The 72,089-nt window shown below is 39.2% G+C and overlaps 1 protein-coding gene across 3 annotated transcripts; it reads right to left on the reverse strand.

Annotated features, from left to right (window-relative positions):
* Window positions 1–4,312: 4,312 nt before the first annotated feature.
* LOC131951876 (cysteine-rich secretory protein LCCL domain-containing 2) lies at window positions 4,313–28,113 on the reverse strand (the record flags this gene model as incomplete). Of its 3 annotated transcripts, none has more annotated exon segments than XM_059314290.1 (9): window positions 4,313–4,432; window positions 5,297–5,401; window positions 5,669–5,745; window positions 5,960–6,031; window positions 6,220–6,317; window positions 6,407–6,522; window positions 8,538–8,768; window positions 26,927–27,257; window positions 28,008–28,113. In XM_059314290.1, coding segments are annotated over 8 exon segments (975 nt in total), but the record flags the coding sequence as incomplete, so codon positions are not given.
* Between the last annotated feature and the right edge of the window lie 43,976 nt (window positions 28,114–72,089).

The raw sequence follows: 72,089 nt of genomic DNA on the forward strand, positions 1-72,089 counted from the left end.
ATCTACGACTGAGCTATATTTAGAATTTAGTTTATAATTTAGCAAACTTACCGGCATCGAAGCCGCGTATGAATCTTAAGCTACGCCAATAGGCCCGGATCCAGCATTTCAAAATTTGCATATTCGAAACAAAGATTTATACAAAATAATAAAGGTTTAAAATAGTTTAGTATATAGAAACTCATTATTATCTAGTTATTATCTAGATCTAAATCTAGATAGAATTATCTATATTCTAGATCTACGACTGGTTTGCTTAAGTCTCGTTTTTTTTTTAGATTGTATTTATTTATAACTATTAAATCTTTGATTTGACCTAGATCTAGATTCTAGATCTAGATCTATAAATAACTTTCTTGGACAAATTTTAGATCTAGAGAAATTTATCGTAAAACTAAATGAAAAAGACAGTTGAAAATTGATATAAGTGTTGGAACGTAATAAATACAGCAAACGGACGTATTGTTAAAGTTATGACCCACAGAAAATTAGATTTAGAACGCGTTAAACTTGTGAATGGGAACACAATTTTCTTCGATAGACGCCGCCATTTTATTGTGCTAAAGAGTAAACAAAAACCTGTGACGTCACGGTCCCGCCGAGTGTAGTGGTCGTTTTAATCTTTTAAAAAAAAATGGGTTACTCTGCATATGAATAAATCGATAAATTAATTAACGTCTTTAAATAAATTTGTGATTAACAGTCTGTCTTAAAACAAAATTTTTTCTCTACCTACATACTATTTTACAGCTTTCCACGATGAGTGCAACCATGCGAGATAGTCGATCAGGCAAACAAAAAAACAAACAAAAAAACAAACAAAAAAACAAATAAATATTCAAACATGTAAACAAACTTGACTTTTAGTAGTATAATAGATAGATAATAATATTGCGCACTATTACGCGCTTTTTTATTTCGCGTTCACTTGGTGTGCAATTAATTTGTCTACGAGATTTTATTCTATTTTTAAAACTTTAAGTATTTAAAATGGATTAAAAATCATGTCTATAGCCCGAGTTCCCATCCCCTGTTATTTTATATAAGAATATTCGAGAAAGTTTAGGGGAGATCACTCCCGGTTTATTTTTTTGTTGGATTTTTGTGTGTGTGTGCATTTCGCAGTATCCCATCGCCCGCGGTTGTGCACATTTTTTTTGTCTTGTTCGGATATTGGCATATCTCTGTACATAAATGTAGGACAATCTCGGTAATTCTCGGCAATCTCGGTTAGTTTCGGTACTTCTCGGTAAGCCTCGGCGAATCTTCGTAGGTATAAAAAAAAAGGATCGGTGAATATCGGTATATCCCGGTATATCACCGCTTGTCCCGTTATGTCCTGGTATGTCCCCGTTTGTCCCTGTATGTCCCCATTTGTCCCGGTATGTCCCATATGTCCGCGTAAGTCCCAGTATGTCACCGTTTCTCCGGTTATGTCCCCGCATGTCCTGGTATGTCCCCGTACGCCCCATATGTCCCCATATGTCCCCGTAAGTCCCAGTATGTCACCGTTTGTCCGGGTATGCCCCGGTATATCCCAGTAAGACTTACCATATCTACGATATACTCGATATACCTCATACCTCAGTGTACTTAGTGAGGTCTCAGAACTTCTCGAGACATCATTAAAAAAACAACATCATTATCATGATTTTCCCATGACCCAAATGTTCCTACGTCATTAACAATTTTCTGGCTAAATTATGACAGCTGATTTTGTACGCGCGTGTGTGTACGTGTGTTTGTGTGTGTGTGTGTGTACGTGTGTGTGTGTGTGTTATTTTTTATTTCGTTTGATATTTCTCAAGGCTGGAGCTAATGGGCTCCGGTCAGTTTCACCTCTCCCAGTATCCAATGACACGTGATTTTAATTATCTCATATAGCAGGTAGCCCGAAGCTTTTTTTCTATCAAGATTAAAATTAAAACTTCAAAAAAAACTTTTCTACAAAGATTAAAATTAAACTTTATTTTAAAAAAAACTTAGAATTGAAATATTCTAAGAATTCGATGATAATGTGTTTTTTTTTTTTTTTTTGCTTGTCAACAAATATTATCGACGTTTCTTTTAACTGTGTAGAACCTTGGAATAAAAACGTATACGTACCGTTGATGATCAAATATTTGATTGCTAGAAGCTACGAACATTTCATCTGGAGTTTTTCGTTTGAAAGAAAAATTTTCTTTCATAGCAGAGCTGTTGTTGCTGGGTTGTTTTTGTTTTTGTTGTTGTTTTTATGCTTAAGTGTTGTTTTGTTTTGTTTTTTAAATATTTCTTTCGGATAAAAAAGTCATTACTTAAATTTTAAAACCAATTATATTAAGATCAGTTAATTTTGTTTATTTTACTGAATATTTTCTCATTACTTTGTTGCTATCAACATAATATTCAACGATATTGTAGAAAGTGACACACTATATTACCTATTGAATAATTTTACTATTATTTAAGAAGCGACTCACGCTTTTTTAAAAGAGTTTTATAAATAGTGGTGCATTGGTATATATTTTAGGAAATATAGAAGCTTGTTAATAAAACTTTTTAAAATATATTTTTATTTTCGATATGTGTATAATTTAGAAATGACCATATACATCTTCAAATAATCAGATGAAATTTTGAGTTCGTTAATTAGTCAATTAGAATGGCTAAATATGAACCCGTTAACCATAGATGCTGACGGTAGATCATGAGTTTGTAAATAAAACGTTTTAAAACTAGCTACTAGACCAGTGGTTCTTAACCTGGGTTCGATCGAACCCCAGGGTTTCGTGGAGTCAGTCTTAAGGGTTCGGCGGAGGTCAAGACACATCCGACTCATATGATTCCAGTGATTCTTCCAGACTTTTTTCTCCGTGGGGGGGGGGGGGGGGACTTGATATTTGGGAACGGGGGGGGGGGTGGACATTTTCCGGGGGCGGACACTGGTAAAATTATATATTTTCTATATAAGTTCCATTTCGTTCGGGGGAGGGGGGGCGGTATGACTTTCTTCAGGGGGGGGGGGGGCGGCTATATCCCCCCCCCTCCCCCAAAGAGATGCCTGGAAGAAACTCTGTATGATTCATGAACGTATTTCGTTAGTGCGGATCGTAGAATGTGCATATGAAACTGGTGGGGTTCATTACCTACAAAAAGGTTAAGAACCACTGTACTAGACCTAAGAATTAACGGTTAAAAATAATCGCAACACAAATGTACTAAAGATGTAAGGATTAGACCTAGTGGTGATTATACGAATCTGCTCTCCACACCTAAACCCTAAACATGCTACAGCGCTAGGAAACCATAGAAATTATTTTTAGCTTCAAAAAAATTCTTTAAAAAAAAACAAATTTCACGCGCATCTTCTGTTCAAATATTGTGCCAGGAAATAAAAAAGAAACTTGAGCATGCCTGGTTGGGCTCGCGTGTGCTAACAAACCAATTACGTGCCAATGATATTTTTTTGGAGTGTATATTTTTTCTCGTATTTCTGCTCGCAGCGTCATTCTAAGGCTTGGTTTAATGTTCTCTTAATAAATAAAACAATCATTTTCTGTTTTAATGTCATTATTTTATTGTTAAAAAGAAAGAAATCTTTTAACGGTTTTTTTTTTGTGTGTTTAAGCATTAAGGGCCCTAAGCTGTGTAATGTAAGGGTTCATATCAGTGCATTTTGATCATGTGACTTATTTTTAGATTTTCTAAAACACCTATTTAGACTCTTTGTTTGTAAGTTATACCTGTGTTTAAAGATAGATTGTATTTATCTGTTATAGTTCGCTAGACGAAATTACTCTCTACAAAATAAAATAGAGGACGGAATCTCGCTTTTTACTATTTTCGCTGTTGATATGTATAATGACGTACTCACTTGGACATGACCCACTAACATGGACATAATCAACTAACATGGACATAATCTACTAACATGGACATAATCCACTAACATGGACATAATCAACTAACATGGACATAATCAACTAACATGGACATAATCAACTAACATGGACATAATCTACTAACATGGACATAATCAACTAACATGGACATAATCCACTAACATGGACATAATCCACTAACATGGACACAATCAACTAACATGGACACAATCAACTAACATGGACATAATCTACTAACATGGACATAATCAACTAACATGGACATAATCAACTAACATGGACTTAATCAACAAACATGGACATAATCAACTAACATGGACATTATCAACTAACTATAACACAATCTTCTAACAAGGACATGACCCACTAACTTGAACATGACCTACACAACTAAACACGACCTACTTACACGACCTTGGCCTACTTACATTTGTCAAATGGTTACATCTGGCTGATCCAATGGGAGCGCGGCAGCCTTGCACGTGCTGCAGGTAGGTGTTTGACCCCTCGCTCTGCCAGGTGTACACAGCCCGGTACGCCTCCATAGTCTGTTGGGGGGGGGGAGATCAAAACACAGGTGAGGTGTCGACACAAGGACTTTATCAGACATGGGTCTAGGACACAAGGACTTTATCAGGCATGGGTCTAGGACACAAGGACTTTATCAAACAAGGCATCTAGGACATTGTCCACCCCCAGGTAATGTCCCCACCGATACTCCGTGGAATCATTACTGTCGATTACCCCCCCCCCCCCACCTCCCCTGTCAATAACCCCTTGTCAATACACCCCATCCTGAAGAACACCGACCCCGACCCCCTGTCAATTACCACTTGTCAATACACCCCATCCTGAAGAACCCTGACCCTAACCCCAACATCAATCGTAACACCAACTCTAAGCCTACATCTAACCCTAACCTTGAATCTAACACTGACACTAGCCCTAACACTAGGGTTAATTGGGGGGGGTATGTTCTGGGGGGGTATGTTCTGGGAGGGGGGGTATATGTTCTTGGGGGGGGGGGGGTATATGTTCGGGGGGGGGGGGGGGGGGGGGTAAAAGACGGTACTGTCGTTTCCAGATTTCTCTCGCAGGACAGGCTACGCAGGCACCTGGCTGGAGTCCTATGACGTCACCAATTTAGCCTGACACGTTTCATAAGGTACCTGACTTAACACTTGATGTATACAAGCTACATAGAGTTTTTTCCCTTGACTTGGTCAGTAAGAGTTATCTCTATCATCGCATAAGAAAACTTTCAAATCTTTTCGATTTTAACAATTATTTAACTTGCGAAACTAGTTCAAATGTGTTAAGCTTGTCCAAAACACGTCTTTAAAGTTAAACCCTTTATTTCTTGGATAATCTTAGTGGGTGGGTGGGTGGGTAGGTGGGTGGGTATGACTCACCTGCTCCAGACGGTGGAAGTTGGTGAAGGCGTGTTTAGGCCCTGGGAAGTTGATATTGCAGTTGATCACGTGATTCGCCCATCTCTCTAGAGCGTCGTCCCAGTTCTAGACACACGTGTAAAGGGAGAGAGGGGAGGGGGGGGGTAGGGGAAAACACTTTGATGACCAACCGAAAGACATTTATTCTAAGTAAATGTGTTTGTACGTGTATGTGTGTATGTGTGTTTGTGTGTGTGTATGTGCCTGGTGACATGTAATGTTTATATATTCTAACATCAACCCCTAGTCTGGTGTAATGTTTATATATTCTAACATCAACCCCTAGTCTGGTGTAATGTTTATATATTCTAACATCAACCCCTAGTGACCCACCAGCTCATCCAGACTCTGGTCCTTCCTCAACCTGTTGTGGATGAGCTTCAAGTAATATTTCTCTGTTGACGTCAGCTCTGTCATTAAACAACATGTGATCGTTCATTTGGCATCATCCAACATTATATATATATATATATATATATATATATATATATATATATATATATATATATATATATATATATATATATATATATATATATATATATATATCATTATCTTTTATTTATAAATATATATACGTACGTAACTATGTAAAATGATACTACTAAAAATAGAAATCCCTACCATCTTTAATGACGAAGTTGAATGGAACTGGTGTGGTTCTACTTTCATAGGCTAATGGCACAGCTGGTACCCCTAGAGACAACATGAGAAAATAGAAGACTGATAGCAGCTAGAGTTCACGTCAACAACACTTATTACAGCCTGTAACTACACAGACTACAAAAAGAATTTTTTTTTAAAAAAAGCACATGTGTGTATTAATATATGTGTATATGTGTGAATATGTGCTCTAAACATATAAGGAATAAAGAAATAGAAACCTGGCTCTGCACATAAACCAGAGCGACAAAATGTATCCTCTGGACACTGGGAGCAGGCTGAGCCCTTTTCAAAGGGAAGCGATCCTTGATAAATTAATCTGAGGAAGAAATTTCATGATTATTTCCCTTTAACCGAGACAAAGCCTCCAACAACACTAGCTTTAAATTTGAACACTACTGTACGTACCGTGGTGAGTAGAAACAGACCATGAGACTGGCGTGAGAGAAGCTGGTACGTGACGTGCGCAGGGACATGCATGTGGTGAGTGCACAGCCGAGCCGGTTCGTCTCAGCGTTGATCATCTGTGGATGTGGGGTGGATGATGATGTGGTTTGATAGTGTCGTTGATGATGTACAACTGTACACAACCTGAACACACCCACACCTCATCTGTCCACAACCACTCCTCACCTGAACACAATCACACCTCACAAGTACACAACCACACCTCACCTGTAGACAACCACACCTCACATGTACACAACCACACATCACCTGTACACAAACACACCTCACCTGTTTACAACCACACCTCACCTGTACGCAACCACACTTGTACACACCCACACCTCACCTGTAGACAACCACACCTCACATGTACACAACCACACATCACCTGTACACAAACACCCTCACCTGTTTACAACCACACCTCAACTGTACACAGCCACACTTGACCTGTCCACAACCACACCTGTACACAACTACACCTGTCCACAACCACATTTGTACACACCCACACCCCACCTATACACAACCACACCTGTAAATAAACACATCTCACATGTACATAACCACACCTCACCTGTACACAACCTTACCGCACTTGTACACAACCACACCTCACATGTACATAACAACACCTCACCTGTCCACAACCACACCTCACCTGTCCACATCCACACCTCACCTGTACACAACCACACCTCACCTGTACACACCCACACCTCACCGGTTCACAACCACACCTGTACACACCCACACCTCACCTGTACACAACCACACCTCATCTGTCTACAACCACACCACACCTGTACACAACCACACCACACCTGTACACAACCACACCTCACCTGTACACAACCACACCTCACCTGTACACAACCACACCTCACCTGTACACAACCACACCTCACCTGTACACAACCACACCTCACCTGTTCTCACCCACATCTCACCTGTCCACAACCACACCTCACCTGTCCACAGCCACACATCACCTGTCCACAACCACACCTTACCTGTACACAACCACAACTTACCTGAACACAACCACACCTCACCTGTCCACAACCACACCTCACCTGTCCACAACCACACCTTACCTGTACACAACCACACCTCACCTGAACACAACCACACCTCACCTGTCCACAACCACACCTTACCTGTCCACAACCACACCTCACCTGTCCACAACCACACCTGTACACACCCACACCTCACCTGAACACAACCACACCTCACCTGTCCACAACCACACCTCACCTGTCCACAACCACACCTTACCTGTACACAACCACACCTCACCTGTAGACAACCACACCTCACCTGTCCACAACCACACCTTACCTGTACACAACCACGCCTCACCTGAACACAACCACACCTCACCTGTCCACAACCACACCTTACCTGTACACAACCACACCCCACCTGAACACAATCACACCTCACAAGTACACAACCACACCTTACCTGTACACAAACACATCTGTACACAACCACACCTCACCTGAACACAACCACACCTCACCTGTACACAACCACACCTGTACACAACTACACCTCACATGTACACAACCACATCTCACCTGTCCACAGCCACACCTCACCTGTACACAACCACGCCTCACCTGTCCACAACCACACCTCACCTGTCCACAACCACACCTCACCTGTCCACAGCCACACCTCACCTGTACATAACCACATCCCACCTGTACACAACCACACCTGTACACAACTACACCTCACATGTACACAACCACATCTCACCTGTCCACAGCCACACATCACCTGTCCACAACCACGCCTCACCTGTACATAACCACATCCCACCTGTACACAACCACACCTCACCTTACACAACCACGTCTCATCTATGCACAACCACAACTCACCTGTCCACACCCACACCACACCTGTACACAACCACACCTCACCTGTACACAACCACACCTCACCTGTACACACCTCACTACAACCATATCTCACCTGCGCACAACCACACCTCACCTTTACACAACCACACCTCACCTGTCTACAACCACACCTGTACACACCTACACCACACCTGTACACAACCACACCTCACCTGTACATAACTGCACCCCTTCCGACACTCCGGCCCGTACACAAAGTGTCTGCTGTTTGACCAAGAGGTCAACGACCTGTTGACCAAACGGCTGATGGTCGCGTCGTTGTGCACAAGGTCGTAATCAAGGAACAGGTTCGAACCCACGTCGTACTGCTCGCGTGGAGGCCGCTGGTAGAGGCAGTTAGAGCTCCAAAGTTCGGCGTCACGGGCTAGGTTCGCGTCCCAGGTCTAAATGAGTGGGGAGAGATTAATTAGGGTTTGTTAAAAGATCAATATTGAATATGTAATTAGTCGATAAGAAATCAATTACATAATCAGTAATTATACAATACGCATTCCGTAAAGAAATTATTAATCGATTTGGAAAAAAATAGTTAAGACAATGAGAAATCAAAATGTTATTAGTGAAAATGACTTAATTAAGGAATAATTCTATAATACTATAATACTTCATTCATCAGTGTTCATAAAAGAGAATGAAAAATGAAAAATAACGAGTAAAAAGGTAAGGAGTCAATAGGTAATTTTAAAAATTCATTGGTTAATGAATCTTCATCCATCATAATTCTAGTGTTGGAAGAGATTCCCTCCAAAATAATGTTTACGTGTCAACTTGTTATGCCATATAGGTCATTGACTTCAATTTCATCCTGCTTTTCTTTTTGGATTTGCTTCCATAGCCTTTGTCCAACAAAGAACAAACTACAAGGCAGCAGTTGTTTGATTTTGGAGTTGTCTCTCCTAGAAGAGTGGCTGTCTATCGAGCCTTATTAGCCCGGGGGTTCAAACTCGAGACTTTTCGGTTTAGTTTCATGAGTTTTACCGACTTGACCACGCATAATCAACAGTGCCGACAGCTTCATTATCTTTCCTTGATACTTGACAAAGGTGACAACTAGACAACCACCAACAGTGTTACACAACTAGACATCTTAAGTAACTGACAACCAACCTACTTCAGAAAACTTAACCACCAACCTAGGAAAACTTGACCACCAACCAATGACAACTTGACCACCAACTTAGGACAACTTGACCACCAACTAATGACAACTTGACCAACAACTTAGGACAACTTGACCACCAACCAATGACAACTTGACCACCAACCTAGGACAACTTGACCACCAACCAAGGCGGACAACTTGACCACCAACCTAGGACAACTTGACCACCAACCAATGACAACTTGACCACCAACTTAGCACAACTTGACCACCAACTAATGACAACTTGACCACCAACTTAGGACAACTTGACCACCAACCAATGACAACTTGACCACCAACCTAGGACAACTTGACCACCAACCAAGGCGGACAACTTGACCACCAACCAATGAAAACTTGACCACAAACCAAGGACAACTTGACCACCAACCAAGAACAACTTGACTACCAACCTAGGACATCTTGACCACCAACCTAGGCGGACATCTTGACCACCAACCTAGGACAACTTGACCAACAACCAATGACAACTTGACCACCAACCTAGGACAACTTGACCACCAACCAAGAACAACTTGACCACCAACCAATCACAACTTGACCAACAACCAATGACAACTTGACCACCAACTTAGGACAACTTGACCACCAACCTAGGACAACTTGACCACCAACCTAGGCGGACAACTTGACCACCAAACTAGGCGGACAACTTGACCACCAACCTAGGACAACTTGACCACCAACCAAGGACAACTTGACCACCAACCTAGGCGGACAACTTGACCACCAACCTAGGACAACTTGACCACCAACCTAGGCGGACAACTTGACCACAAACCTAGGCGGACAACTTGACCACCAACTAAGGACAACTTGACCACCAACTAAGGACAACTTGACCACCAACCAAGGACAACTTGACCACCAACCTAGGACAACTTGACCACCAACCAAGGACAACTTGACCACCAACCTAGGACAACTTGACCACCAACCTAGGCGGACAACTTGACCACCAACCTAGGCGGACAACTTGACCACCAACCTAGGCGGACAACTTGACCAACAACTAAGGACAACTTGACCACCAACTAAGGACAACTTGACCACCAACCAAGGACAACTTGACCACCAACCTAGGACAACTTGACCACCAACCAAGGACAACTTGACCACCAACCTAGGACAACTTGACCACCAACCTAGGCGGACAACTTGACCACCAACCTAGGCGGACAACTTGACCACCAAACTAGGCGGACAACTTGACCAACAACTAAGGACAACTTGACCACCAACTAAGGACAACTTGACCACCAACCAAGGACAACTTGACCACCAACCTAGGACAACTTGACCACCAACCAAGGACAACTTGACTACCAACCTAGGACAACTTGACCACCAACCTAGGCGGACAACTTGACCACCAACCTAGGCGGACAACTTGACCACCAACCTAGGCGGACAACTTGACCACCAACCTAGGCGGACAACTTGACCACCAACCTAGGCGGACAACTTGACCCCCAACCTAGGCGGACAACTTGACCACCAACCTAGGCGGACAACTTGACCACCAACTAAGGACAACTTGACCACCAACTAAGGACAACTTGACCACCAACCAAGGACAACTTGACCACCAACCTAGGACAACTTGACCACCAACCTAGGACAAATTGACCACCAACCTAGGCGGACAACTTGACCCCCAACCTAGGCGGACAACTTGACCACCAACCTAGGCGGACAACTTGACCACCAACCTAGGCGGACAACTTGACCACCAACCTAGGCGGACAACTTGACCCCCAACCTAGGCGGACAACTTGACCACCAACCTAGGCGGACAACTTGACCACCAACTAAGGACAACTTGACCACCAACTAAGGACAACTTGACCACCAACCAAGGACAACTTGACCACCAACCTAGGACAACTTGACCACCAACCTAGGACAAATTGACCACCAACCTAGGCGGACAACTTGACCCCCAACCTAGGCGGACAACTTGACCACCAACCTAGGCGGACAACTTGACCACCAACTAAGGACAACTTGACCACCAACTAAGGACAACTTGACCAACAACCTAGGACAACTTGACCACCAACCTAGGAAAACTTGACCACCAACCAAGGCGGACAACTTGACCACCAACTAAGGACAACTTGACCAACAACCTAGGACAACTTGACCACCAACCTAGGAAAACTTGACCACCAACCAAGGCGGACAACTTGACCACCAACCTAGGACAACTTGACCACCAACCTAGGACAACTTGACCACCAACCTAGGACTACTTGACCACCAACCTAGGACTACTTGACCACCAACCTAGGACAACTTGACCACCAATCAAGACGGACTACTTGACCACCAACCTAGGACAACTTGACCACCAACCTAGAACAACTTGACCACCAACCAATGACAACTTGACCACCAACCAATGACAACTTGACCAACAACCAATGACAACTTGACCACCAACTTAGGACAACTTGACCACCAACCTAGGACAACTTGACCACCAAACTAGGCGGACAACTTGACCACCAACCTAGGACAACTTGACCACCAACCAAGGACAACTTGACCACCAACCTAGGCGGACAACTTGACCACCAACCTAGGACAACTTGACCACCAACCTAGGCGGACAACTTGACCACCAACCTAGGCGGACAACTTGACCACCAACTAAGGACAACTTGACCACCAACTAAGGACAACTTGACCACCAACCAAGGACAACTTGACCACCAACCTAGGACAACTTGACCACCAACCAAGGACAACTTGACCACCAACCTAGGACAACTTGACCACCAACCAAGGACAACTTGACCACCAACCTAGGACAACTTGACCACCAACCTAGGCGGACAACTTGACCACCAACCTAGGCGGACAACTTGACCACCAACCTAGGCGGACAACTTGACCAACAACTAAGGACAACTTGACCACCAACTAAGGACAACTTGACCACCAACCAAGGACAACTTGACCACCAACCTAGGACAACTTGACCACCAACCAAGGACAACTTGACTACCAACCTAGGACAACTTGACCACCAACCTAGGCGGACAACTTGACCACCAACCTAGGCGGACAACTTGACCACCAACCTAGGCGGACAACTTGACCACCAACTAAGGACAACTTGACCACCAACTAAGGACAACTTGACCACCAACCAAGGACAACTTGACCACCAACCTAGGCGGACAACTTGACCCCCAACCTAGGCGGACAACTTGACCACCAACCTAGGCGGACAACTTGACCACCAACTAAGGACAACTTGACCACCAACTAAGGACAACTTGACCACCAACCAAGGACAACTTGACCACCAACCTAGGACAACTTGACCACCAACCTAGGACAAATTGACCACCAACCTAGGCGGACAACTTGACCCCCAACCTAGGCGGACAACTTGACCACCAACCTAGGCGGACAACTTGACCACCAACTAAGGACAACTTGACCACCAACTAAGGACAACTTGACCAACAACCTAGGACAACTTGACCACCAACCAAGGCGGACAACTTGACCACCAACCTAGGACAACTTGACCACCAACCTAGGACAACTTGACCACCAACCTAGGACTACTTGACCACCAACCTAGGACTACTTGACCACCAACCTAGGACTACTTGACCACCAACCTAGGACTACTTGACCACCAACCTAGGACAACTTGACCACCAATCAAGACGGACTACTTGACCACCAACCTAGGACTACTTGACCACCAACCTAGGACTACTTGACCACCAACCTAGGACAACTTGACCACCAATCAAGACGGACTACTTGACCACCAACCTAGGACAACTTGACCACCAACCAAGAACAACTTGACCACCAACCAAGGCAGATAACTCAACACCTAAAACCCCATTGACCTTTAACCCAAGACAAAGGCGGACACCTACAGACACAAACCTCTCGTGTCGCTGAACAAATAAAAAATTCTTTGAGTCCCCCGCCCCTCACTCTTCTGTTCTACAAGTACTCTGACGTCACCAGACGTTAATTAAACACCAAAGATCGCACCTGACAACAGACACCATGACGTCATTCTGCTGACGGCCGGGTGACCTTGACATCAGACCCTACCAAACGACAAGTGTTGAGAGAAGTGCTTGGTATTTGTCAATGCGGCTCACCCAATAAAAAAACAACAGATGGTTGTGTTCGTGCTAGGTTTTGAGTTAGGGATGAGCATTTATTTTTTAAGCAATAAACTCTAAATGTTGTAGAGAGTATGTGGGGTTGAGGGAAAGGGGGTGGGGGGGGGGTGTTGTAACTCTCTGCTGATACATCAACAAAATGACATTTTTAACTAAGGACATCAAGATAATTAAACGTTCAAAATAAAGCTAATATTTTTTTTAAAAACTCTAATAATTAGCTTTTAAATGCACTGTGGCAATAAATTAATTTAGCTTTCTTTAATAATGAAGGAGATTTCGCGAGCGACAACTGCTTTTATTAAAGAAAGCAAATTAGTTTTATTTTCTTATTTTCAGTATGTTTTTAAGCTTATTACTAGCATAGTTTTTTTTTATATATTTGTTTATTTTTTTCTCTTTCCAGAAATTCGTTCGAAATAACAACATATGCTACACCAACAGCTATTTGCGTTAAAACTTTAACAGTAGCTTGAAGTCTCTAAAAGACAAACATCTGGTACTTCTTAGTCCGGGGTGCTTGGGTAAAAAAAAAATCAAGCCGTCAGAAAACTCTCCAACATCGTCGGATAGCTGATTGAGAAATCGCTAATATTTAAATATATTTTAATGACTATCACAATGTCTATTTAGATTAAAAATTATATACCCTTGCGTTGTCGTTGGAAACGAACGTATCTGGAAAGTTTGAAAGAAATCGCGGCATGAGAAATAGGTCAACATTAAAGTTTCGACTTTTCAAGAATCGCCACATCCCACAAACAGACATTGTAAACTAAATAGAAGCTCACGAGCTGACCCGCGACGTAGCATACGCCGTCTAGTTGTTTTATTTTCTACTTATCAACAATTCATAATTTGTGAATTCGACCCTACCCAACCCCCTGAATGCCCCACCCCCACCCACCCCGCACAGTGAAAGCAGCCGTTTACAGACGACAATGAAAATATCAAGCAGAACTTATTATCTCCCCTTAGTTTCAAATCGTTTAAAAAACTAAATTATCTGCACCTAACAGCAGTCGCTTATTCGAACCGGCTCTACTATTGTAAACATTCTTGGTGAACAACAGCTCACCTGACAGGTGGGGATGAGGGTGGTGGCTAAGTTGCGTGGTGTCTCGTATGTTCCACATGAAGAGAATAATATATAGAGACAGATAACACTGAAACAAAATTTGATAACCTCATAAAAATGTCATCGTGATTAAACCACGTCAGAAAGTTTGACTAAAATTAATCACGCCAGGAAAAGATATTTCTTCCGGTGGCAGGAGCGGGGGGGGGGGGGGGATTTCCCGACGCACGTCCATCAACCTTCCCCCCCCCCCTCCCCACCTAAACTTACCACGTCAGACAAGCTTGACTCAAATCCACCAGGTCAATATAGTTTGATTAGCATTGACCGTGTCCATAGAGTTTGACTAAAAATAAAATTGACCCCGTCAGAAAAACTTGACTAGAATCGACCACATGAAAACTTTGACTAAAACGTGTCCATGTCACCCAATCTTGTCCATGTCACCCAATCTTGTCAACGTCACCCAATCTTTTCCACGTTACCCAATCTTGTCCACGTCACCCAATCTTTTCCACGTCACCTAATCTTGTCCACGTCACCTAATCTTGTCCACATCACCCAATCTTGTCCTCGTCACCCAATCTTGTCCACATCACCCAATCTTGTCCCTGTCACCCAATCTTGTCTACGTCACCCAATCTTGTCCACGTCACCTAATCTTGTCCACATCACCCAATCTTGTCCACGTCACCTAATCTTGTCCACATCACCCAATCTTGTCCTCGTCACCCAATCTTGTCCACATCACCCAATCTTGTCCCTGTCACCCAATCTTGTCCACGTCACCCAATCTTGTCCACGTCACCAAATCTTGTCCACGTCACCCAATCCTGTCCACGTCACCCAATCTTCTCCACGTCAACAAATCTTGTCCATGTCAAGCACGTCTAGACCAATTAGCCGCGCGTCACCTGATCTCGCATTTCCGTTACTCAGATGTCGCAAAATGCACGGTGCACTTGACGATAGCATAAGTGCACGTTACGTCATTCGTGCATATTTGCTCTCGGATTTTTTCTATAAGAAGTTTCTAGAAACATTGACCAACTTGACCTACTTCTGGTGTCTGTACGTGAGTGTGGTGACAAACACATGTTAGTAATTGTGTGTGTGTGGGGGGGGGGGGAGAGGGGGGGGGGCACTTGGGCTATTTATAGCCACACTTATATCAGACCCTCTCAAATTATCGGATTGAATAAATCGGCCACAGTGTACTATTTGGCCTGGACCCACAACAGTACTTTAACTTGAGTAGATTTTTGTGTACAGTATTGTATTTGTTTACCTACAGTCCTGATTTGTTTTCTTACAGTACTATATGGTTTTCCTACAGAATTGCTTGGTTTTCCTACACAACTGTATGGTTTGCCTACAGAACTGTATGGTTTGCCTACAGAGCTGTATGGTTTGCCTACAGTACGGTATTGTTTGCCTACAGAAATGTTTGGTTTTCCTACAGTACTTTATGCTTTTCCTACTGTACTTTATTGTTTGCCTACAGTAATGTATGGTTTTCCTACATTACTTTATGATTTGCCTATAGCATTGCATGATTTGCCTACAGTACTTTATGGTTTGTATACAGTACTTTATGGTTTGTATACAGTACTTTATGGTTTGTATACAGTACTTTATGGTTTGCCTAAAGTACTTCATCGTTTTTCTACAGTACTGTGGGGTTTTGCCTACAGTACTTTATTGTTTGCCTACAGTACTGCATGGTTTACCTACAGTACTACGTGGTTTGCCTAAAGTATTTTATGATTTATCTACAGCACTATGCCCAGCCGCCTTTACTTTCCCTAAATTGAGTCAACCACCCATCACAGCTGGGTGGACTCATGAACGTATATAGACTCGAGTTTATTTGGGATCCGAACTCGCGACTTTCGGGTTAGCAGTGAAGCGCTCTTTAAAATTAAATCTGATCCATTTTTGCAGGCCCACTGTGTTGTAATAAAAAAAACTACTACGCCCTTTAAATTCTGCAACATTAACTTAGGCATGTGGGGCTGTAAATTTTATGACCGGCGCTCTGTTGTAAGCAAATAGTTTCAACTAAAAACGTGCTTGTCGAACCTGTTAAGCTACATGTCTTTATGGCAGAGATTGACAGTCCATACGATGCATACCATGTTGACAGGTAATACTTAATTGTTTTGGAGGAACCTCTTCCAATATTACATTTAATAACGAAGAAGAAATAAAACAAATATAAAAATCATCTTACAAACAAGCTTTTAAATGCACTGACAATTTTAAAAAACTAACTTGTTTTATTAAAGAAAGCAAATTAGTTTTATTTTATTTTTGTCCGAGCATTTGAAAATGTGTTATTATGAGTTGGTTGTATTTGTTTTATTTTCTACCGTTTAGTAATTCGTTCTTAATAAAGTTGACACCAAATACGACAAAAATCTATATATATAATTCTCTTCTTGGATACCCTAGCAAACACGAAGCTGTAAGCGTGCCTTGCAGTCCCCTCTCTTCCTCTCTAGGCACCCCCATATGGTCTGGTGAAGTGTGGTTCACGCTAAATGTTTACAATCATAGAGCCGGGTTTAGTGACGGCTATTAGGGGCAGATAATTTAGTTTGAAACTATTTTAAACTTAAGGGGGGTAACTAAGAGGAGGCTGCTTTCACAGGGGGGTGTGTAGGGGTTGGGGGAAAGGAGGGGGGGTGTTATCGTCCTTAACGAGCTACTGATAGTGTTTCACAGCAAATATTTTCAGTGACAGCAGTGGTACTGTCGAATTCACAAATTATGAATTACTGAAAAGTAGAAAATAAAACAACTAAATAGCGGCGTATGATACGCCGCGGGTCGGCTCGTATTTTAATAAAACCCGATAAGTAGTTTGCGATCTCTAAAAGGCATTTTTTTTGCCCGTTCGTAGGCACTGGTCGACTCTCACGCAAGAAATCAACCAGCCATGTCTAACAGTTCACAGTCGTAGGCCAGCTAATCAAACTATCGTTAGTATTGAATCTTGTTATCTCCCCCCTTTTTAATTGAATTTTGTCATCTTTTAAATTTTGAATCTCTTCAAATTCAATTTTAATAAGAATAAAATTTTTGATATTATTGCAATGTCGCCGAAGACAAATTTATCTGGAAAGTTTAAACGAAATTGTTGCGTTAGAAGTGGGTTAAAAATAAATTACAACATTTGCAACAAACCTACAAACAATCCAATAAACAGATATTACAAAAGAAATAAAAGCTTATCATATCTACAAAAAGAAGAACCATTCAGTTCTATTGACTTTGTGACAGCTTCGTTCTGTACTCATGTCTGTGCGCTAGTTTTTCTTTAATAAATTAAATGCACCCGTCTAGAAGTTTATCAGTTTACTTTTTACTACCGCTCAAAACATACAGACACACACATACATAAATACACACATACAAGCACATGTACATGTGTGTTTGTTTATGTGTCTCTGCATCTTTGCGTGCGTGTGTGAGTGTATATGTGTATTTGTGCATTTATAGTATATACATCTGTTTCTCATCTAAACCAAAGCCATTTAAAAATTTAAAATTGTGACTTTAAATCATTTCCAAAGCATAAAAGAAAAGTGCATTTTTCCCTAAGAGTCATCCATAAATGACGTCACGCTTTTTTGAGGAGTTTTACCTCCCCCCTCCCCTCCGTCACACATCGTCACAAAAAGCCAGACCACCCCCCCCCCCCCGCCTAAAATAACTTCACACCTCAGCCTACAACCGCCCTCAAAACTGCTGTTGAATTTTTCTTAAAACATCGATATTTTTTCCAAAATCTTGTCTGAAATCTGTCAATATAGAGTTTTTTTTTTTATCGATTCCTGTTACAATTTATTAAAACAGTTTTCTAAAACGTGAAGTAACGTCTAAAATTCGTTTTCTAACATTGCTTTACTATAATGCAAAAGTGTGACGTCACACCATCTAAACACCCCCCCCTCCCCCTCATCACACACCGTCACAAAATTACGGACCCCCCTCCCCCTACGAAAGTGACGTCATTAATGGATGACCCTCTAAGAGAAATGTGTATTTTCTCCCTAAGAGAAATATGTATTTTCTCCCTAACGAACGTCGTATGCTGTAGAAATTTCTTTTGTTTATAAAATAACGAGGACATAAACCTAACTTTACACGCTTTCCCTTTAAATTGTCGCCGAAGTGCAGGTAAATTTCTAATGGGATCACCTGTTAGCCTCAGGTTAATGGGATGACATGGCAGCCCCAGGTGGGGGCGGGGCCTATGACCGTCGGGTCAGGTTACGTCAGCTCGCCCAACTGTACTCGGGTTGTGGCCTTGTGGCTCGGTCGGTAACTGGAGCAACCGCAGGCGATGTTTCGCGAGACGTGGAACGATGTGTTGAGTCTCTCGAGATATCGCGAGATGTAGAAATATGTATTGGGTAACTCGAGATATCAAGCGACGTTGAAATATGTGTTGGGTATCTCGAGATATATGTGTTGGGTATCTCGAGATATCGCGCGACGTGGAACGATGTGTTGGGTGTTTCGAAATATCACGAGACGTTGAAATATGTGTTGGGTATCTCTAGATATCACGAGTCGTGAAACGATGTGTTGTATATTTCGTTACCACGTACGTACGCTGAGTGATAAAACTGTTTTGTCTATCACTAAAACTCCCACTGAATCAAGGTGACTGTAGTTAAAATTGTACTAAAACTCTATGTGGGGATATTTGACGTGGCGCTACAAAACAACAGAAACCGACTTAACCCCCAATCTCCATACTACATCGCACCGTGACTTGATATAGATCGATATAGACAAGTGAAAGTTTGTCTTTTGGATCTAACTATTGAATTCATTTTATACATTTGAAAAAAATATTTTATATAAGGAAGGGCAAATATTTGACAGGGTCTGCAAACGGGTAAAATAAATAGAGCAATTATTTTGGAGTTTAACCACCATCAATGTCACGAAAAGCCGTTTGATTTAACATTCAGTCAGTACTACACAACATTTAAAACATGAAATCTAAAACCAACACAATTTTAGGCACGGCATGTAAAAGCGCGCAAATAATTAAACAGTTCTGCCTGTAGATAATGCAGTCTTAATTGCCTGGAGTGATTGCTGATTAGTCTGACCTCAGGTCAATGATAGGTGCATGACGTACTTCCGGTTACCTAACGAGGCAGGAGACATCGTCTGCTAGGTGATGCGCGGGATGACGTAAGAGCCGTTTCCGGTGATGTCAGACCGTCATATAATCCTCGTGTTTTTTATCAGAATCATTATTTTATAACCCTTGAGTGTGGGGAAAGGGGGGGGGGGGACTACGAATATCTTTTGAACAATACATGGTAAAAGTTGGTCGGACGAAGAATACGGTGTAGGCGGTATGCAGAGGAAGGGGGGGGGGCGGAGAGGAAAGTATGTATTGAGGAGGTCAGCGTGGTCGAGTTGGTAAAGTCCAGAGTTCGAACCCTGGCAGACTAGGCTCGACAGCTGAGGACAGCAGCCAATCAAGGAGAGAAACTGCTGTCTTGTAGTTAGTTTGTTTTTTGGCGGACAAAGGCTATGGATGCAAATATAGAAAGAAATAGAACACCGAAATCTTCGTAGTCAAAACAGGTTGATACGTAATACTTAGTTGTGTTGGAAGACAATCTTGTCTAACTTTAAGTTTAGAACGAAGAAGAAGTATGTAAGCCTTATAGAAGTTAGGATTCTATGGAGCCACGTGCAGCTGTGTGGAAAGATGAGAACGATGAAAACGATGAGAACGTTGTATGGTTATGTCATTATTCTTGTGATTTTAAGTTTAAATCCTGGTGGTTTAATTTTTTTTTTTTTTTTTTTTTTTTTTTTTTAAATAGTCGAAACCAGAAATTGCTGTGGCCCAAATGTCATTTTCACTGAACTAAGTCACGTGCCACCATTCCGACTTTATTTAACACTTCGGTCCTAAAAATGTCTCAATTTTAGCTAATTCTTAATAACACTAATTTGAACTGGACAGTTCTAAATTGTACATTAACTGCGCGATTTTAATGTCAATTAACTGGAGCCAATTTTCCACTGGACAATACTGACTCACATGCCACGATAAGAGGGTGTTGGGGGGGGGGGGGGGGGTGATGACTGGCCAGCAGACGACACTAAGTGGTCAAGCGCTCATCAACAGCTCAATGATTTAATCACGTGTCAGCGAGGTCTGGCCAGATTTTCCCAGCATCCAATTGCCTGGTGTGTGGAATCTACTTCCTGTTCACCTCAAGTTGTAAAATAAATTATTTTTCCATATGGTAATGCAGCGGGTTGTTGGGTTGTTATGTGTGTTTTATGTTTGTATGTTATACCGTCACTAAGACACGTTAAGATGAACACATACAGACATATACATAGGAAAAATATATAGTAGCATACACAGACATACGACTTACGTATATAAACAAAAAACACAAAAGTATACTTATACTGTCTAAAATTTATCAACATAGACACATAGACATACTAAATCATATACAGGAACATTTTTCATGAAACCACATAACACGGATGTAAAAAATTAACTAATATTCAATCAAACTACAGTACCATTGAAAACCCTGTGATCAATCTCTTAACAGGCATGTCAAGTTTCATAAAGACAGCCGAACTAAGTCATTGTTATGATATGTCAGCTACGCTAATTAAATCCATCTATCACAATGTTCACCGATTTATAAAACTATTTTTAGTTAGTATTTAACTGATAGTATTTCGCTGTTAGTATTCTACTGTTAGTATTTCGCTGTTAAGTATTTCGCTGTTAGTATTTCGCTTTAGTATTTCACTGATACTATTTCGCTGTTAGTATTTTGCTGTTTGTATTTTGCTGTTTGTATTTCACTGTTTTCCAAATTGGTAGAGTTTTGAAGTAGCACGCCCATAATATAATAGATATTGTCACCAGTTGTAAATTAAATTTTGATTTTAATATCATGGCAGTGTTATGCCCTTCACCCCGTAACCTTTACCCTTTAACATGAAATCACCTACTATACTATGTCACTCAACCATTTCAACAGTGCGGGACATTTTTTAAAGCCTGCTCTACGACAGGGAAGGGTTAAATATTTCACTCCATGTCGTTTCCATACAATGGCATCCTAGTGATACTTTTAAAAGCTAGAAAGTCAACAAGTCAAGTACCATCTCGCTATAACGTCACCAAATCAACTACCATCCCACTATAACGTCACCAACTACCATCCCACTATAACGTCAACAACTACCATCCCACTATAACGTCACCAACTACCATCCCGCTATAACGTCACAAAGACAACTACCATCCCGCTATAACGTCACCAACTGTCATCCCACTATAACGTCACCAACTACCATCCCACTATAACGTCACCAACTACCATCCCGCTATAACGTCACCAACTACCATCCCGCTATAACGTCACCAACTACCATCCCGCTATAACGTCACCAACTACCATCCAACTATAACGTCACCAACTACCATCCCGCTATAACGTCACCAACTACCATCCCGCTATAACGTCACCAACTACCATCCCACTATAACGTCACCAAGTCAACTACCATCCCGCTATAACGTCACCACCTACCATCCAACTATAACGTCACCAACTACCATCCCACTATAACGTCACCAAGTCAACTACCATCCCGCTATAACGTCACCAACTACCATCCCGCTATAACGTCACCACCTACCATCCAACTATAACGTCACCAACTACCATCCCGCCATAACGTCACCAACTACCATCCCGCTATTATGTCACCAAGTCACCGGTTCCATCCCCCTCTACACCAGGAAGTTACAGTGATGGAAACATGTTTAGAATCTGCAACGTTCACACGGGAATCTGATGCCACATCAGTCTATTGAAAGTGTCAACTCTAGGGCTAGTAGACTCATTCAAGCAGTGTCACCCACATCCAACGACTTTATATATATATATATATATATATATATATATATATATATATATATATATATGTATATATATATATACCACACATCCAATAATACACAAACAACCATACACAGTCAAATACACATAATCAAACACACACAACACAGTCAACAACACAACACTCAGTCATCAACACCCAATCATCAACACATACTCAATCTACCAACGAATCAGGAAATAAACACAATAATAATTATTTACCACCTATAAACACATTAATTATTTACCACCTATCAACACTACATCTATCGTCAGCAACGCATAATTCCTGTCGTTATCATTATGCACTAATACAAAACAGCTGTCTCTATTAAATCAAGTTTAAAATCAAGTCTTTTAATCTACACATACGTTACATAACATATTTAATTACAATCACCATGCGTGCAATCGTTTAACAATTAACATATTTTATCAAGAGAACAAACATTGTAGTTCGCGGCGTCTTGCAGACAATCAAGTGACCTTGCAACAGACACGTGACCTTACGGGAACCACGTGACCTTGCATATCTACGTGATGGCTCTGTGACAATAACGTTATCAGACGTGTCGTGTGCTTTTTTTTTTTTTTTTTTTTTTTTTTTTAATTTTTTTGTGTTTTGTTTTATTGCCTTAACACGGCAGAACTATTTCCACGACAGAACTATTTCCACGACAGCGCTAAGTCCACAACTCGCCTGTTTACACAACTAAAGTGTGCCTGAGATAGTAACTAGGTGTGGGGCCTTGGCCGAGTTGCCGGCTAAGTGGTTAAGGTGGTTGTGTGGTTGTGTGGTTGATACGTGATAAGGGTGGGGTAGGCGGGGTGGGGTGGAGTGGGGTGGTAAAAAAAATCTTAAAAAGTGCTGAGCGTCAGTTTTTACCGGCGTGCGTTCAATGGTTCTGAGAAGGTACTTGACTCGAGTTAAGCCATTAATTCCGGTATTCAAACCTCAAGTGCTGGGGTACGACACTGAACAAACTAACTTCTCCACCATAAACATATCATTGAGCGTGGGCGTCAGCACTTAAAATCAACGTGGAGGTGTGGGGGGGGGGAACCAGAGTTTCTTCCAGGCATCTCTTCGGGGGGGCAAAGCCCCCCCGAAAATTTTTTACCGCCCCCCGAACGAAATGAAATTTATATAATTTATATAGAAAATATATACTTTTAACAGTGTCCGCCCCCCCCCGAAGAAAGTTTACCGCCCCCCCCCCCCCCGAAGATTTCAAGTGCCCCCCCGGAGAAAAAAGTCTGGAAGAAACACTGGGGGGAACGACACAACGAAACCCATCGCTCAGAAATACCTACATATGTACCTGAGCCACTAATTAATATTAAACGGAGAGGAGGGGGGGATAATTAAATCAAGAAAAATGAAAATTACAAATATTTAACTATTTTGAAATATTAGATACCTGATTTTAGAGAGTCCTCCGGTTTTAAAATCAGAACAGAATACCCCATCATAAAGTCGATCGTTCTTAATAAAGTGATCTCCCTTGAAAAATAAAATGCCGACATGGCTCGAATAGTTGAGAGGGTGAAGGTTTGTTTGTTTTCGTTCGCCGTTTTTTTATATAAACACGATCTTTAAAGAACTTTTTATCAAAGAGTTTTGTGGGGAAAAGGGGGGGGGGGTGAATTTAAATAAAAAGTCTCATTTTGACATCAATGATTTATGCGGTGTCGCCAAACTTTCGAGAACTATAAGGGCACAAAACTTTTGGTATTAGAAAATGGGGAATTACCATTTTCTACAGCATATACCTTTTGAAACAGCAAATATGACTTATGACAGAAATATACTATTTTTTGACAGGAAGAGACTAAGACAAAGACCACGAGGAAAATTGTAACGTGTTAAGTATTGTAACGTATTTCGTGTGCGCGGTGTTCTAGATGTATTATACATGGATATATGTATTTTACAAAATAGACTGCGCGGCATTCAAAACTATTGCGCGGCCGCGCAACCGCGCATCATAGAAAGGACATAGCTTAAGACGGAAACAGACTAAGACAAAGACCACTTAAGACTTGAGAAAGATAAAGACTAAGTAAAATAGCACTTAAGACAGAGACTAAAACAAAGACCTCTAAGACAGACAAAGACTAAGACCTCTAAGACAAAGACTAAGACGAAGACCTCTAAGACAAAGACTAAGACGAAGACCTCAAAGACTAAGACAAAGACCTCTAAGACAAAGACTAAGACGAAGACCTCTAAGACAAAGACAAAAACGAAGACCTCTAAGACGAAGACCTCTAAGACAAAGACTAAGACGAAGACCTCTAAGACGAAGACCTATAAGACAAAGACTAAGACAAAGACTAAGACGAAGACCTCTAAGACTAAGTCAAAGACCTCTAAGACAAAGACTAAGACGAAGACCTCTAAGACAAAGACTAAGACGAAGACCTCAAAGACTAAGACAAAGACCTCTAAAACAAAGACTAAGACGAAGACCTCTAAGACTAAGTCAAAGACCTCTAAGACAAAGACTAAGACGAAGACCTCTAAGACAAAGACTAAGACGAAGACCTCAAAGACTAAGACAAAGACCTCTAAAACAAAGACTAAGACGAAGACCTCTAAGACTAAGTCAAAGACCTCTAAGACAAAGACTAAGACGAAGACCTCTAAGACAAAGACTAAGACGAAGACCTCAAAGACTAAGACAAAGACCTCTAAAACAAAGACTAAGACGAAGACCTCTAAAACAAAGACTAAGACGAAGACCTCTAAGACAAAGACTAAGACGAAGACCTCAAAGACTAAGACAAAGACCTCTAAGACAAAGACTAAGACGAAGACCTCTAAGACAGACTAAGACAAAGACTAAGACAAAGACAGACTAAGACGAAGACCTCTAAGACAAAGACTAAGACGAAGACCTCTAAGACAAAGACAAAAACGAAGACCTCTAAGACGAAGACCTCTAAGACAAAGACTAAGACGAAGACCTCTAAGACAAAGACAAAAACGAAGACCTCTAAGACGAAGACCTCTAAGACAAAGACTAAGACGAAGACCTCTAAGACGAAGACCTATAAGACAAAGACTAAGACAAAGACTAAGACGAAGACCTCTAAGACAAAGACTAAGACAAAGACCTCAAAGACTAAGACAAAGACCTCTAAGACAAAGACTAAGACGAAGACCTCTAAGACAAAGACTAAGACGAAGACCTCAAAGACTAAGACAAAGACCTCTAAAACAAAGACTAAGACGAAGACCTCTAAGACAAAGACTAAGACGAAGACCTCAAAGACTAAGACAAAGACCTCTAAAACAAAGACTAAGACGAAGACCTCTAAGACAGACTAAGACAAAGACTAAGACAAAGACAGACTAAGACGAAGACCTCTAAGACAAAGACTAAGACGAAGACCTCAAAGACTAAGACAAAGACCTCTAAGACAAAGACTAAGACGAAGACCTCTAAGACAAAGACTAAGACGAAGACCTCAAAGACTAAGACAAAGACCTCTAAAACAAAGACTAAGACGAAGACCTCAAAGACTAAGACAAAGACCTCTAAAACAAAGACTAAGACGAAGACCTCTAAGACAGACTAAGACAAAGACTAAGACAAAGACAGACTAAGACGAAGACCTCTAAGACAAAGACTAAGACGAAGACCTCAAAGACTAAGACAAAGACCTCTAAGACAAAGACTAAGACGAAGACCTCTAAGACAAAGACTAAGACGAAGACCTCAAAGACTAAGACAAAGACCTCTAAGACAAAGACTAAGACGAAGACCTCTAAGACAGACTAAGACAAAGACTAAGACAAAGACAGACTAAGACGAAGACCTCTAAGACAAAGACTAAGACGAAGACCTCTAAGACAAAGACAAAAACGAAGACCTCTAAGACGAAGACCTCTAAGACAAAGACTAAGACGAAGACCTCTAAGACAAAGACAAAAACGAAGACCTCTAAGACAAAGACTAAGACGAAGACCTCTAAGACAGACTAAGACAAAGACTAAGACAAAGACAGACTAAGACGAAACCTCTAAGACAAAGACTAAGACGAAGACCTCTAAGACAAAGACTAAGACGAAGACCTCTAAGACAAAGACTAAGACGAAGACCTCTAAGACAAAGACTAAGACGAAGACCTCTAAGACAGCAAACAAGCCACTGACCATCTCCCGCATGTTAGAGGCGTACAGCAGACGGCTCCTCCTCTCCTGATTGTGGGCGTTGACCAACGTCTCCACCTGTCTCCTGATGTCCATCACCTCGCCCAGCACGATGCCAGAACTGACCAGCACCACCAACATCACGTGCCAGACCCCCATCTTCACAGCACAACACGACAACTGCACAGTTCGTGATCACCTTGCTTATATCCCTTTGTTAACGAAATGTTGATGTTGTAAAACTCGTGTTTTGAGAATGATCTCATTAATTTCGTTCCGAACTGAAAGGTACTGTTTATTTATCTTATCGGAGACCTGAACAGGGCTTATATAGCTATTATAATAAAACAACAAATAAGAAGGTCTTCACCAGGAATGAAAACAATGTGAATTGTTTTTCTTTTAAATAGAATGCCAGTTACTCAACGTGTAATAACCTATTCGCTATTTTTAAACATGTATTTGTAACATCAAAATTTTACAAAAGAATGACAGATAGGCCTATCCGATTTTTATAAAAGAATGAATTATCCGATTTTTACAAGAGAATGAACTATCCAATTTGTAATTTAAAAACAAGCATTTTTAAGATCTAATTTGCTACTACACAAAAATTTCAAACATCCAATTCGCTATTTAAAAAAAAAATTTCCAATTAGTTTCTTCCAACAGGAATTTGAAATATTGCACTAGAACTGTACCACTTATCAGTCCATATTTTATGTTCAAAATTTTCTCTACATGACACCTGTGTAGATGTCAAGGCTTTGAAGGCTGAAACCAAACAAGGTAATATTCATTATCCCGCTAGATAAGAAGGCTATCATTTAAGGCGAGGGGCGGAGGTGTTTGAAAAATGTGCTAAACACAAACTTAGGTTAACGCAAGTCAACTATTTAAGACGCGTAAAAAAAATTCCAATCAAATATTCAGGAACAGATAACTCTAAATAAACGTGTCGTAAAAGAGAAGATAACTAACTTTTTAAAAAAAATTTTTTTTAATTATTTCGATAACTTTCAAATACAAAATTGTACAATCCCGCTGGAATCCACTGATAATTTATGTGTATGAAACTACCAACACAACACATCAAATCACACGAAACACAATGAATGTGTCGCAACACAGCGGATCCACACGATATGTGTCAACATGTCTTTAACTGATGTTCGCACCGTGTTTACCGAGATGTGTCCCACAGCGAATGTGTCCCCCTCCCCCTCTCTCCCCCACCCCCCAGCGCCGTGCCAGACTAGCTCCACCCCCCTGCACTTACCAGATGTCATTCACCACGCAGGCGGTGACATGCCTGTCCTCTTTGTGCCGGTAACTAGCGGAACCAACCCCCCCCCCCCCCTTCCTCCGTGCTACTTAATGAAATCATAATCAACCTTTAACCCTGTTCACAAAACGAGAAAATTAACTTTAATTAAGCAGCAATTAGTATCTAAATTAATTTTGATAAACTGCAATTCCAATATGCCGTGGAATTTTATATTACAGTTACGATATTTCAAAAATGAAAAAAAAGTAACATTCAGCTTTTCGCATACATCGGTATCTTTATTAACTTTTAACTAAGACTATTCACAAACTGTTGAAAAGAACCGAACGTATCAAGTTAAAAGGGCAGCTTGTTACCTAGGGATGATCCGACAGGTAAACTTGTTTGTTGTTTTTCGACTCACAACAATACAAAGGGGGAACAATAAAAATATTCTGTGCGTGATAGTTTGTCTATTGTTGGGGATTAAGGGGGATAAACTAGAAACATTCTGTGCGCGGATAGTTTGCCCATTGTTGGGTATAAACCTGCACATTTGAACATATTATAACAGACTACCGGTACACTCAACTCCACAGTTGTCCCCTCCCCCCCTCCCCTCACACACACACACACACATACACACACAATCACACCACACACACTTTCAAGCCATTTCTTTAAGGAATGTTTGAGTGCAGAACTAAGTGCAAGTTTGAAACGGAACTCTGGAAATAGCTGTGAAACCGGAAGGACAAGAGGGCAAGGAACTAGAGTCGTCCCCCCCCCTCTTGTAGTTGCGTCCCCTTATTATACTTATATAATTATATCTTTATGTTGCTTGACGTACGTAAGTAAAATGTTCTTGTTGAAAATTGTGGCAGGTACATCTATAGAATAAGTCTAGTTATTTCATTTAGACAAAACAAAATTTCTGTACAGAAAATAATTTATTAGCTGACCAGGAGAGGTGATGTATGTAGGGGAGATGATCTATATAAGGGAGGTGATCTATGTAGGGAGGTGATCTATGTAAGGGGAGGTGATCAATATAGGGGAGGTGATCAAGGTAGGGGAGGTGATCTATGTAGGGGAGGTGATCTATGTAAGGGGAGGTGATCAATATAGGGGAGGTGATCAAGGTAGGGGAGGTGATATATGTAAGGGGAGGTGATCAATATAGGGGAGGTGATCTATGTAGGGGAGGTGATCTATGTAGGGGGAGGTGATCTATGTAAGGGGAGGTGATCAATATAGGGGAGGTGATCTATGTAGGGGAGGTGATCTATGTAGGGGGAGGTGATCTATGTAGGGGAGGTGAGCTATGTAGGGGAGGTGATCTATGTAGGGGAGGTGATCTATGTAGGGGAGGTGATCTATGTAAGGGGAGGTGATCTATGTAGGGGAGGTGATCTATGTATGGGGAGAGAACCAACTGAAACAGATAAAATCGCCGAGTGTGCATATTGTAAACACGGTGCCATAAATGCCAGACTTCGATGTTCCCCTACCGGCGCAACACTTCAGGGGGAGGGGAGAAGGGGTTAGCTTATATAGTTTAAAACCTCAGCTGTCAGTTTTTCTAGGGCAGGTGTCAACTCTAAGGACATTTGTCACATCTAGCGGGTAGTAGATCACGTGTTAAGTTGGTAGTCTATCGGTGGTCTATCGGTGGTCTATCGGTGGTCTATCGGTGGTCTATCAGTGGTCTATTGGTGGTCTAGATGGTGGTCTATCAGTGGTCTAGATGGTGGTCTATCAGTGGTCTATCGGTGGTCTAGATGGCGGTCTATCGGTGTTCTATCAGTGGTCTATCGGTGGTCTAGATGGTAGTCTATCAGTGGTCTATCGGTGGTCTATCAGTGGTCTAGATGGTAGTCTATCGGTGGTCTATCAGTGGTCTAGCTCGTGGTCTATCGGTGGTCTATCAGTGGTCTAGCTCGTGGTCTATCGGTGGTCTGGCTGGTAGTCAATCGGTGGTCTATCAGTGGTCTAGCTCGTGGTCTATCGGTGGTCTGGCTGGTAGTCTATCGGTGGTCTAGCTGGTGGTCTATCGGTGGTCTAGATGGTGGTCTAGATGGCGGTCTAGCTGGTAGTCTATTAGTAGTCTAGCTGGTGGTCTATCGGTGGTCTAGATGGTGGTCTATCAGTGGTCTATCGGTGGTGTAGCTCGTGGTCTATCGGTGGTCTGGCTGGTAGTCTATCGGTGGTCTAGATGGTGGTCTATCGGTGGTCTAGATGGTGGTCTATCAGTGGTCTATCGGTGGTCTATCAGTGGTCTATCGATGGTCTATCTGTGGTCTAGACGGTGGTCTAGCTGGTGGTCTATCGGTGGTCTAGATGGTGGTCTATCGGTGGTCTAGCTGGTGGTCTATCGGTGGTCTAGATGGTGGTCTATCGGTGGTCTAGATGGTGGTCTATCAGTGGTCTAGTTGGTGGTCTAGATGGTGGTATATCAATTTTCCTGTTGCTAGTATCAAATGTTTAGCTAGCAGTCACATGAAAGACTTCTACAAGAGATCTACGACACCGATATAACACCTACCCGACACATCCACACCTACCCGACACATCCACTACACCTACCCGACACATCCACTACACCTACACGACACATCGACTACATCTACCCGACACACCCACTACACCTACCCGACACACCCACTACACCTACCCGACACACCCACTACACCTACCCGACACATACGACACCTACCCGACACATCTACTACACCCACTCGATATAACTATACATTAACCCTGACAGCGACGAAGCCAGTGCATCAAATCCGGTGACATCCTTACAATGTTACCTACAAATATTATCCCAGTCGTACGTCATTCAATTTTTTTTAAGCGTTCTTCTGTTTCTCGAACATTCCTTTAAAATCTCTTTTGACAGTAAATTTTAAATTTGCTAGAATTTAACCCGACAATTTTTCGACAAGCCTACAATATCTGAATAATAAAAATAACGTGTCGTCCGTTTGTTGATAGATTAGGTGACATATCAAAGGCAGGATATGGATTTTTAGACCAGCCTGCAAAAAATCAAATGCAGGAGTTGCTTGTTTATAGAAACACGAGCCGACCCGCGGCATATCATACGCCGCTATTTAGTTGTTTTTTTTTTTCTACTTTTCAGTTATTCATAATTTGTGAATTCAAACTACCAACCCTGCAACTGAAAATATTTCTTTAAAACACTATAAGTAGCTCGTTAAGGACGATAACCCCCCCCCCCCTCCTCCTTTAAAGTAAACTCCACTTAGTTACCCCCCCCCCCCATCCTACGTTTAAAATCGTTTCAAACTAAATTATCTGCCCCTAATAGTCGTCACTAAACCCGGCTCTGTTTGTAAACATTTAGAGTGAACCACAGCTCACCAGACCATGTAGGGGTGGGGTGGTAGGGAGCGCGTTTACAGCTTGTTTTCTAGCGTCTCCCAGAAGAGAATTATATATATAGAAGATAATGTTCCGCCAAGCTAAGAGGTAAGTGTAAGTCTAGGAGTGTACACAGTCTCTTCACCACACATGCAGGGTAATTACTTCGGCTGACAAGCAGATGTGTATTTAATAATTCCCAGCTAGCGTTTACTTTGAAGTCTGGAGTTTCGGCGGAGTCTGAAAGTCGCGGGTTCGCCGCCATCCAGTCCCAATTTTATTTTATTTTAATTTTTTTTTTTTTTGCGGCACAATAAGATCTAATGATGGGACGGTGTGGCATATCGGTAGAGAACTAGACTGCTAACTGGAAAGTCTCGAGTTCGAATCCGAATTTTAGTCAGTGGAATGGACATGAGTCCACCCAACTCTGATGGGTACCTGACTCACGTTAGGGAAAGTACAGGCGGCTGGGTATAGTGCTGACCAAATTACTCCCTGTATATGCCGAGGTTACAGAAACAGTTGAACTCTACTTCACTTGCCACATCGATCGTTCGCTTTGAAAGGGAACTTTACATCTTTACTATACAATCTAACAAATGCCTCTAACGCATGTTTGAACTAACGTACTACACTATAGCCCTGCGGTCTACACCAAACAACTAACGCTAAACCTAACACAACCAACCATCACTTTAACTACAACATCACATTTCAACAACCCAGCCATGTCTTCATGCGACCAGCAAGTGAACTTTAAGATATCCCATGAGTTTACCTAACACTACTTCATCTGCCACTTTTTTAGCTAACTTTTTTTTTTAAATTCCACTGTTTATTGTTTAAAACAGAAGAAAAAGAAAAACAGCGACGTATGATGGTACTGGCACCAAAAAAAAAATGACGACCAATTAAGGTCCAATGACAACACAACGACGACATATTAAGGTCCTACGGCACAAATGATCCCGTTGTTACGTTCTAAGACGACAAAATGATAATCAAGTAAGGTCTTTGGGTCGACGGCAAATTCCCGAATGGACACTTGCCCGAATGGACACTTGCACGAATGGACACTTGCCCGAATGTGACAAATTCCCGAATGCGACAAATGCCCGAATGGACACTTGCCCGAAAGGACACTTGCCCGAAAGGACACTTGCCCGAATGTGACAAATTCCCGAATGCGACAAATGCCCGAATGGACACTTGCCCGAATGGACACTTGCACGAATGGACATTTGCCCGAATGGACACTTGCACGAATGGACATTTGCCAGAATGGACACTTGCAGGAATGGACACTTGCACGAAAGGACACTTGCCCGAAAGGACACTTGCCCGAATGTGACAAATTCCCGAATGCGACAAATGCCCGAATGGACACTTGCCCGAATGGACACTTGCACGAATGGACACTTGCCCGAATGGACACTTGCACGAATGGACATTTGCCAGAATGGACACTTGCACGAATGCGACAAATGCCCGAAAGTACACTTGCCCGAATGGACACTTGCCCGAATGGACACTTGCACGAATGGACACTTGTACGAATGGACATTTGCCAGAATGGACACTTGCACGAATGGACACTTGCCCGAATGGACACTTGCCCGAATGTTACAAATACCCGAATGGACACTTGCCCAAATGGACACTCGCCCGAATGGACACTTGCACGAATGGACACTTGCCAGAATGGACACTTGCACGAATGGACACTTGCACAAATGGACACTCGCCTTAATGGACACTTGCACGAATGCGACAAATGCCCGAAAGTACACTTGCCCGAAAAAAGAACGTTAACATTATATCATAAATTATAATACAAAAATAGACATTCTCAATCAATTTAAACGTGACATTTTAATAATCTACAATTCTAAGCATAAAAACATTTTTTTATATATTTTTAAAATTTAGCTTAATTTTTTTTTAAATTGATAAATTGCTGTAAAAATTCTCTAAACTTTAATAAATGTAAGATGATGTTGGCGGCGGTGTCTTTACATTATTTTGATGAATGTTTCGAAAACCTTGTTTAGCCGCAGTGTTGCGGTGTTTATAATATAGCGTTTATGACACGGTGTAGATCTAGATCTAAAGTCGTAGACGTCTAGATCTAGATTCTAGAATCTAGCTAGATTCTAGACTAGATCTAGATAATAGATTCTAGATTCTAGATCTAGAATAGATCTCTAGAGTACTCCATCTAGTACTAGATTCTCTATAAAAATATCTAGTCTAGATAATCTAGATCTAGAATCTAGATTAGATCTAGAATTCTAGAAACTTTTAGCTAGATCTCTAGCTTAGAGCACGCACAGAACTCACAGTCACAGTGAGTTGAGTGAGTAGTCACAGCACAGGCCTAACAAAAATAATGAAACGTGCGTTAAAAACATTCGGTAATCTATCGTTTTGGGTACGTAAAATCGCCCGCGATTTGTAATGTGAAAAACAGGTGACTCCTTAAATTTTAATAATTATTTCACATTTTGAGGAAGATTTATGTTTTAAAAAATACAAAAATGTTTCCTTGATTCATTTATGTACCTGTTTTTAAACAATTGAATTAAAACTTTTCCGTAATAAATGAAGACTAGCGATGTTTCCAACAGATGCAACCATGCTCATTTACTATAGCAGCCAACTTGTCTAAGTTTTATTTTTATAAGCTTTTAGCGCCAGATTCAGGGGGAAGCCACTCTATTTTACAAATGGCTGCTGTTTATATAGCAAATCTTGCTATCAGACACTGCTGTTTAAAGTTAATTTCTGGCCTGTATCGATATATTTAGCCATTGATTTAGGTTTATTATTCATTTATCTATAATATTTGACACACAAGTATGACAATATACTTCTATTAAAGCCTTGACAATGAGGTAACGTTTTCGTACATAAATAGCCGCGGGCGATTTTACGTACCCAAAACGATAGATTACCAAACATTCTACAAAAACATTGGTAACAATTAATAAGAATAATGTTAGATATTAGTAATCTGAGCATAACAGTCATAAAAAATAAGCCAACTATAATGAAAAGGGATACACACGAATTTTGAAAGCCTGAATCGAACCGAAAATATTCCCTAGTTCGCCATTTTGTTTTCTTGGATCACCTTGTTCGTATTTATCATGGACAATAAATGTTATGACATTTATCGTTTCACTCTCCCTGGCCACTTCAGTTCAGTTCAAGGTGGGGTTGAGGGCGGTTTTATTAAATATTTAAATTTATACAACAATTCAAAATCATTTTCAACGGCTTATGTTCAACACAAAAATATGAAAATGAGTGTAATCGATGGTTCCTAATCGACTTTAATTTTTTAAATTGTAGCTATAATTTTATCGCTTGCCATATTTTAAAAAAATTTTTTTTTTATAAATTTAGTATGATTACATAGACTTTTCCTTTCTAACACAAAAGAATGTGACGCGGTCAGGACGGCGAATTTAAAAACTAAGAGTAATCAATTATATTTGAACAAAATTTAATGCACCTATTTTAGACAGGTTGTTGATGCGATTAATTAATAAAGAAAATGAGATTCATTTTAAAAATCTGAGACAAACGAAAATGTTATTTTTGTCTTTTTTAATAGAAAAAATATAAAAAAACTCGTACACTTATTACTTAGCAAAAACAAATTCATTAAGAATGTCTGCTTGGGAATGTATAATATTATTTTTTTACTTTTCTTTTTGCTTTGCTGTATTAATTATCAAAATTTCAAATTTAATTTGATTATGAATAACTATTTAGTCTTCTTCTTCTTCGTTCTTAATTTTAATGTTGGAAGGGATCCCCCTCAACACGATTAATTATACGTGTCAACTTGTTAAGCGCCATTGAGACCATTGATTCCGATTTCAGCCTGCTTTTCTTTTTGGATTTGCTTCCATAGCCTTTGTCCAACCAAGAATAAACTGCAAGGCGGCAGTTGTTTGATTTTGGAGTTTTCGGGAAATCGACCTTCGGGAAAACGGCCTTTGGGCAAGTATCCATTCGGGCATTTGTCGCATTTGGGCAAGTTTCCATTTGGGAAATCAGCCTTCTGGCAAACGGCATTCGGGCAAGTGTCCATTCGGGAAATCGGCCTTCGGGCAAACGGCATTCGGGCAAGTGTCCATTCAGGAAATCTGCCTTCGGGCAAACCTCATTTGGGCAAGTGTCCATTCAGGAAACCGGCCTTCGGGAAAACGGCATTCGGGCAAGTGTCCATTCGGGAAAGTGCCCGGCTCCCCGTCAAAAAATGGCGGCGGTATTTGACCCTCCTCCGGCGTCGTCACTTCTATGTCGATCGAGCCGTGCCTGTTCATTGAGTCTTCAGCCTCCAGGTCTGACCTTGACATGACCAGTATTTGAACCCGGAGCCTCGATGTTAAAGGCCTGATGACTCTTTGGCTTCCCATTAAGGCGCGCCTGTCCTTAGTACGTTGTTTCGTCACAAGATCTTCATCAAAACACAACACATTAAATGAATGAAAAAAAGGTAGTATGGTTAACGTACCCGACATCTTAGTGTATTGGAGCGGATGTAAAGAGTTTATCTGTTTCCAAGATTTCGACATAAGAATGGCTGATGTAGTTTATTCTTTGCTTAGCCACTTTTACATTCCGTAACGTGAGTCAGGTATCCTACAGGTTAGTGGACACGCGTCCATAGGATCTGGGATTCGAACTCCAGACTCTTGGATAACCAAACGTACCTACCACACGACCACCCCAAAAAAGGTTTGCTGCACCGTACTTGCTCTGGAAATAACAAGTTATTTAAGCCCCCCCCCCACCCCCCACCCCCTGGTTGATTGTGATTTGACTCACCCCGCACCTCATTGTGAATTGAACCACCCCGCGCCTGAATGGGGGTTAATCCCCCCCCCCCCCCCCCCGCGTCAGATTGTTAGTTGACCCATCCCCGCGCCTGATTGGGGGTTGGGTCTTTAATGTTTGTAATTTAAGATTGCCCTGATATCAATAGATACAAATAAATCATTTTTTTCAAAAGCCGTAAAATAGGATATGGGCCAACATTTGACACAAAAATATTTCAAAATACTTTTACATTTTTTTTTTAAAGAATTAGCTTGTTGGTGCGTAAAATGTAGTATAAGCCCGCCCCCTCCCCCAGACACACTCCCAACCCCCCCCCCCCCCATACCCAACACCGCTTCCATTTTTTCCCCGCGCCCACTTTATAATATAGTGTCACCATTCGGTTGACTTTCCCTATTCGACTGGAATAGTGCAAGCTTAGAAAATATCGATGCTCTGATTGGCTTACATTTCGGCGGAAAACAAATCTGATTGGCTCAGATTTCATCGCCGCGCGCAAGTTGGCGTATTCCTGGGAAAGTGTCGATAGCAAAAAGCGCATAAGTAGATCTAGGTGACACAGATCTTTTATCTTAATTGGTTTTTAATCGCTTTCCGCGATTTGTGTTGGTTTTGGCCGTGTTGGTGCTTGCTGTCACGTGATATTTGTAGTGTGCTCGCGTGGTTTGTGGTGTGTTGTGTTGAGCCGTGTTCTGTTATGGTGAGCTGTGTGTTGTTGTGGTGATTGGTGTGTTGTTGTGGTGAGTTCTGTGTTGTTTTTGTTGTGTGTTGTGTATTGTTGTGGTAAGTTGTGTGTTGTTTATGTTGTGTTGTGTGTTTTTGTTGTGTGTTGTGTGTTGTTGTGGTGAGTTGTGTGTTGTTTTTGTTGTGTTGTGTTGTGTGTTTTTGTTGGGTGTTGGGTGTTGCTATGGTGAACTTTGTGTTGTTGTGGTGATTTGTGTGTTGTTTTTGTTGTGTGTTGTGTGTTGTTGTGGTGAGTTGTGTGTTGTGTGTTGTTGTGTTGTGTGTTTTTGTTGTGTGTTGTGTGTTTTTTTTGTGTGTTGTGTGTTGTTGTGGTGAGTTGTGTGTTGTTTTTGTTGTGTTGTATGTTTTTGTTGTGTGTTGGGTGTTGTTATGGTGAGCTGTGTGTTGTTTTTGTTGTGTTGTGTGTTTTTGTTGTGTGTTGGCTGTTGTTATGGTGAGCTCTGTGTTGTTGTGGTGATTTGTGTGTTGTTGTGGTGAGTTATGTGTTGTTTATGTTGTGTTGTGTGTTTTTGTTGTGAGTTGTGTGTTGTTGTGGTCATGTGTGTGTTGTTGTGGTTAGTTGATAGTCAGTGCATGACCTAAACCAACTCAACAGCTTTCAATACAAAAAATAAAGTAACCCAATTATCCCATCACAAACCACGCATTTCCAAACACACAAATAAATCACTTTGTTATGTTGATATAGTTACCACATTTAGGACAACTTTTAGGAATCCAAATAAATAATTACATAAAGCGGGGGCTATCTCCACTAAACTTTCTCGAATATTCTTAGATAAAAATAAGGGAAATGTCACTGGAACTCTAGTAGAACGTCGAGATTTGTCGGGGGGGGGGAATCACTATTTAACCTAGGCTAGAGTTTCTATAAGCTAGCATACATCTTGTAGTAGCTTAAAACAGGAAACATAATTGTGCAGAAAAAATAAGAACTACTCATATTTGAAATCATAAACTATAGCCCTTGAAACAATAGACGCTCTCTGAAGATTTTTTAGCGCAATTTCCATACGGACAATTGCGATTATTAACTTGTTCTGGATGGATGTGTGTCCGATGTGTGTCCGCAGCTTTAAGTCGTCTTTAAGTCGTATTTCCTCCTCAACGAAGCAATATCGAGGACTAGTTCCAAAAGCAAATATGTTAAGCAAGTTCTGAGGATGATTGTGGGTCAAAAAGATTCCCGGAATTCCTTCCTGGATTTCCCGGAAAAGCCAAAAAACCTCGACAAAATGCAGTTTTTTTTCCCATATCTCGGCAACCAGACAACTTAGCGACTTGAAACATTTACCAATCGATTCCTGCCATAATTTAGAACAATATTTCTTTCGTTCGGTCACAAAAAATTAATTAAGGAAATTGCGCTTAAATTGTCTCTAGACTTTTTACTAACTTGTTTTTAATTTACGTATAAGTGTGTACTGTAGAGATCTAGTAGCCCACATGTTATAAACAGAAATCTTTAAGAGCGTTATGTAAGCTGATGTTAGTGTAAATAAGATAATAGTTTGAAACGTATGGAAAATTTGAAAGGAAATAATGACGCCAGATTATGTTTCATTTGGTTAATCAGATGGACGGGTTTTTTTTTAAACTTAAAGTTTCCAGTTTCTAGACAATAGACTTGAAAGTCTGGTTCCAAATGATACCAAATTTTTCTTGACAGAAAGCATATTTTTCAACCAAAATTGAATATTTTATAACATTTGTGTAATAAGTACAAAACTACAAAACGGAAGTAGTAATTGTCGCTATTGCCGATTTCTCGAAAATTGCATGTGAATTTATAAAGTACTAACAATATTCCACACTATTATGCACATTTTATTTGGCGTTCACTTGGTGTGCAATTCTTTTTTCTACGAGATTTTATTCTATTTTTAAAAGTTTAAATATTTAAAATGGATTAAAAATCATGTCTATATCCCGAGTTGCCATCCCCTGTTGTTTTATATAAGAAAGTTTAGGGGAGATCACTCCCGGTTTATTTTTAATTTGGATTAGTAGAGTCAGGGTGTTGTGGTGATTAGTAATGTTATATTATTTAATATAAATACAATACTACGCTATACATCATAGATCAATATTGTGTATTTTTATCCTGGAAAACAATTGTTCTGACTTTTATTGCTTTAATCTCCCTGGCCAAGCTGGTTGACTTCAAGGAGAGGTTGAGGGCAGTTTTTGAAAATATTTGAATTGATAAAATAATTCTAAACGGCTTTTCAACGCCTTATATTCGATGCAAAAATATATAAATGAGTGTAATCGATGGTTCCCAAACGGCTTTGATTTTTCAAATGTAACTTTAATTTTGTCATTTTCCATATTGTTTAAAAGATTTTTACTTTTTTTTTTAAATATTTTTTTACATCATTTTCCTATATCTTATATAATCTACTAAAAGATTAACATTTAACAATTTGTTATAATTAAGGAGCTAGTTTTGAATACCTAGGGGCAGTGGCGTAGTGAGGTCGGGTGTCACACGGTGCGGCAGTTAATGGTGTCAACCCCCAGAGGCGTAGCGACCCTTCCCGGAGACAAATTTTCGATTTCCACCTCCCCCCCCCCCTTCCCTCAAGTTTTCGATTTGCACCCCCCCTCAAGTTTTCGATTTGCACCCCCCCCCCTCCCCCTCAAACTTTCGATTTGCACCCCCCCCCCTCAAGTTTTTCTCTATATATTTTGCTATTTTTTGCCTTGGTGTCACCCCCCTAAATGGCGTCACCCGGTGCGCTCCGCACCCCCCGCACCCCCTCGCTACGCCTCTGCCTAGGGGTAACAATGGTTGACATAATTTTCTGGTGGAAGGCTAATACAAAACGTCTAAAAAGAGCGAGCTTTGTATTGGTGATGCTGAAGCGTAAGCTGTCATCTTTAATGGCGTCTGGTATAGGTATATATTATGCGGCATTTGTAGGGTCCTGCAACAATTCTGTAATATATTTATTGTAGCTTATAGGGTTCTGATGATGGTGGTAATTTAGGTGCAGCTTGATTCCTTTTTCTTGAGGGTGTGTTAAATCGCAGAAAGCACATTGGAAGGCAATTAAGTTTAAATGCTCTTGTGCATGGTGCATTTCTAAATCCGAGTGGATAACTTTGTCAAGGCAAAGGCTACACTGTTTAAGGTTTATGTGAACTGTGTCTTCATGAAATTCACTTTCCGTGGTTACAGTGTACTGTTTAGAGAAGTATCTGCACTTTGTGCTGTTGTACTATTGGTTGACTCGTTCGTCTACGTGGGATTTTGGAGTAAATTTTTGTTTTGTTTTGGCAGAGAAATTTGTTTGTTGTTTTTCCCAGGTGGTGTGACTACCTTTTCGTTAATCTTTGTTATTGTTTCCTTGCTTTTCTGTCTACACTGATAAACCCTTAACTATCCCACACTAAATCCAAATAAACTACAAAAAACACATCACTCACTATCCTAATCGCAATCGCCGGGAGAAGACAAGCGTGTCAAATCTGTTCCTCCACCCTACACTGGACAAACCGTTGCCAGCAAACGCAGGAAGACCCAACAGCACAACCAATAACGCCAGAAAAAAACAGCGTTTATTAATCAACGACAGCAAGACTCGACACAGGAGAACACCAGCACTCAACTACAAGATGCAACACCAAATACGCTGACACCAACTGTCAGCAATTCGACACAACTAAAGGACCCCAGCTACACGATAAACAGTACTGCAACAGCAAATACCAGTAAACCACAGCAAAAACGGTATAACTACAATTTTATTTTTTTATTTTAAAACCTGAAAATACAAATAAATATGTATTTAGATGATGATTCAAGGGATTTTTTTTCCATCGGCGTGGTGGGCTGAGGGGGCTTTTAAGTAGAGCTAAAATTAATTTGGGATTACAGAGAATTAAAATGATACAAATTTTAAGCAACCGGAAAAGTTATGTTGATTACAATGAGACACATCAAAATCAAACATTCTTCCCTTTCAAATATATATATATATATATATATATATATATATATATATATATATATATATATATATATATATATATATATATATATATATATGTCTATGACAGTCCTCCCAAAGGTTTTTCTTTACTTTTTTTTATTTGATTTAAAATATTTAAAATAGTAATAAGTTATTTTGGTAGAAGTTATTATTGGAATCGCTTATTATCACAGAAGATGAATAACCATTTGATTTAGTTCGTTAAAGATCAATTTAATTTTTGTAAACAAACGTCACGGTTTATATACATAGCTTACATTAAAATAAAATATTTACGATTTAAAGAAACAAAAATGTTTTGTAATAACATTAAAAGCATTTATTACATAGTGTATCTACAGTTTATTCTTTTACACAATAAAATTTATAGGATGAAATTAAATAGGTGCACCTAACAGTAATAAAGAGTGTGATTATTTCCCCTTCGTTTGATTGCTGACCTTAAATCTTGTTAATATTTCATAGTGAAATACAAATTTATGTAACATAGATTAGAAAAAATTTTAATTCTTTTTTTTACGATGAGTGTTGTTGTGCTTGTATGTGATGTGTGTGATGTGTGTGATGTGCGTGATGTGTGTGATGTGTGTGATGTGTGTGATGTGCGTGATGTGTGTGATGTGTGTGATGTGTGTGATGTGCGTGAGGTGTGTGATGTGTAATGGTTGTGATGTGTGTGATGTGTGTGATGTGTGTGATATGTGTGATGTGTGTGCTGTGTGTGATGTATGTGTTGTGTGTGTTGTGTGTGATGTATGTGTTATGTGTGTTGTGTGTGACTGTAATGTGTTATTTTGTGTCATGCATTTTAAACTGGAGTATTTAACACATTTTTTACTTGTACTTAAAAGATTTAACTAATTAGTAGTTATCTAAACTTGAAATGCATAGTTGTTTTTTTTTATTTAATATATTGCTTTTTTTCCGCTTAAGTGTCTTCCCTTACCCCCGGCCTCATTGGTGTCACCCGGGACTGTCTGAATCCCCCCCCCCCACCCCCCTTGTTGTTACTGTTGATAATCTAGCCAACCCATGCTGATAGATTTTTATTATAACATAGTGTTTCTTCAAGACTTTTTTTTTCTCCGGGGGGAAGGGGGGGGGGAATTTTCCGGGGGGTGGGGGGGGGGACACTGGTAAAAGTATATATTTTCTATATAAATTCCGTTTCGTTCGGTAGTTGTGGGGTCGGGGCGGTATACTTTCTTCGGCGGGGGGGGGGGGGGGGTAGAAACGAAGAAATGCCTTGAAGAAACTCTGAACACAATTTAATAACTGTGCCCTTGTAAAACACTGATGGTATTAATAGTCGCGGTAAAAACAATATGTGGCCCCCTTTAAGTTTCAGGTGTATCTTTTCTTGATAGAATCATGTTTCAATATAATCTAAGACATGGTTGTATTCACACTGAGAATGTTACTAGACACTTTCTTCATTTTTACAGTACTAAACTAGAATTACCGCCCCTGACACATCGATAATTCAAGTTGCTTCCCTTCTGTTTTTAGTTCGTAGTTTTTTGGCAGAAGGGGACAGAACTCGCCAATTGAATATCTTATTTTGTTATATCCCTCACTTGTCATTGAAGCCATGTTTTGTTTGTGGCTGACGTTGAAAATGTTGAAAAGCAGGTTAGACGTGATTTAAATGTTTTTAAAAGACGAATCCACAACTCTGTCATTATTAACCTGAATTTTCAAACAAAACAATCTTGATGAATGGGGGTTTTGGTTGTCCAAATAGTGTAATCTACTGTGTACTTTCTCGTATATACGAAGTATAGAGAAAGTATTGTAATCGTGCAAAAAAAATCGAGATTTTTGCAATTCTCGACGTTTTACACCTCACTGATACGGAAAAACATAATTTTGCAATCTTGTCCGTATGTCTGTGTATATGTCTGTGTGTGTATCTGTGTGTGTGTCTGTAAACACGATAACTTGAGTACCATTACAGCTAGGTTGATGAAATTTCATATATAAGTATTTTATCAAAATCGGAGATATGTATCAACTTTTCAGCGATTTCCGATAACCGGAAGTGGTACTTTTTCTACTTTGACTTTTTCAAAAGCGTATAACTTGAGTATTATTTCAGATAGATAAATGAAATGTTACAAGTAAGTAAAAGATCTAATTCTCTACCTTCTGTCAAATTTTGAGTAATTTCCGTTGACCGGAAGTACTAATTTACGCTATTTCCGATTTCTCAAAAACGAATGTAAATTTATAAAGTACTAATAATATTGCGCACTATTATGCACATTTTATTTGGCGTTCACTGGTGTGCAACTATTTTTTTCTACGAGATTTTATTCTATTTTAAAAAGTTTAAGTATTTAAAATGGATTAAAATTCATGTCTATATCCCGAGTTCCCATCCCATGTTTTTAGCGCAATTTCCATTCTGGAGAATTGCGTTTATTAACCCGTCATTTCTGGATGGATGAATGGATGGATGAATGTATGAATGTGTGTCCGCAGCTTTAAGTCGTATCTCCTCCTCAACGAAGCAATATCGAGGACTAGTTCCAAAAGCAATTATATTAAGCAAGTTACGAGAATGAACATAGGCCATAAAAATTCCGGGTTTCTTTCATGGATTTCCCGGAAAAGCCAAAAACCTCGAAAAAATGCTGTTTTTGACCCATATCTCGGCAACCAGACCACTTAGCGACTTGAAACATGTACCAATCGATTTCTGCCATAGTTTAGAACAATATTGCCGAAAAAAGTTTTCAAAAATATCCTTTCGTTCACAAAAAAAAAATTTGAATTAATTATAATTTGGACCGAATTAGTAGGCATTTTTATCCAACCACACCACACGCGTCATCACGTTCAATAGCTGCGCCACCACGTTCAATGGCTGCGACATCACGTTCGGTAGCTAGGCGCGAAATGGTTTTTAGTCATGTAACTCTATTGTAAATAAAACATGTATTTTAACCAATGGTTTTACTAACCCTGCTCTTGATTTACGCTACGACAGAGCTATTTTTAGATAACATAAGGAAATTGCGCTAAAATTGTCACTAGACTTTTTAATTTCCTTGTTTTTTATATATATAAGCATATTTGAGAACTTTTAGGGGATATCACTCCCGGTTTATTTTTTTAAAGTTGGGTTTTGTATTACTGGTCCTAAAATTGTAACCAACATCGCTTGATAATGTCGACGTTATCCTTACACCAATCCTTAGAATAAGTTCTGCCATTAATCAAACCACAGCCTTAGCTCTATCTCAGAATCTGATATACACAACACACCTGTACTTTTATGTCACGTGTTTGTGGGGATTGAGGGGATTGTTTGGATTGTTTGGATTGTTTGGATTATTTGGATTGTTTGGATTGTTTGGATTGTTTGGATTGTTTGGATTGTTTGGATTGTTTGGATTGTTTGGATTGTTTGGATTGTTTGGATTGTTTGGATTGTTTGGATTGTTTGGATTGTTTGGATTGTTTGGATTGTTAGGATTGTTTAGATTGTTTGGATTGTTTGGATTGTTTGGATTGTTTGGATTGTTTGGATTGTTTGGATTGTTTGGATTGTTTGGATTGTTTGGATTGTTTGGATTGTTTGGATTGTTTGGATTGTTTGGATTGTTTGGATTGTTTGGATTGTTTGGATTGTTAGGATTGTTGGGATTGTTTGGATTGTTTGGATTGTTTGGATTGTTTGGATTGTTTGGATTGTTTGGATTGTTTGGATTGTTTGGATTGTTTGGATTGTTTGGATTGTTTGGATTGTTTGGATTGTTTGGATTGTTTAGATTGTTTGGATTGTTTGGATTGTTTGGATTGTTTGGATTGTTTGGATTGTTTGGATTGTTTGGATTGTTTGGATTGTTTGGATTGTTTGGATTGTTTGGATTGTTTGGATTGTTTGGATTGTTTGGATTGTTAGGATTGTTTGGATTGTTTGGATTGTTTGGATTGTTAGGATTGTTTGGATTGTTTGGATTGTTTGGATTGTTTGGATTGTTTGGATTGTTTGGATTGTTAGGATTGTTTGGATTGTTTGGATTGTTTGGACTGTTTGGATTGTTTGGATTGTTTGGATTGTTAGGATTGTTTGGATGTGTTAGGATTGTTTGGATTGCTTGGATTGCTTGGATTGTTTGGATTGTTTGGGTTGTTTGGATTGTTTGGATTGTTTGGATGGTTTGGATTGTTTGGATTGTTTGGATTGTTTGGATTGTTTGGGTTGTTTGGATTGTTTGGATTGTTAGGATTGTTTGGATGGTTTGGATTGTTTGGATTGTTTGGATTGTTTGGATTGTTTGGATTGTTAGGATTGTTTGGATGTGTTAGGATTGTTTGGATGGTTTGGATTGTTTGGATTGTTTGGATTGTTTGGATTGTTTGGATTGTTTGAATTATTTTGTTAGTAAAATGTTACATAAGGATGATTATGATACACAAGGATGATATTGTTAAACGGGGATGATATTGTTACACAAGTTCGATATTGTTACACAAGTTCGATATTGTTACACAAGTTCGATATTGTTACACAAATGAAGATACACAGAGGCGTAGCTAAGGGAGGCGTCTAGCAAACGGGGAAGAAAACAAAATAAAAAGTAAACTCTGAGCTTGCTCTGCTGAAGTACTACACCGTAGAAATTAAGTGTTTGTTGAACTGTTTACTACATAAGTTGTGTGATACCAAAATATAAAAACTGTTCAAGGACTGTTAAATAGTGAAAAACTTTATTACGGTACCCATGTAATTCGAGAAAAATATAACGAAACAGTTACTTTGTGGAACCTGTCTTGGAATCTAGTCTTACCAGTGTCAGATGACGCCTCTTAAATGAACTTTATTTTTACAAATGACATAGTTTCATCGTTCACCTTTTACTAAATCTATCTTCTGCTAGTTACTTCCCATTTACAATTACAAAACAACCAAGGGGGGAAAGTCTTCAAAGATGATTTTAAAAATTCATAAAATAAAATAAAAAGAGTTTCAATATTAATAAAATATAAAAAAAATGAAAATTGTTTTCTATTTTAGAAAGAATTTCAGTTAAAATTATTATCCAACCAAGGTCAAATTTTTAAACTACATAAATTATAGAATTCTTTTTTGACTGTATAAGCCATAGCTTTTTAAAATGTTTTATTTGTAGATAAGGGAAAGTCTTGACAAGTAAATGATTTCTCGGGATTTTCATTGTTGTACTATTATTTTCAAAAAAAAAGAAAGAAAAAAAATTAATTTAATTAATATTCCAAATTTGGTAAAACAGTAATTTGCTTTTATTTGTAATAAAAATGGAAAAAAAAATTCTCAATAGACATTAAAGATACATTTTAAAAAAAAATTAAAGATACATTTTGAAACCTACATCAGGAGTCGGCAACCTGCCCCTCTCTCTCAGTGTACTTCCTTGTTTTCTAAAATTGAGTTATTTAAATGTAAACAATGCCTGTTCTTGGATCATATTCTTGGGGGCACGGATTGGTTGGATTGTTGAGATTAGGACTAGAATTTAAAAAAAAATTGAGTTATATTTAGATTTATGAGAATTTTTTCAGTTAAATAAATACTGAACAGACAAGACACAATGTCTAAGTTTGAAAAAAAAATAATTAAAAATATAAATAACCGGGAGTGATCTCCCCTAAACTTTCTTGAATATTCTTATATAACACTACGGGGGATGGCAACTCTGGATATAGACATGATTTTTAATCCTTAATTACTTGAAATTTTAAAAATAGAATAGATTCTCGTAGAAAAAAAGAATTGCGCACCAAGTAAACGCCAAACAATATATGTACAATAGTATGGAATAATATTAGTACTTAATAAATTCATATAAAATCGGAAATAGCGTAAATTACTACTTTCAGTCAACGGGAATTACTCAAAATTTGAAAGAAGGTAGAAAGTTAGATCTTTTGCTTATATGTGAAATTTCGTTCAACTATCTGAAACAGCACTCAAGTTATAGGATTTTGAAAAACTAAAAATAGAATAAGTCCCACTTCTAGTTATCGGAAATAGCTGAAAAGTTGATACAGGAAAAAAAATTAATACAATACCTTATATATGAAATGTCATCAACCTAGCTGTATCGATACTCAAGTTATCGTGTTGACAGACACACACATACATACATACACACATACATACACACACAGACTCAGGGTCGTTTAAAACGTCGGGATTTGTGCCAATCTTGATTTCGATTTTTTGCACGATTACAATACTTGCTCTATACTTCGTATTCGAAAAAGTAAAAAAAAAACACAATGCGATTTTTTTAACACTAAAACCGAACAGGCTAATCTAACCGTTAATTTGGACCGAAAATTGCATTAATTAACGTAGCCTCCCTACTTGCCCGCCCCCCCCCCCCCCCCCGCCCAAAAAAAAAATAAAATAAAAAATAAATAAAATACCCTATTAAACTGAACGATAAACGTCCGTGTTACTTTGAGTTACCTGGTTGTTACATCGGCTTTATGTTCTGAGTGAATGTTGGGTGGGGGGTGGGGGTGGGGGTGGGGGGGGGGGGGGAGAGAGATAATGAGCGGATGATAATTTCCTGACAAGGAAGATGAGTGGTTGAGATTAATGAGAACGCGACGGCCAGTCTAGCGGCAGATCAAAAGACGGTTCAAAACCTGAACTGAATTGTTAATCAGTCTCGCATGAACAACTTAACAAAACATGCTGGAATGTGTTTGGTTCAAACTTGTGTGCTAGAGTCAGACTTCCTATTTTTTTTCAACAATTCCTTCTCTCTGTCAGATTTCTTATCTTTAAATAACTTCCTCTCTTTATCAAATTTCGTCTTTTTAAATAACTTTTAAAGTTTAATGTCAATAAGCTTATTGTCACTATATTTATTATCAGTATATTTATTGTCAGTATATTTATTGTCACTATATTTATTATCAGTATATTTATTGTCACTATATTTATTGTTACCATATTTAATGTCACTATTTTTATTGTCGCTATATTTATTGTCACTATATTTATTGTCACTATACTTATTGTCACTATATTTATTGTCACTATATTTATTGTCAGTGTATTTATTGTCACTATATTTATTGTTACCATATTTAATGTCACTATATTTATTGTCACTATATTTATTGTCACTATATTTATTGTCACTATATTTATTGTCACTATATTTATTGTCACTATATTTATTGTCCGTGTATTTATTGTCACTATATTTATTGTCACTATATTTATTGTCACTATATTTATTGTCACTATATTTATTGTCACTATATTTATTGTCACTATATTTATTATCAGTATATTTATTGTCACTATATTTATTGTCCGTGTATTTATTGTCACTATATTTATTGTCACTATATTTATTGTCACTATATTTATTGTCACTATATTTATTGTCACTATATTTATTGTCACTATATTTATTGTCACTATATTTATTGTCACTATATTTATTGTCACTATATTTATTGTCCGTGTATTTATTGTCACTATATTTATTGTCACTATATTTATTGTCACTATATTTATTGTCACTATATTTATTGTCACTATATTTATTGTCCGTGTATTTATTGTCACTATATTTATTGTCACTATATTTATTGTCACTATATTTATTGTCACTATATTTATTGTCACTATATTTATTGTCACTATATTTATTGTCACTATATTTATTGTCCGTGTATTTATTGTCACTATATTTATTGTCCGTGTATTTATTGTCACTATATTTATTGTCACTATATTTATTGTCACTATATTTATTGTCACTATATTTATTGTCACTATATTTATTGTCACTATATTTATTGTCACTATATTTATTGTCACTATATTTATTGTCACTATATTTATTGTCCGTGTATTTATTGTCACTATATTTATTGTCACTATATTTATTGTCACTATATTTATTGTCACTATATTTATTGTCACTATATTTATTGTCACTATATTTATTGTCCGTGTATTTATTGTCGCTATATTTATTGTCAGTGTATTTATTGTCACTATATTTATTGTTATCATATTTAATGTCACTATATTTATTGTCACTATATTTATTGTCACTATATTTATTGTCACTATATTTATTGTCACTATATTTATTGTTACCATATTTAATGTCACTATATTTATTGTCACCAAATTTATTGTCAGTTTACGTTCCTTGAATAATCTCCTCCAAATGTAACAAAAAATGTTACAACTCTAGACATTGTCTAGACAGGTATGTGTGATAGCACTCGACGTGTGTAGTGACGAGTTGTATTTGATTACCATCAAAGATAAAAGAAATAACTTCATACGTCAGGTTTAGGGTTACTTATGTGAGAGAGGATCCAAGTCTCGCTTGACTTGTAATCAGGATGTGTTTTTATTAAGTTCAGAGTTGAGGTTGGGTTTCTGTTAAGGCAAGTTCTCTGTAATCGATCCAATGTTCGTATGATATGATGTAACATGAATCTGATATGTTTGTTGCATTGTGAAATGTACCATAGTAGCAGTTTACAGATGGATGTTTTAGTGTCTTTTTATGAACTAAGTGTACAGCAATAATGTATTAGGTCGTGTTAAAATGGCAGTGTTATATGCGTTATTCACACAATGCTACAATAATGGCAGTGTTATATGCGTGATTCACATAATGCTACAATAATGGCAGTGCTATATGAATGGTTCACACAATGCTACAATAAGGGCAGTGTTATGTGCATGATTCACATAATGCTACAATAATGGCAGTGCTATATGAATGATTCACACAATGCTACAGTAAGAGCAGTGTTATGTGCGTGATTCACATAATGCTACAATAATGGCAGTGCTATATGAATGGTTCACACAATGCTACAATAATGGCAGTATTAAGTGCGTGATTCACATAAGGCTACAATAATGGCAGTTTTAAGTGCGTGATTCTCATAATGCTACAATTAATGGAATGTTCTAAGAAAAACGTGTGTTGAGTTAGTAGCGGTAGATAACTATATTCTAACTTACAAATATCAACGCTAATCCTATCCCTAACCTAAACCCTAACATTAGTCTTGATGCTGAACGAGATATGCCAATACATCTACAACCTAACACCCCTACTTTTGGAAGAGTCCACCATATAGACACTCCCTGGTGTGGGGGCATGGATTATGGTTTGAAGTAGAGTTAGGGTTTCCATCATCTCATTTTTACCCTTATATGCCCATGACACCTAGGGCAGATTACCAGTTATGGCGCATGGAGTTTGACTGTCGGGGTGTCGACTTATGTTTCACAGATTTGAAAGGCATCCGCCATATTTTGGAGAACTGCTCCCCACTAATCTGTTTTAAAAGTTGTATTGTTTTCAGTTTTGGTTTCTGTTACGGGGTTTTTTTCCTAAGAAATAAGGTTACTGGCATTATATTAAACTCCCAGCCAGGAGGACCAGGGTGCTAGCTTTTGTCTGACCCCTACCCACGTAGATCTTCGCAGCTTGGTAGGACCTGACAGGAGTTTGCACCCCCGCTGGTATAGCTCAGGGTTCATGCCAGGAGTTAACACTTCCGCTGGTATAGCTCAGGGTTCATGCCAGGAGTTAACACTTCCGCTGGTATAGCTCAGGGTTCATGCCAGGAGTTAACACTTCCGCTGGTATAGCTCAGGGTTCATGCCAGGAGTTAACACTTCCGCTGGTATAACTCAGGGGGTCATGCCAGGAGTTAACACTTCCGCTGGTATAGCTCAGGGGGTCATGCCAGGAGTTAACACTCACGTTGGTAGAGCCCCCTTAAAACTCTGCAGGTAGTGCAGGGGTCGGCAACCTTTTGAGACGGAAGAGCCAAAAGTTACAATTTACAAAATTTCCCATCTTAAGGAGCCACTAACAATATTATTTCAGTATTATGATCCTTAATCAGGATTAGATATATGTTGTATGTGTGTGTGTGTGTTTGTCTTTTATTCATTACTACATCCTTTATCCGATCGCCATGAAACTTTAGGAAATTGTTGAGAATAGTCCTGAGGAGATATTTGCGAAAATAAATTGTCAAATTCTCGCAGTTGGCGCCCCGGCACGAAGTGATTCGATTTATGAAAAAAAAAATCGATTGCAGATTGACACCATTCATCCGATCGCCATGAAACTTTGAGTCAAGGGGAAGTTTTGCAAAAGATTTTTTTTTTAATTTTGCAAGGGCTGCGCCCCGGGAGGGTTCGGTATATAAAAAATAAAAGTCGGATGAGGTTCGACACCGTTCATACGAATGCGTGTGAAACTTTGGAAAGTATATGAGAATACTCCCGAGAAGATTTCTGGGGAAAAAAAAATTTCTTATTGGAAGCGCCCGGGAGGGTTCAATTTTTGTCAATACACGGTTTGGCGCTTCCAGAGTTCCAGAGTAGTTCCGCTGTAGGTTTTGGATACAATGCGTTGCTATAGTCGACCACTAAATCGAATCAGGCGCGTCCTCAGCAGGGTTTGATTTGGCGCTCAGGGCTATCCCGCGAGCACTACGCGCCTACGTTAGTTTTAAAGTGAACCAGAGGCGTAGCGAGGGGGGGCGGGGGGGACATATGTCCCCGGCGCCGACCTTTAGGGGGGGGGGGGGCCAAATAGAAAGTTTGAGGGGGGTGCAAATGAAAAGTTCGAGGGGGGGTGCCAAATCGAAAGTTTGAGGGGGGGGGGGGTGCAAATCGAAAGTTTTGTCCCCGGGCGCCGGGAGGGGTCGCTACGCCTCTGAAGTGAACCCTACAATGGTGATAATCCGGCGCACGACATTCGATGATTAAACCGAGCTAGGGGTGTTACGCAACGCCCCTGCGATAGTGTAATCGGGTTTGCGAGAGCGCCACTTTCCGGCGGTGAGTGATTAACGGTGATATTACGGTGAGTGATTTACTTACGCTCAAGGCTTTCATACAGCACGCCCCGATAAATATGATCCAATCACAAGCATTGTTTACATTTAAATACAAGAAAGTACATTAAAAGTGGGAGTAACTAAATATTATAACAGAATAGCAAGTGTTTATTGTTTATATTTATTATTATATTTTATATCGTTCATTACCGAGTGTTGCAGACTTATATTTTTATGAGTTTCAAGAACAAAATAAAATTATTATTAATATGTGTGCATGGAACTGAAGAGCCGCACCTAGACATCAAAAGAGCAGGGGCGGAACTACAGTGCCGCCAGACCCCGCAATGCGGGGGGGCCCAGACCAATTGGGGGCCCAAAAATCCTGGCTAAATTATTTAAAAAAAAAAAAATTAGGTGGAGGTCGAGTTATCTTTCTTCTACAGTTACAAACAAACACGATAGTCGGCAAACGTCTTTGAGAAAAATGCACTGACTATAGCTCGAGTGCGTGATTCACATAAGGCTACAATAATGGCAGTTTTAAGTGCGTGATTCTCATAATGCTACAATTAATGGAATGTTCTAAGAAAAACGTGTGTTGAGTTAGTAGCGGTAGATAACTATATTCTAACTTACAAATATCAACGCTAATCCTATCCCTAACCTAAACCCTAACATTAGTCTTGATGCTGAACGAGATATGCCAATACATCTACAACCTAACACCCCTACTTTTGGAAGAGTCCACCATATAGACACTCCCTGGTGTGGGGGCATGGATTATGGTTTGAAGTAGAGTTAGGGTTTCCATCATCTCATTTTTACCCTTATATGCCCATGACACCTAGGGCAGATTACCAGTTATGGCGCATGGAGTTTGACTGTCGGGGTGTCGACTTATGTTTCACAGATTTGAAAGGCATCCGCCATATTTTGGAGAACTGCTCCCCACTAATCTGTTTTAAAAGTTGTATTGTTTTCAGTTTTGGTTTCTGTTACGGGGTTTTTTTCCTAAGAAATAAGGTTACTGGCATTATATTAAACTCCCAGCCAGGAGGACCAGGGTGCTAGCTTTTGTCTGACCCCTACCCACGTAGATCTTCGCAGCTTGGTAGGACCTGACAGGAGTTTGCACCCCCGCTGGTATAGCTCAGGGTTCATGCCAGGAGTTAACACTTCCGCTGGTATAGCTCAGGGTTCATGCCAGGAGTTAACACTTCCGCTGGTATAGCTCAGGGTTCATGCCAGGAGTTAACACTTCCGCTGGTATAGCTCAGGGTTCATGCCAGGAGTTAACACTTCCGCTGGTATAACTCAGGGGGTCATGCCAGGAGTTAACACTTCCGCTGGTATAGCTCAGGGGGTCATGCCAGGAGTTAACACTCACGTTGGTAGAGCCCCCTTAAAACTCTGCAGGTAGTGCAGGGGTCGGCAACCTTTTGAGACGGAAGAGCCAAAAGTTACAATTTACAAAATTTCCCATCTTAAGGAGCCACTAACAATATTATTTCAGTATTATGATCCTTAATCAGGATTAGATATATGTTGTATGTGTGTGTGTGTGTTTGTCTTTTATTCATTACTACATCCTTTATCCGATCGCCATGAAACTTTAGGAAATTGTTGAGAATAGTCCTGAGGAGATATTTGCGAAAATAAATTGTCAAATTCTCGCAGTTGGCGCCCCGGCACGAAGTGATTCGATTTATGAAAAAAAAAATCGATTGCAGATTGACACCATTCATCCGATCGCCATGAAACTTTGAGTCAAGGGGAAGTTTTGCAAAAGATTTTTTTTTTAATTTTGCAAGGGCTGCGCCCCGGGAGGGTTCGGTATATAAAAAATAAAAGTCGGATGAGGTTCGACACCGTTCATACGAATGCGTGTGAAACTTTGGAAAGTATATGAGAATACTCCCGAGAAGATTTCTGGGGAAAAAAAAATTTCTTATTGGAAGCGCCCGGGAGGGTTCAATTTTTGTCAATACACGGTTTGGCGCTTCCAGAGTTCCAGAGTAGTTCCGCTGTAGGTTTTGGATACAATGCGTTGCTATAGTCGACCACTAAATCGAATCAGGCGCGTCCTCAGCAGGGTTTGATTTGGCGCTCAGGGCTATCCCGCGAGCACTACGCGCCTACGTTAGTTTTAAAGTGAACCAGAGGCGTAGCGAGGGGGGGCGGGGGGGACATATGTCCCCGGCGCCGACCTTTAGGGGGGGGGGGGCCAAATAGAAAGTTTGAGGGGGGTGCAAATGAAAAGTTCGAGGGGGGGTGCCAAATCGAAAGTTTGAGGGGGGGGGGGTGCAAATCGAAAGTTTTGTCCCCGGGCGCCGGGAGGGGTCGCTACGCCTCTGAAGTGAACCCTACAATGGTGATAATCCGGCGCACGACATTCGATGATTAAACCGAGCTAGGGGTGTTACGCAACGCCCCTGCGATAGTGTAATCGGGTTTGCGAGAGCGCCACTTTCCGGCGGTGAGTGATTAACGGTGATATTACGGTGAGTGATTTACTTACGCTCAAGGCTTTCATACAGCACGCCCCGATAAATATGATCCAATCACAAGCATTGTTTACATTTAAATACAAGAAAGTACATTAAAAGTGGGAGTAACTAAATATTATAACAGAATAGCAAGTGTTTATTGTTTATATTTATTATTATATTTTATATCGTTCATTACCGAGTGTTGCAGACTTATATTTTTATGAGTTTCAAGAACAAAATAAAATTATTATTAATATGTGTGCATGGAACTGAAGAGCCGCACCTAGACATCAAAAGAGCAGGGGCGGAACTACAGTGCCGCCAGACCCCGCAATGCGGGGGGGCCCAGACCAATTGGGGGCCCAAAAATCCTGGCTAAATTATTTAAAAAAAAAAAAATTAGGTGGAGGTCGAGTTATCTTTCTTCTACAGTTACAAACAAACACGATAGTCGGCAAACGTCTTTGAGAAAAATGCACTGACTATAGCTCGAGAGACCGCCAGACATATAGACAACTTCAAAGACGAAGCATCTGAAATTTGACTGTGCCGGTACGCTTTGAAATCGGGCTGGGGAAATGTTGCGGCGAGGCGACTATCCTGGTCTTCTAGACGATCGGAAAAAGTCGGCACTATTGATGTAGATGTTTATCGGCGCTTTCTTGTCCCCTTCCCTTCCCAACTCTCTCCCCCCCCCCCTCCCCCCTACCCCTCACTTCTACCCCTCACCACACCCTTACTCTTACAATAAGATGTAATGCATAGATTAACGAACCGTCTATGAACTGTAAACTGACCACTTCTGCACATTTTTTAAAGACACTAGTCAGTAGTTGTTCATTTACCTGATGAACAGGGGCGGAACTACAGTCCCGCCAGACCCCGCAATGCGCGGGGGGGGGGGGGGAGGCCGTTTAGGGGCCCACGGCTGACCAAAAAAAATTTTTTTTTATTTTGAATTTAATTTTTGCCTTAATATTTGGTTTGTAAAAGAAAAACACTGTAGCTGCGGTACGATTATCTTTATTTTATAGTCACTATACCACGCTCTTCCGCAAAAGATAAAATCCATTACACAAACCACAGTGTAAAATATAGGCAACTCTTCAAATTTTGAATGACTTCTTTGACTCGTTGCCCCCCCCCCCCTCCCTTTGATAGCTAAATAGAGGACACGTAACTGTTTGACCGATCCTCCAAAGTATACTGTGGCGGATGGGGCAGGGGATGGGGACCAAAAAGGGGGTTAAAAATTGTCGACAAATTCTTTACATATTTAAAACAGTTATTTATAGTTGTATTTTTTAACCATCGTCAAGGCCGAGTTCTATTTCCCTACAATCAAACACACGCTGTCGCCGGCAAAATTCTTTTTAAAAAAACAACAAAGTCCATAGCACGAAAAGCCGCTACATATGAAGTGGGCTTGCAATACTTTCATGATGCGCGGTTCTTATTTGCGGCATTGGTAGGGGACCCGAAATCCATTGTACATTTTTCAATGTTAATATGTGTTTGTGATAGTGGTTGAATTTGTATCCTGTACTATCTTGTATCCAGTGTTTCTTCCAGACTTTTTTCTCCGGGGGGGGGGGGGCACTTGAAATCTTCGGGGGGGCGGTAAACTTTCTTCGGGGGGGGGGGGGCGGACACTGTTAAAAGTATATATTTTCTATATAAATTATATAAATTTCATTTCGTTCGGGGGGGGGCGGTAAAAAATTTTCGGCGGGGCTTAGCCCCCCCCGAAGAGATGCCTGGAAGAAACTCTGCTTGTATCGTACAAATAATTAAAAAAAAATAATATAATACTAGAAACTTCAGTTTTATATACGTTTACTTGTTTTTGATTTTACAAGAAATATAGTAAACTTTTAAGGCCTATACTTCAAATTATCTCCCCTGAGTAAGTTTTACAATGGGCGATGCTGACATACATAGATCAAGGCGTTTTGTTGTCCCTTTCAAGTTTTTTCCCGAGCTGACCCCTATCCCATCCCTCTTTCTCAACCTCACAAGTATCGAGGAGATAAATGTATCGTTTATGAACTACTTCCTAACCGTACGATTCACCACTTCAGCACATTTTGTCAGACACTAGACAGCACTAGATCTAGTCAACACATATTAATTTACTTTCATAGTATTAGGCACATCTAATTCACAAAACAGGGCAGGTAAGATTATTTTTTATATAATTATTTAGAAATTAATTAGAACGTTTAGAATTAATTGAACATTATTAATAGTCATTGAGGTGGGGGTGTGTGAGGGTCAGGCTTTTTGTTAATCCCCCCCTCCCCTAAATCAGAAGGTTATCCAACGCGTGACCTGGCCACATACAGTTGTACATGTGAAAAACATTTTTCTCTCTATTATTATTATGCATTACTGCATCATTCACCCAATCGCCATGAAAACTTGGGAAGCTGTTGAGTACAGCCCCGCAAAGGTTTCTGTCATAGGCCTAACATTTGTACATATTTGAGTGGGGACTCCTAACGGAAATATGTGATTTAGCGCCCCGTGAGCTCTGCCGGAAGAAACAATGTGTCACACCCATCACCCGTGCAGTAATGTAACCGGTAGCTACAAGAGCCCCGTGACTCCCCTGACACCTGGGCCGTCGCCGAGGGATTTACAGCATGCCTTGGCGTGTCTAGTTGGTAGTGTGGACAAACCCGCGCCCTAAGATCCAAGAAATGAACTGTCGACATTGTTAACATTTAATTAAACTTCTGGAAAACAGGGCACACGGTTAGTAACGTTTTGATGAAAGCCTCAGTTTAATGTGTTGGACTAGATTTAGAAAGGGGCCAGCTCGTGTGTTGGAAAACCTCTGATTTATTCGTGTACCAGATGGAATTGTTTTTTAAATTGAGAGCGAACCTTGTTATATATATATATATATATATATATATATATATATATATATATATATATATATATATATATATATATATATATATATATATATATAATAAATCTTTATCTATATATATATATATATCTATAATATAACGCTGCTGGTAGTGTGTCAGTCCTTCCTTCCTTCCTTCCGTCATCGCTATAGATTTTGGAACCATAAAAGTAAACATTCGCACCATGCTGTGCTTTTCAGTGCACCGCAGTGTCTTATTATAAGTATTAGAGTAGGGTTTGTTTATATAGCGGCATAGAGCTATTTTATAATTGCCACGGTTTTTACTCTTTCGCATAACGTCAAGAAAATATTAAATACACGCAAACTGCTAAAACGTATTAAAAAGATTAATGTCAAATATCTTTTTCGTTTAGGTTCCCAGAAAAAGTGGATACATTTTAATAAGATAATAACAGTACGGTAGAAAAATCAAATTAATTTAACTCTTTTCTAATTTTGACAACGGAGGTAATTTAAAAATACATTAAACTCACGCTAATAAAAAATGTAAATGCAAATATACGTTCGTCATAGAAGGAATTAGTGTTGCAATAATATAATTAGCAAAATGTGAATGCAAATTATTCGGATGTGTAAGAGGAAATTATTGTTAGAAAATTATAATTAGCATGGATTGATAAAAGGCAATCTTTTATTTATTTTATTCACTGAATGTAGGCCCTACTGTTTATTACTTATAATTTTTAATCAACTATTCAGCACTATTATAGACGCGTCATCGCGTTCATTAGGTGCGCAATGGTTTTAGTTATGAAACACTATTGTAAATTTTAAAAATTTAAAGTACTGGAAAAAAAATGCGCGAATGGATAAAGTGAAATATTGAATATATTATAGATACTGCCTATTATTTATACTGTCGGGTTTTATAGGAGAGGCGTAGCGAGGGGGGGGGGGGCATATGTCCCCGGGTGCCGACCTTAGGGGGCGCCAAATTGGGTTGGAAAAAATTTGCGAGGGGGGGGGGGTGGCGGAAATCGAAAGTTTTAGCGCGGGGGGGGGGGGGGAAAGGGGTGCAAATCGAAAGTTTGAGGGGGGTGCAAACCACCGGAAAGGGCGCGATTTGGCGCTACGGGCTAAACTGTGAGCAATATGCCTTTATGATTGCATTTAAATTGTGTTTATGTTATGAGTGTTGTGTTTGTTTTTTCGTTTTTTTTTTTTTGTTTTTTTTTTGCGTTCGTTTGTGTTGTGTTTAGTTTTGTTCTGTTCCCAAGTTGGTACATTTAAAAAAGATTTAACGTGGCGGAGCACGGGATGCAGCTAGTATATATATATATATATATATATATATATATAATAAATCTTTATCTATATATATATATATATATATATATATATAAATATATATATATATATATATATATATATATATAGGGGACCAAAAAAATTCTTCGGGGGGGGGGGGGGGGCTTTTTTTCTAGTTCCGCCACTGATACACATGACATGTTGTTGTGATTAGATTTAATTGAATTTTTTTTTTTCAAAACCCACTCAGGCCAGAAATGAGTATCCTATGTTCGTATTGTGTGTTTATATATATATATATATATATATATATATATATATATATATATATATATACACATACATATATGGGGGGCCCAAAAAAATTTTTTGCGGGGTGGCCCATTTTTTCTAGTTCTGCCACTGCAAAAGAGCCGCATGCGGCTCGCGAGCCGCAGGTTGCCGACCCCTGAAGTAGTGGAATTCAAGTAAATTCGAGAGTTTAGTGGAGGCCACTCATTGAATCAGATCAGCCAAACGTTAATATTTATAAAAACGTTCCCATGTCTCCAAATGAAACATAAAAAAAAGATATGACTTATACAGTCAAAAGAGAAATCTATAATTTATGTAGTTTAGATATTTGACCATGGTTGGATAAAGATTTCAAAACCAATATGTTGTAAAATAAAAAACAATTTTCATTATTTTTATATTCTGTTAATATCGAATTTTTATTTTTATTTTATGAATTTTTAAAATCATCTCTGAAGACTTTTTCCCCTTGGTTGTTTTGTATTTGTAAATGGGAAGTAACTAGCATAAGATAGTTTTAGTAAAAGGTGAACGATGAAACTATGTCATTTGTAAAAATAAAGTTCATTTAAGAGGCGTCATCTCACACTGGTAAGACAAGATTCCAAGACAGGTTCCACAAAGTAACTGTTTCGTTATATTTTTCTCGAATTACATGGGTACCGTAATAAAGTTTTTCACTATTTAACAGTCCTTGAACAGTTTTTATATTTTGGTATCACACAACTTATGTAGTAAACAGTTCAACAAACACTTAATTTCTACGGTGTAGTACTTCAGCCGAGCAAGCTCAGAGTTTACTTTTTATTTTGTTTTCTTCACCGTTTGCTAGACGCCTCCCTTAGCTACGCTTCTGTGTATCATCATTGAGTAACAATATCGAACTTGAGTAACAGTATGGAACTTGGGTAACAATATCGAACTTGAGTAAAAATATCATCCCCGTTTAACAATATCATCCTTGTGTATCATAATCATCCTTATGTAACAATTTACTAACAAAATAATCCTTCTGTAACATTTGCATCATTGCGTACCTTCTTTAACAATATCATAATTGTGTAACAATATCATCATTGTGTAACAATATCATCATTGTGTAACAATATCATCATTGTGTAACAATATCATAAACGAGCCGACCCGTGGCGTAACATGCGCCGATATTTAGTTGTTTTATTTTCTACTTTTCAGTCATTCATAATGTGTGAATTCGACAGTATCAACGCTGCCACTGAAAATATTTGCTTTACAACACTATCAGTAGGCCGTTAAGGACGATACACTCCCCCCCCCACCCTCCTTTCCCCCAACCCCAACCCCTACCTTACACCCACCCCCCCCCCACCCCCCCCCCACCCCACCCACCCCCGTGAAAGTAGCCTCCTCTTAGTTACCTCCCCTAAGTTTAAAATAGTTTCAAATTAAATTATCTGCCCTCTAATAGGGGTCACTAAACCCGGCTGTACGATCTTAAACATTTAGCGTGAACCACAGCTCACCAGACCATGTGGGGGTGGGGGACCTTGCGATATGCCTAGAGAGGAAGAGAGGAGACTGCTAGGCGCGTTTACAGCTTGTTTTCTGACGTCTCCCAGAAGAGAATTATATATATATATATATATAGATGTGTCACAATATCATAAATGTATAACAATATCATAATTGTGTAACAATATCATAATTGTGTAACAATATCATCATTGTGTAACAATTCCATCCTTGTAAATCCTGAGCCAATGTGCGGGCTCGCCTACATACGTAAAGTACATTTTAAAATAGATTCCTGTTGATTGGTTACGTAGAACCACGTGATAAATGACCTTGTTGAGATACAGCTATGATCATACAACGAATAAAAAAACCTTGGGCGATGGAATGTTTTGGGCCAGACGACCCCCACATTCCCCTCCAATGGCAGGGTCACGTGATAATGAATGGTTTAAAATTTACCGAGGCATTGAAAATCATGTAAGCACTTTAAAAACTACAGAGAATTGTTAACATACCCAGACAAAACGTTAAATACGGAAAGGGTAATAAAAGTTTTTTATTATCCAACTGCAAATTAAATAAGGCGTTGTCCATTAATACCCTTATAGTTTTATTTAATCTTATTTTTTTCGTGTCATATTCAGTCCCCCTCTCCCCCAACTCATAAATGATCTCACACATTACCCTAATTCTCCGTCTCCCTAACCAATGTGGCAATTACTTCCCTTAGCAAAGGGAAACAATCAGTACAAATGGAAATATTTCTAAAACTAGCATTTTCCATTCTCACAAAAAAGGTTTCAAAATTATTTTTAATTAAAAAAAAACTCTTAAAAATAGGAAATAACGTCTAAAAACAACGTTTTTAAATGCAGAATTGTTATGTGATTTATATGGACAGGGCTAACAGATTTTGGAACCTAGAATTTCTAATTAGTTGAAATTTTTATGATTAATAAAATAATTTTATAATTTTGCAAAAAATAAAATTTTTTTTAACAAAATGGATAATACTTTTTAAATATTAACGTAACGACTTTTCATAGAGCTCCAAGCTTTTAAAGATTTTGGCGCGGGACTTGACGCTATACTCTGGTAACCGAGCCAATATGTCACAGCTCCATCTGTTTACCTTACAGCTGACTTGTGAGGAATTTCATTAGTTTTCTTGTATTTATTGCTTCTGTTCTGCCCTGGGTCGGGGCCGTGGGAAGGTGGGGCTGGGGAGGAGGGGTGGGGAGTGAAATTATACAACCCCCTTGTCACATGACCCACATAACACACGTGAGGGCCGGGATGTTGACCTGATCAATGTCTGACATTCACCTGGGTTATCTACCTAGCATTCACCTGGGTTATCTACCTGACATTCGCCTGGGTTATCTACCTGACATTCACCTGGGTTATCTAACTGACATTCACCTGGGTTATCTACCTGACATTCACCTGGGTTATCTACCTGACATTCACCTGGGTTATCTACCTGACATTCACCTGGGTTATCTACCTGACATTCACCTGGGTTATCTAACTGACATTCACCTGGGTTATCTACCTGACATTCACCTGGGTTATCTACCTAGCATTCACCTGGGTTATCTACCTGACATTCGCCTGGGTTATCTACCTGACATTCACCTGGGTTATCTAACTGACATTCACCTGGGTTATCTACCTGACATTCACCTGGGTTATCTACCTGACATTCACCTGGGTTATCTACCTGACATTCACCTGGGTTATCTACCTGACATTCACCTGGGTTATCTAACTGACATTCACCTGGGTTATCTACCTGACATTCACCTGGGTTATCTACCTGACATTCACCTGGGTTATCTACCTGACATTCACCTGGGTTATCTACCTGACATTCACCTGGGTTATCTACCTGGCATTCACCTGGGTTATCTACCTGACATTCACCTGGGTTATCTACCTGGCATTTACCTGGTTTATCTACCTGACATTCACCTGGGTTATCTACCTGACATTCACCTGGGTTATCTACCTGCTTACAGGTTAAGGTTGATTGATCTTCTGAGGTCAAGGTCATGGGGAAATCTCGTACATCGGGATATTGTTGCATGGCACACACATGCATATATATATATATATATATATATATATATATATATATATATATATATATATATATATATATATATATATATATATATATATATATATATATATATATATATTATATATGTGTGTGAATAATTTATACATATATTTATTTATATTTATATATATTTATACGTCCATATTTAAGTATTTTATACAGGTTGTCCCCCTTCCCCCTCCCCAACCAACCTTGCCAACACTAACAAATCCCCCCCCCCCCCCCACCCCACCCCTTCCATCTACACCAACTACGGCCTAGCCCATAATTGAAGCGAATTATTCCATGAATCTGCCCTTCGCCGACAAAGGTAAGACAAGACTTTTATCACCTGTCAGGGCCTGCCGTCTCAGGGTCTCCACGTACGTTTGTTTCTATAAAACCTTTTTCGTGTTTCTTTTATTAACTGCCTGCCGTTGGTCGAGTTATTTCAGATATCATAGCCTCGAGAAATACATTGTATCAGTGGTGCTAACATCTCATAGCGTCCACAAAAACACTACATCAGTGGTGCTAACATCTCATAGCGTCCACAAAAACACTACATCAGTAGTGCTAACATCTCATAGCGTCCACAAAAACACTACATCAGTAGTGCTAACATCTCATAGCGTCCACAAAAACACTACATCAGTAGTGCTAACATCTCATAGCGTCAACGAAAACACTACATCAGTGGTGCTAACATCTCAGTGGATCCGGGTAGCGGGTGATATGCAAAACAAAAATACTGGCTGCATCATTCCTTCAAATGACCTGCCAATAGAAACATATGAACTCTACTTCATCTGCACGAAAGTGTAGTTTAATTTCAATATTGATACCTCTATCAGCGTAGATTTGACTGGGGGGGGGGGGGTAAAAATATACTTTTTTAATATTTCCTTTCTACTACCTCTCAATAAAACGTGAACTCTACTTCATCTATGCCAAAGTGTAGTATAATTTCCAACGCCGAACACACAGATATTGTGTTTACATCTACCAATAGATATTGTGTTTACAGAGATTTTATTATAGATCCACCAGTATTTGGTGTGTTTTAGTTTTAAACACAACAACTCCGTTCATAACATTGGCAGGGAGATTTTATTCCTTTACAACACGAAACATCAGTTGAGAGTACAACGATGGTCTCGGTCGCAAACCGTCTAACTCCGAAAATGTAAATTTTACAGGAGAGACAAAAAACTGATTATTTCCTCCTCGATCGCTCTAATACAATTTTTTTTAATGATAACTCCGAAGAAACTCTCTACCGACTATACTGTAGCGTTTTAAAATGAGTTTTGTTAATATTTACAAAATTATAGCAGGTTTAAAAAGATAGACGGTTTGCTCGGTCTAAAATTCTCGGTGCAAACCGTCTATCTGTGCGCGCGCAGACTTAGCTGTTTTGAGCCGAGAATTTCGGTCTCAGCCGCGTTCGTTCGTTTTGTCCAATGAACGTGATTTAGTTATGTTTATGTTTTTAAGTTATAATTAACACTTCATAATATTTAGATTATAGTTTTGGGCTCATGTTTTAATTATTTGAGTTTATTCTACATTATGGGGTCAGTTTAATTTTTAGTAGAGATGTTTTAGTATGGCTTTATCGCTTTCGACTGTATTCATTATGTCTGTATTTAGCACTAGACGAGTTAACTGTTGAAGGTTATGCTTTATTTATTACATCTTTCTATTCTCACAGTTTATTTTACTAAACCTGGTGGGTGCTGGGTTTGTAGAATGATAATAGTAAAAACAGAAACCGTATTGTCAGATATATTATGAATGAGACATAACACACTAATCACATTAATACTGATTTAAAGTTTACTTATTTTACAAAAATGTAACACAAAAAAATGTGCTTATTTTTAAAATTTATTCTTTGAATAAATGTCACATAAAGAAACATCAAAATGGCAACATATTTTTAAAATCAGGGAAATCATCATAAAAAGGTGTGTTTATTACTTGATTTTAGGTGCTCAAATATGACAGCTTTTATCTTTTTTTTCTGCTCTTGTAAAACTTGACAGGGGCTACAGATGAGATCATAATCTTACGACCCTAGCTTAGCAATTGCCAGCTATCTGCTAATTCACTTTGAAGTAGACAGTAGCATTAGGCTTGTACTGCATTGCACGAATATCTGTCGCTTTGAATTCTTGATAGGCCTGACTGGTCTTTTGAGAGTGGCTGGTCTCTTGTATGGTAAGACTGGTCTTTTTTTAGAGAGGTTGGTGTCTAATGTCTGTTATGTGAGGCTGGTCTATTGTATGTTACGACTGGTCTGTTAAGAAAGGCTGGTGTCTTGTATGGCAAGACTGGTGTGTTGAGAGAGGCTTGTCTATTGTAGGATAAGACTAATCTTTTGAGAGAGGCTGGTCTCTTGTATGGTAAGAATGGTCTGTTGAGAGAGGCTGGTCTGTTGAGAGAGGCTGGTCTGTTGAGAGAGGCTGGTCTGTTGAGAGAAGCTGGTGTGTTGAGAGAGGCTGGTCTGTCAAGTGAGGCTGGTATGTTGAGAGAGGCTGGTCTGTTCAGAGAGGCTGATCTGTTGATAGAGAATGGTCTGTTGAGAGAGGCTGGTATGTCAAGAAAGGCTGGTCTGTTGAGAGAGGCTGGTCTTTTGAGAGAGGCTGGTCTGTTGAGAGAGAATGGTCTGTTGAGAAAGGCTGGTATGTCAAGAAAGGCTGGTCTTTTGAGAGAGGCTGGTCTGTTGAGAGAGGCTGGTCTGTTGATAGAGAATGGTCTGTTGAGAGAGGCTGGTCTGTTGAGAGAGGCTGGTCTGTTGAGAGAGGCTGGTCTGTTGAGAGAGGCTGGTATGTTGAGAGAGACTGGTCTGTTAAGAGAGGCTGATATGTTAAGAGAGGCTGGTCTGTCGAGAGAGGCTGGTCTGTTGAGAGAGGCTGATATGTTAAGAGGCTGGTCTATTATGTGGTAAGACTGGTCTTTTGTGAGAGGCTGCTATGCTGAGAGAGGCTGGTATGTTGAGAGAGGCTGGTCTGTTCTAAAATTAATCATAAAAGCATTTACTAAAGACAACTAACCATGTCGTTGAACATGTACGCCAAACATTTTGTAACCTACCATATAAACATTTCTTAACACGTATGTAACCCCTCAATCTAAAGCTAGTAGTAAATTAAAAATAATTAAATTTATTGCACATTCTTGTGGAAATATAATTCGAATAATATTGTTTTGATTGATATTTAGATTCTAGAAATGAAGTACTAGTTTCAAAGTATTGTGTTAGCATAAAGTATTGTAAACAAATCAATTTGGTTATTGAAAATCTGGAAATAGGCTCTATTAAACAAATACTATTTGTTTATTATTCTTTAAAATGATAAAATGTAATAGAATAGCTAAACTTAATTAATGAAATATCCTTACCTATAAGTACTGTGACTGCTGTGCTGTAAAATTGTGTGATTACGCTGTGCGACTGCGTTACCGATCAAAAGTGTACTGACAAATATAGCGATATTCGTTTTGCGCCGAGATTTTTAGCGCTAGAAATAATAGGCGGTTTGTTCAAATGATTATATCTCAATAATCATTCTACAGATTTCTCTAATATTTTCAGGCATTATGGGGAATCATATTGGCTTTTGATTTATGTAAAAAAAAGAAAATCGAATTTTTTTGAGTTAGACGGTTTGCGACCGAGACCATCGACAACCTTTTACCATCACCCCCTCCCTCACCCTCCCCGTCCAGATCTCTCCATCTCTCGCGAGATCTCCCCATCAATCCCTGACAGTGTCATTAGTGTGACAAGTGTGGACGTCGGTGTCACCGCGCCGCTCTGACACCCGACCCGGGCCGTACCCACCCAACCGTGACGGTCAGGGGGATCAGCCGCACACCTTTTGGTGTCCCGCACACCTCTGGGTGTCGGGGGGTTAATCTCTGATCGTCTGCTCCGGGCGTCATCGTAGGAGCAGGCGTGTGTCCTGGGGTAAGACGGGCGTCACGTGATCAGGTCAGCAAGTCATGGTATCCCCGCGGTGGGGCTGAGGTAGGTGTTGGTGGTACAGACCGGCGGCTCGATGAAGTCATTAGAGGTGTGACAATTGGGGGGGGGGATCCCACGAGGTAAGGCAATAGGTCGGTCGTCTAGGTCAAAGTGGTTCGGGTAGCGGTTAGGGTCTGGTAAGTTTCATTTCGGGGGGGGGGGGGGGGGGGGGGGGGGGGTGAGGGGAGAGAGAGGTTTAGCAGATAGGTTTAGATATTGGCCGGTAGGTTGAGTTGGTTAGTTGGTAGGTGTAACTAATAGCTATGATTAACTGGTCAGTTTTTTTGTTAGTTAGTAGGTTTATTTCTTAGCCGCTAGGTTTATTTGTTAACTGGTATGTTTATTTGTTACCTGGTATGTTTTTTTGTTAGCCAGTAGGTTTATTTCTTAGCCGCTAGGTTTATTTGTTAACTGGTATGTTTATTTGTTACCTGGTATGTTTTTTTGTTAGCCGGTAGGTTTATTTGTTAGCCGGTAGGTTTATTTGTTAGCCGGTAGGTTTATTTGTTAGCCGGTAGGTTTACTTGTTAGCTGGTAGGTATATTTGTTAGCCGGTAGGTTTCTTTGTTAGCCGGTAGGTTTATTTGTTAGCAGGTAGATTTATTTTCAGCAGGTAGGTTTATTTGTTAGCCGGTAGGTTTATTTGTTAGTTGGTAGGTTTATTTGTTAACTGGTAGGTTTATTCGTTAACTGGTAGGTTTATTTGTTAACTGGTAGGTTTATTCGTTAACTGGTAGGTTTATTTGTTATCCGGTATGTTTATTTGTTAGATGGTAGGTTTATTTGTTAGATGGTAGGTTTATCTTTTGACTAGTTCAACGATAATAAGCCGTGATGAATAAATTAATTACTTTACTTACCGTGAGCTGGCGCCCCCTGCCCCCAGGGTTTGAGGTGCAACTCTTCAGTAAAATGTGGTCGGAAATTTAAAATACTTTTTTCTTTTCATTCAGCCATCTTACATGAATAAACCGGGAGTGATCTCCCCTAAACTTTCTCGAATATTCTTATATAAAATAACAGGGGATGGAAACTCGGGCTATAGACATGATTTTTAATCCATTTTAAATACTTAAAGTTTTAAAAATAGAATAAAATCTCGTAGACAAATTAATTGCACACCAAGTGAACGCAAATAAAAAAAGCGCATAATAGTGCGCAATATTATTAGTACTGTTAAAATTTACATTAGTTTTTTGAGAAATCGGAAGTAGCGTAAATTACTACTTCCAGTCAACGGAAATTACTCAAAATTTAACAGAAGGTAGAGAATTAGATCTTTTACTTACATGTGAAATTTCATTTATCTATCTGAAATAGTACTCAAGTTATAGGCTTTTAAAAAATTCAAAGTAGGAAAAGTACCACTTCCGGTTATCGGAAATCGCTCAAAAGTTGATACGGATCTACGATTTTGATAAAATACTTATATATGAAATTTCATCAACCTAGCTGTAACGGTACTCAAGTTATCGTGTTTACACACGGACAGACACACACACAGACACACACACACACAGACATACGGACAAGATTGCAAAATTATGTTTTTCCGTATCAGTGAGGTGTAAAACGTCGAGATTTGTAAAAATCTCGATTTTTTTTTTTTTTTTGCACGATTACAATACTTTCTCTATACTACGTATATACGAGAAAGTAAAAAGAACTACATTAAAAAAATATTTTTTCAGAATTGCAAAGTTCAGAATTTAAAAAAAAAAATTTAAATAAACCGGGAGTGATCTCCCCTAAACTTTCTCGAATATTCTTATATAAAATAACAGGGGATGGGAACTCGGGCTATAGACATGATTTTTAATCCATTTTAAATACTTAAAGTTTTAAAAATAGAATAAAATCTCGTAGACAAATTAATTGCACACCAAGTGAACGCGAATAAAAAAGCGCATAATAGTGCGCAATATTATTAGTACTTTTAAAATTTACATTAGTTTTTTGAGAAATCGGAAGTAGCGTAAATAATTACTTCCGGTCAACGAAAAATTCTCAAAATTTGACAGAAGGTAGAGAATTAGATCTTTTACTTACATATCAAATTTCATCTATCTATCTGAAATAGTACTTAAGTTATAGGCTTTTGAAAAATTCAAAGTAGAAAAAATACCACTTCCGGTTATCCGAAATCGCTAAAAAGTTGATACGGATCTACGATTTTGATAAAATACTTGTATATGAAATTTCATCAACCTAGCTGTAACGGTACTCAAGTTATCGTGTTTACACACGGACACACACACACACACACACACACACACAGACACACAGACATACGGACATGATTGCAAAATTATGTTTTTCCGTATCAGTGAGATGTAAAACGTCGAGATTTGCAAAAATCTCGATTTTTTTTTTTTTGCACGATTACAAGACTTTCTCTATACTTCGTATATACGAGAAAGTAAAAATTAAAAGTCAAGGGAATTAATCCACAATTTATATATTTTCCATAATAATGAATTGCTTCCCTTGCCTGCGTCTGACGGCGTATTCTCGTTTAGTTGGTCTACAAGGTAACTAGATTCGCCGTAAAAAAATTCTTTTGCAAATGTAGTCAAAGTTAAAATAAATTTTGAAAACCAAACAGATTTCGTTTATAAGTTTTGAATTCATCCAAAGCTGGGGTCTCCAAACTAGGGCCCACGAGGAACAATTTCGCCATTCCTACAAATACAAGTGTTCAAGTGTAGTGTAAAAATGTGTTATTAAATAATAATAAAATAATATAAAATAAATAATAAAAAACAACATCCGTGTTTTTTTATTTGGACCTCGAGTGTGTTGTCGGCCCCCGAATTGCTATTTCATAGTTAATGCGGAGAAATGTTTGGAGACCCCTGATCTAAAGGATCGGACCCAACGAACGGGGTATCATGATTGGGGGTATCATATGATTGGGGGTATCATATGATTTGGGGTATCATGATTGGGGTATCATATGATTTAAGGGTATCATGATTGGGGTATCATATGATTGGGGGTATCATATGATTTAAGGGTATCATGATTGGGGTATCATATGATTGGGGGTATCATATGATTGGGGTATCATATGATTGGGGGTATCATATGATTGGGGGTATCATATGATTGGGGGTATCATGATTGGGGTATCATATGATTGGGAGTATCATATGATGGTATGTCAAAATCATATGGTAACCGATATCAATGTCAACATCGTATTATGTGGACTAGTAGAGGTTAACATCAGATGGTAACAGACGTCAACATCAAAAGTTTTTTTTTTTTTTTCTTTTTCCGTTTTTTTTTTTTTTTTTTTTTTTTTGTGTGGTTTAATATTGCTCCTCTCTTGTTGCTTCCCTAATCGAGCAAGGGTAGGCAGCAAAAGCAGGTTTACATGAACATATACATACATGAAATTGTATACATATTTAAACAATTGAATCCGTGCTTGTCGTATTTTCCGTGTCATTCTGTCTTCTTGTTTCACTTGTTTTTACTTCCGGTTTCTTGGTTTCCTTTAAAATAACATAGAGGACATGACAAAACATAATGGCTTCTCGGAGTTCTTTGGCCTTGCTTCTTGCGTGTATTACAGTTTTTGAGTACGTGGATGAATCAGCAAGGGTGTACACATTTTTAAAAATCACAAGTAACACCAATTTATTTAAAATTGATAAATTAAAATGTATTTTTAAACAAAAAAATTAATGTGTCTGGTGAAATAACTCAATACACTTAATATTGTTCCTCTCTTGCTGCTTCCACAATCGAGCAAGGGTAGGCAGCAAGAGCAGGTTTTACTTCTGGAGTTCTTTAGCCTTGCTTCTGTGTATTACAGGGGTCGGCAACCTGCGGTCACGAGCCGCATGCGGCTCTTTTGATGTCAGGATGCGGCTCGCCAGTTCCATAATAATTATATCATTTTATTTTCATAACACACAAAAATATTATACTGTAAAAAAAACAATTTTAAACAAGATAAAAACACTAAGAATAGGTGGAGTAGATTGTATGCTGCTTGGGCACAAGGCCCAGCCCCACAACTGTGCTGTGGTCAGCCCCGTGGCGGTGGTTCCATGCCTTCCACTACCGAAGTGCGAATTTTTGTTTATTTTTTTCGAACCTTTTAATAGTAATTTTTATTTTATTCAGACTGCATTTTTGTATGTGTCCGTGTGCATTGATTTAACTGGATCGACATAGCTTTTCAGTTATTAGCTTCTAAATTGGGTAGGGATAGTCCTATAGTGGGGTCGGCGTGGTCGAGTCGGTAAAGCTCATGGTTGCTAAACCGAAAAGTCTCGAGTTCGAACCCTCGGGCAGATGAGGCTCGTTAGCTGGGGACAGCCACACTTCTAGGAGAGACAACTCCAAAATTAAACAACTGCTGCCTTGTAGTTTGTTCTTGGTTGGACAAAGGCTATGGAAGCAAATCCAAAAAGAAAAGCAGGCTGAAATCGGAGTCAATGGCCGCAATGGCGCATAACCAGTTGACACGTAACGCTTAATTGTGTTGGAGGCGTGGTCGAGTCGGCAAAAAGTTCATGGTTGATAAATTCGAACAAAGTCTCGAGTTCAAACCCACTGGCAGATAAATCTCGATCCCTTTCAACACTAATAATTAAGAACGAAGAAGAAGAAAAAGAAGTCCTATAGTTATATAATTTGTTTACATTATTCTAGCAGAGCTAGCTAAAATACTTTATTATGTTTTGTGCGAAACATGTGTATGTTTTTATATGATTAAATATTATTTCATACTTAAACCAATTTATTTAAAATCTATTTATCTAATCCTAATAAAATGAAAAAAATATTTCTAAGTGGCTCTTTAAAGACTTGGAGATTTTAAAAATTGTAACTTCTGGCTCTCCCACCTCGAAAGGTTACCGACCCCTGATGTATTACAATTTTAAAGTACGTGGATGAATCAACAAGGGTGTATAAACTTTATAAACATCACAAAATAACACAAAATTATTTAAAAATTGATAAAATAAAATTTATTTTTAAACATAAAAAGTAATGTGTCTGGTGAAATGATTCAATACACGTGAAAAAAAGTTACAGACTTTGAATAATTTTATTTTATGCTCAGTCGACTTTTCTATTAATTTGTTTTTTTTCTATTCTATTATACCACATACTAATATACAATGTAAAAAAGTATATATCATTTCATAAGCATACACAGTAAAAGCATAAATGAAGAGTTATCCATCTTTAATATCCACAGTAAACTCCCATATTATACGTGATTTTTATTAGTGATGATTATATGGAAATTTTAAAGCTGTGAAAATAGAACACAAATTTGGTCTTCTCTCCCCTTAAATAAAACGTGAATTCGATACGTATTTATTTTCTTTCACATACTGATAATTGACATACACATATAGCAATATTAAAGCATTCACTATAAAATACACCTCAAGCATACTCGCACACATGTCTATAGATTTTCTTTA

This window comes from Physella acuta, unplaced genomic scaffold (assembly GCF_028476545.2).
Source record: "Physella acuta isolate Inbredline_101_S28 unplaced genomic scaffold, ASM2847654v3 ptg000834l, whole genome shotgun sequence".
NCBI lineage: Eukaryota > Metazoa > Mollusca > Gastropoda > Physidae > Physella > Physella acuta.